Source organism: Mirounga leonina, unplaced genomic scaffold, assembly GCF_011800145.1.
Source record: "Mirounga leonina isolate KUSES-001 unplaced genomic scaffold, KU_Mleo_1.0 Mir_125, whole genome shotgun sequence".
Classification (NCBI taxonomy): Eukaryota; Metazoa; Chordata; class Mammalia; order Carnivora; family Phocidae; genus Mirounga; species Mirounga leonina.
Genome location: NW_023270305.1, coordinates 29918751 through 29990839, shown reverse-complemented (window position 1 = coordinate 29990839; position 72089 = coordinate 29918751). Strand labels below are relative to the sequence as shown.

The window sequence follows — 72089 nt, the reverse complement described above, 5'->3', positions numbered from 1 at the left end:
TATCAATTCTATTGAGCAGATGTTCTCTATCCTTACTGATTTTTTTGTCATCTTGTTCTATCAATTATGTAAGAGGCACATTAAGATCTCCTACTATGCCATAAATTTATTATTTTGATCATGAATTTGGCATTACGTATTTTGAAGTCATGTTAATTAGGTGCATATAAATTTATAATTTTTTATCTCTCTGGTGATCTGAGACTTTTATCCCTAAGGAGAAACCCTCTATCTCTAGGAATGCTTATTGTCTTAAAGCCTACTTTGTCAGATACAGAGGTCTTCTTTAAATTAATATTTGTGTGGTATATCTTTTCCCATCCTTTTCCTTTCAGCCTCTTCCACCTTTATGCTTTAGATGTATCTCTTGCAAATAGCATATAATTGGGTTCTGTTTTCTTTCCATAATTAACCTTATCATATAACTGCTTACATCATTATGGATTATAAGACATACCAATATTTTATAGACCAATAAGAAAGAGAAACACCACCAATTAAACCATGACACAGCATCTCAACAATAGCACTATGAAGTGCACAAATCAATCATACCAGCTTCTCCATGGTTCAAATTTTCTTTCATCAATTCCAAGGGATTTGTCAATTTCTCCTGTTTTACATTGCACATATCTCAGACACAAAGTGTAACAGACCTTCATCTACTTGTGGCTAGCTTCTTTTTTAGGTCTTTGACAACTCTTGGTATTTGCAAAAAAAAACAAAAGGAATTGCTTCAGTATTATTACCTTTTTACCCTACTGCTCAGTTTTCATGCCAATTCAGAGGACATCTTTTTGAAACATTTTCAACAAAAATTAAACTCAATATATGGAATAACAATGATCCACAAAACTCAACCGATGACAAAAAAAAGCTCTGACATGTTAGCACAACCTGGCAGGACTCACACAATGCCACAATCTATCATATGCCTCCCAATTCCAGAAATGTAAAAATACGAGTAAATATGTGTATTAAAATCAATGAAATAGAGCATTTGGGTTTAAAAACCTACCACTGTTATGGTGCTTTATAGTCATTACTCCTATTCTGTTTCTTCTTCCCTTTCTTGCTTTCTTTTGGTTTGAATATTTTTTGCCATTCCATTTATCTCCCTACTAGTTTGAAATTTATATACTTATATACTTATTTTCTATATTTTTAGTGCTTATCCTAGAAGTATCCCCCATGCATCCCTAAATTATAAAGACTAATGCTAATGAATAACATTATCCTCCTCCCAGACAATCAAGGATGACAGAACTCCATTTACCTCAACTTCGCCCAATTTATATGCTTCTACTGTCATATATTTTAATTTCATATACTTTTAAAACTTTAAGATACTATTATTATTATTATTTCATAACATGAGTGTTAATTTATTTTCGCCTATATATTTAGTAACTTCTTTGCTCTTCATTTCTTCTTATACCTATACCTTCCATCTGGGATCATTTTCTTCTTATCTGAAGTCTGTATTTTAGGCTGCACTGTCTAATATGGTAGCCACCAGCCACATGTGACTATTTAAGTGTAAAGTAAGTAAAATTGAATAAAATTTAAAATTCAGTTCCTTGGTCTCATTAGAGATGCATTTCAAGTGCTCACTAGCCACACAGGTGGCTGGCTAAAGGCTACTGCACGGCAAATAGAACATTGTCATCACCTTCGAAAGTTCTATTGGATAGTGCTTATCTAAAGTTTCCTTTCCTGCAGACCTTATGGTAGTGAACACCCTCTGTTTTTGTTTAGCTGAAAATATCCTCATTTCACCTTCATTCCTGAATTGCCAAGTTCATCATTACCAGAAGGGAAGCTCCAGTGTGTACTCTGCCTGTATCGAGATACTTCTGCAGGTCCTACTGTCCTACCATCCGCCTCAAGGAACAGTCAGTCTCTGTCAAAAGGCAATCTTAAAAACTCACGTGGAACTTGGATTTTTTTTTTTCCAGAGAACAGTCTTATCCATGGGGTCAGAGATAAGTAAAACGCCACTATTGCAGCTGGGAATAAATAAGGAACTGAGTGGGATTTAAGTGGGTGAGACTGGGAAGCCAGTCATCACTTATTACATTTCTTTCTGTCAGAAAATGCATCTTACATTCCAAACTCACTCACATATGAGCTTTTGGAAACTCCAAGGAACCTCTGGCCCCTGTCCGCTAAGAGGGATCCCCGTAAACAGCCTGTAAACGGGGAGAAACTATTAGTATTTCTAATTATATAACAGTAGGAAAGCACAAATATAAACCACTTTTTTAAAAAGCAAATATTAAAAATGTGTGCTCAAAAATTTAACTGTTTGGGTGACCATGATTTAAAAACTATATATATATATTTTTTAAAGATTTTATTTATTTATTTAACAGATCAAGAGAGAGCATAAGCAGGGGGAATGACAGGCAAAGGGAGAGGGAGAAGCAGGCTCCCCACTGAGCAAGGAGCCCGATGCAGAGCTCGATCCCAGGACCCTGGGATCATGACCTGAGCTGAAGGCAGACACTTAATGACTGAGCCACCCAGGTACCCCAGAAACTATATATTTTTTATATTTGGGGGTTTAAAATATAAAATTATATAAAATTAAATTTATTAAATATAAAATTTAAATATAAAATTATTTAAATTAACTAAACTTATTTTATTTATTCAGCTTTATTTTTTTTAATCCCAGGTTGGAATGCAGACTGTAACAAAAGAATCTAAATGTAGTAAAAAGGTATGAAATAACCTCACCACAGGGAATGAGGGAGAAAGGAAAGGTGCTGACCTAAAGTAACTTTGGAAATGAGTGGAGTCTATAAGACCAAAGGCAAAGGAACCGTACATAAGCCCTGCATGCAGTTGGTAAAGTTTCCCACAGAGTGTGGAGTACAAGTGAACAACTTTGAAACCATTATACATGGGTACTGGCATTCAACAATTAAGCAAATGAATGGTGGATGGTAGCAGCCAGGTTTCTCACTGTTACAGGGAGAGTTTACAGACAAGCATGGGGAAAAGGCTGAAGTGATCCATGTGGAAATGGATTAGAGACATCAGTATGAACTCAGGTTTGGTGTAATATAGTACAGACAGTTACAAACAGAAATATTTATCAATATATGTCTGGCCTGGGTTGGTATCACAGGTATATTTCCCTGATTGGTCAGCTGGGAGAGCCTGGAAGCAATGATACCCAGTACAACAAGCATACCTAGTGCCCAGTTCATAGTTTTTAATACCATTCTCTAATAAAAAGAATTAAGACTCCTTGGGAAAATGACTGAAATTCTAGGGCTGGGTCAGGAAATGTACAAGATGGGTCTAGAGTACCTTGTAGTACCAGAAAGTAAAAAAAACAGGGGAGGCAATGATTGGGTATGTCAAAGGGACCCCAGAGCCAGCTGAAAGGGTTCCCAGTGGCAAAGTTGGAATAATTTGAGCAACAAAACAAATAATATACCATTGGATTATAAAGTATAAAATAAATATCCATGAATCCATACTGATATAAATAAATGATTGAATAAATAAGTAAGTGGGGGAGAACAGATTTCCTCTGCAGAGGAAATTCCAATAATTTATGTATATACTTCCTCCCTCAAAGAGGTGGAGCATAACTCCCCTCACCTTAGGTGTGGGCTGACCCATATTGTCTCCCTTCCAAACAGTACAGTGTAAAGGCCGGGGCCGGGTTGGGGGGGGTGGGCGGCAAGAGAGGGACATAATATAACAGTGGAGAAATCTGGCAGACACTTCCTCAGTCAGCTGATCAAGTCTAACATCAACATTGATATATCATATTGATAACATGTAATTTTGATATGATGTCATGAGACTGGTACTTTACCTCAATGGTCTTCCTCCCAAACGCCTGTAACTCTAGTTTAATCATAAGAAAAATATGAGGCAGGGGTGCCAGGGTGGCTCAGTCGTTAAGCGTCTGCCTTCAGCTCAGGTCATGATCCCAGGGTCCTGGGATCGAGCCCCACATCGGGCTCCCCGCTCTGCGGGAAGCCTCCTTCTCCCTCTCCCACTCCCCCTGCTTGTGTTCCCTCTCTCGCTGTGTCTCTCTCTGTCAAATAAATAAAATCTAAAAAAAGAAAAGAAAAGAAAAATATGAGGCAAACCCCAATTGAAGCAAAATCTACAAAATATCTCAAACTGTCAAAGTTATTAAAACAAAAAAGTCTGAGAAACTGTCATAGTCAAGAGGGCTCCATGCTCAGTGGGAAGTCTGCTTGAGATTCTCTCTCTCCCTCTCCCTCTGCCCCTTCCTCCACTTGTGCTCTCTCTCTCTTCCTCTCTAAAATAAATAAATAAATTTAAAAAAATAATAATAAAATCTGAACAAAGTATGTACTTTAGTTAATAATGATATATCAAGCAGCGCATGGGTGGCTCAGTCAGTTAAGCGTCTGCCTTCGGCTCAGGTCATGATCCTGGGGTTCTGCGATCCAGCCCTGCATCAGGCTCCCCGCTCAGCAGGGAGTCTGCTTTTCCCTTTGCCCCTCACCCCCTTCTCATGTTCTCTCTCGCTCTCTCTCAAATCAATAAATAAAATCTTTAAAATAATAATAATGATGATATATCAATATTATTAGTTCATTCATCATGACAAATGTGCCCTAACAACGTAAGATGTTAACAACAGAGGAAACTGGGTGTGGGGTATGTGGGTATTCTCTGTACTATCTTCACAACTTTTCTATAAACCTAAAAATATTCTAAAATAAAATAGATATTAATTTTTTAAACATTTAATTTTTTATTAAAATCCTTATGTCTTTTTATACTTTGGGGTTTTGGATCGTGTGGCACATATTCATTTTTTTTAAGATAATAACAATAAATGCGAATTCTCATGCTCCTATACCCTGAGCTTCTGATTTAGCAGGCCCAGGGGTAAGCCCAGAAAGAGGCTTTTTCACAGAGTTCCCCACGTGATTCTGGTGCTGGTGGTTCAGATCATATTTGGAGAAATACCACCTCTTCCTGATATGTTTTATTTAAAAGTGCAAGAAAATGTATGACACAGTTGAGAGCCATTTGGGGTGATTGGGACCTAGCAATCTGCACTAACAGTGTTTGGTCTAGCCTCAAATACAGATGATCAGCATCCTACCACAATAAAGAAAAAAAAACGTAACATGAGCCTGAACATGGAGAACAACAGCATCAGGGAGGAATCCCAATACTTAAAAAAAATAAATAAACCAAACTGTAGTTGCTTTTTCAGCACTAACTCATTCATTCACACATTCATTCATTTCATTTTTAAAAACTTATTTGCACAAGGCACGGTGCTAAATGCTGAAAATAAAAATGGTGAACAAATGCAGACACCATCCCTACCATTGAGGGAACTGTAGCCTAGTGGGAGATATGGATGTCAATCAAAGTTCTACCCAAGCAAATGTAAAATTACTCCTAGCACAAGCCCTGTGAAGGAGAGGGGCCCAGCTTATCACAGGGACTTTAGTCAAGGGGAAAGAGAGGGCTTCTCTGAGCAAGTGACTCTCGAACTGAGCTCTAAGAGGAGATAGGGTTTAACTAGCCCAAGAGGGGAGATAGTAACTCTTTGGGGTCAGAATGTTTCTGTTATTAATGTTAGAATAAGCAAAAGCAGAGTAAAGGCAGAGCAATGAGGACTCCGTGAGAATTGCTGCATCTCTCTATCTGGCAGGTTAACAGGTCTCACACCTCATCTGTGTGCTTTTAATCTTCATGCTCTCCTTCCCCATCAGAGGAAAAGGATCACTGCCCCAGAAACGGAGAGCTCATGGCACCTACCTTTCTTCCTCCCCCACTCCACCTACTCCATCCTCTGGGGCATCCATAAAGCCAGCTTCCTGACAAAATTGAAACAAATTATTCATGAAAGTCTATTTGCAAAAAAAGGCTTTGGGCACACCCAGGGCATTCGACTGCTCAGAATTCAGCAAAAAATGGAAGGTTTCTTTTTCCTTCCCTCATCTACCCATGAGTTGTGCTCACTTGCTATCCACCAAGGTAAGAGCTGGGGGGGGGGGGGGGGGGGGTCATGTGCTCTTCTCAGTATTTCAAAATGTCAGGAAAAAAGACATATTTAACCACATTTAGGCCTTCCAAGCAAACCCAGGGATCAGGTCTGTCTGCTTTTAGGTGGAATTTCCCCAACTCTATACTGTGGTCTGATGATCTTGTACTAAACAGAAGTCATGATTGACCATTGCATGGTTTTACCACACAGTTTAAAACATAAACTAACTCTTGCTTAGTAGTGCAGTTTGTTTATAAAAATCTATCAAAATATACTGTGGAGTTGGAGGGATAAAAGCAGAATTCAACAAGTTTCAGTAGTGCAAAGACTGGGAACACTGAAACAGCAGAAAGAACTGGTTTTTGAAAGATGCTGGCTCCATCTGCTCCAGCTCTGTGAACTCACTCACCTCAGCTTTTCTGACTCAACTTCTCCTGTTGTAAAGTAAGATCATGTTGGCCTCTCTGGACAGTTGTTAGAATCAGAGGTACAGCACATAGCACAAGGCCTAAGCAATGGTGGATAGTTCATAGGTGGAGTTCTGATGATGATGATGATGGTGATGATGATAATGATAGTGACAAAGACAATTATGATGATAGGGATGGGAAAAGTAATGATGATTATGATGGGGATGGTAATGGTAATGATGATGATGATGGGGATGGGGATGGCAATAATGATAACTTCCCATCTACAGAGATTCTGGATCAATTGGTTTGGGATGAGGTCCAGGCAACAGTACTAATTTAAAGCTCCCCAGATGACTCTAATATATAGCCAGGGTTGACAGCCACTGCCCTAGACCAGCAGTCCTTAAACTCTTTGATCTCAGGACCTCTTCATACTCTTAAAAATTATTAAGACCCCAGAGAAGTTTGTTTTAAAACAAAATTTTAGGGGCGCCTGGGTGGCTCAGTCATTAAGCGTCTGCCTTCAGCTCAGGTCATGGTCCCAGGGTCTTGGGATTGAGCCCTGCGTTGGACTCCCTGCTCCACGGGGAGCCCGCTTCTCCCTCTCCCACTTCCCCTGCTTGTGTTCCCTCTCTAGCTGTGTATTTCTGTCAAATAAATAAATAAAACCTTTAAAAAAATAAAACAAAATTTTAAAATACAAAAACATATACAAATCTTTCATTAGCCATTTGAGCAATACCATCATCATATGTCATATAGCTTCTGGAACACTCCCCTGGACACACATTAAAAAATGAGAAGAAAAAAGGTAAATAATGCCTTGTATTGTTATAAAAATAGTTTTGACTTCATGGACCTCCTGATACTGCCTTAGACTAAACTTTTTACACCTAGGTATTGCCCTCTGCACCCCCAACATTGCATACACACACAGGCACACACACACCATCAGCCTCCATTCCTGGCATCTCCACCACACCTAGAAGAGGAATCACACCCACTGGCTCTCAGTCAATACAAGACAATCATGTTCCATGTAGTCTGATAAATGGAGCATTAGAAAGAGGCTGGGCTGAAGCTCTCCTCAGCTCTGTTTGCTTAAAACAAACCATGAAAGATTTGCAAAGTAAATAAGCAGTGTAAACAAGATTGCAAGATCTGCATGGGCAAATAAACTGTTTTTATGCATCCTCAGACTCTTTGGAACCAGACTAGACACAGCACATAATTGCTTGACCAATCACACATTACCTTCATGACTGGCAATAACAAACAAGACACTGTTGGCTGACCCAGATGAGTAGCAAAAGTTGCAAACTGGTCACCGTGGGAAAGATTAGTCACAGACAAGTTCATCTGGCCCACACAGTGTTACTTTAAAATCCTGATTGATTCCCAACATTAAAAGCCAAGAAATTTCACATTTTAAAAAATCTGGATTTGGGGCTTTTTTTTTTTTTTTTTTTTAATCTAGCAATACTAAGGCTTTGTTTCCACAGAGGGTTGGAGCAGAGTGATAAATGTGCCTTCAGATGGTGGTTGGGTTTCTTTCTTACCACAATCCACTTCTTCCAATTCTATCACCTGCCATGCCCATCAGGTACTGTATTTGGTGTTACATTATATTCTTGGAACTAATACAATAGCCTTTATTTAGAAAGTTCATGGATCCTGAAGGTTTCTCCTTTTGTGCAAGCTATTTTAGTAAGGTTAGAATCACTCCATTTACACACAGGTCAGGATTACTATAACCTCTACTATCAAGAAGCTCCTCCGAGATCTGATGGGCATGAAGAAGGCCTCCAAAAAGCCAAGAGAGTGGGCATAAAGTACATTGCAACTTTCTCCAGGTAAAGGCATCACACTTGACCAATTTACTTCTATTTCACACATAATTCTATAAGCTTTTTCCAATCAGATTGTCTAGCTCAAAGATGAAAAAAATTTTCAGTTTGTGAACATAAGAAGGAATCCTTTCCCCCCCAAACCTACCCTTCCCCAAAAAACACAGTCCAAGGAATTTTTTTCATCAAGATTAATGGTGGATATAGGAAGAAATACTCTTCTCAACTATAATGCCACAATGATTAAGACAGCATGGTATTGGTAGAGGAATAGACACATAGATAAATGGAACAGAATAGAGAACTCAGAAATAGACCCACACAAATATGTCCAATTAATTTTTGACAAAGGAGCAGAAGTAATTCAATGAAGGAAAGATACCCTTTTCAGTAAATGGTGCTAGATAACTAGACATCTACAGGCAAAAAATCAACTTCAACCTAAACCTCAACCATATATAAAAATTAACTCAACAATGTGTATTATATAAGACTGATGAATCACAGATGTGTACCCCTGAAACAAATAATACATTACATGTTAATTAAAAAAATAGTTTAATGTACAAAAAATAACTCAAAATGGATCATGGACTTAAACAGAAAATATAAAACTATAAAACTTCCAGAAAAAAATGGAGAAAAATCTTTGGTACCTAGGACTACACAAAGAGTTCTTAGACTTGACACCAAAAACATGATCCATAAAAGGAAAAATTGATAATTTGGAATCATCAAAATTAAAATGCTCTGTAAATTATCCTGTTAAAAGGATAAAAAAACAAATTACAGACTGGGAAAAATATTTGCAAATCACATATCTGACAAAGAACTTGTATCTAGAATATACAAAGAACTCTCAAAGCTCAACATTTAAAAAATAAACCATGCAATTAGAAAATGGGCAAAAGGGGGTGTCTGGGTGCCTCAGTCAGTTAACCGTTGGATTCTTGATCTCAGCTCAGGTCTTGATCTCAGGGTCATGAGTTCAAGCCCCACATTGCACTCCACACTGGGCATGGAGACTACTAAAGGAAGGGAAGGGGAGGGGAGGGGAGGGGAGGGGAGGGGAGGAGAGGAGAGGAGAGGAGAGGAGAGGAGAGGAGAGGAGAGGAGAGGAAGGAAGTAAAAAGGGCAAAAGACATGGGCAGATATTTCACCAAAGATAATAAGCAAATGACAAGTAAACACATGAAAATATATTCAACATCATTAGCCATTAGAAAAATGCACATTAAAACCCCACTGAGATATCACTCCATACCTATCATGATGGCAAGAATGAAAAAATAGTGATAACACCAAATGCTAGCAAAGATGTAGAGAAACTGGATCACTCATACATTGTGATAGAAATATAAAATGGCATAGCCACTCTGGAAAATTTTTTGGCAGTTCCTTTTAAAACTAAAAATGAACCTACCATATGACCCAGCCATTGCACATCCAGAGAAATTAAGATTTAAGTTCATACAAAAACCTGTACACTGATGCTTTATGTTCTCTATTCATAATGGCCCCAAACTGGAAACTATCCAAATGTCCAAGAGGCAACTGGTTAAACAAACTGTGGTACATCCATACCAGGGAATACTACTCAGCAATAAAAAGGAAAGAACTATTGATATACCTAACAACTTGAATGAACCTCAAGGAAATTATGCTAAGTGAAGAAAAGCCAATTTCAAAAGAATACTTACTTCATGGTTCCATTTATATAACATCCATTAAATAACATAATTATAGAGATGGAGAACAGATGAGTAGTAGCCAGGGGTGAGGGATAAGGGGAACAAAGTGGGTGTGGGAGATGTGTGGGGTGGCACAGTTCAGTATCTTGCTTGATTGCAGTGCTTACGTGGAGCTACACATGTAATAAAATTGCATAGAGCTGCAGACACACACAAATGAGGGTGTGTGTGTAACTGGGGAGATCTGAATAAACTCTGTGGATTATACCAAGGTCAGTTTCCTGGTTTTGCCATTGCCCTGTAAGAACACAAGATGGTAACACTGGGAGAAACTGGCTGAAGGGCACTCAGAATCTCCCTTTGCACCTTCCTGCCAATCTTTAATTATTTCTAAATAAAATGTTTTCTTAAAAGGCTACGTCATTTAATTTTAGAAGGCCCCTTTTACTATTGGAACTCATATTTCTCTGTAATGATCAAGAGACAGCACTAATCGTCCCTGACCTCCTGGGGCTCACAGCTCCCGCTGATTTGTTCTGTAATGCTGGCCAAGCCACTTCTCTTCTCTGCCCTTGATTTCCCATCTTCGAAATGAAAACTGAATGACTGTTAAAAACTCTTGCAGTTCTTGAGATGAAGAGCCTCAGATGGCCTGAAGAGACTGCCATGTAATATAAATGTGGGCTTTTTACCCAGTCAACCATACGAGACAGGGCAAAAACCAGGGCATGACAACCAAGGAGACATGTAAGCAAGGACCATTAGACATCTGCTCTGGGCCCTGGAGCCCGATTGGTGTCGCCAGCTGGCAGAGTATGAAGACAATGGGGGCTTTTAGAAAACATATGAGTGGAGCTACAAGGGGAGAAATGAGAAAGACGTGGGAGCAGTGCCAGTCCTCACATGATTCAGCCACACATACGTGTGGATATGAAAGACACAGCCTGCAAGCCAGACTCCGCCCTGGCCTCTTCGGTCCCCACCAGGTGGCAGGATTTGGTCATAGTCTTACCGCCTAAGCTGGCGCCCAGACACCAACATACTGAAGGCATTTCATCCAGTCCCGTGGTTTCAAATACCATCTCTTAGCCAATGATGTCCATGTTCACATCTTAGCTCTCACCTCTCGCATGGAATCAAGACTTGTTTGTCTAACTGCCAATCTCACACTGATATTTGGCATTTCAAACTGCAAATGGCTAAACCCAAACTCTTGCCTCCCTGTCATCCAAACCTGCTTCTTCCCAATCTTCTCCCTCAGGAATGGGCACGCCCGACCTGCCATTCCTCTACAGTCTATTAACAAGTCCTGGTGACTCCACCTTCCAAGATATATCCTAACTCTGTGCACTTCCCTCCGACCCCACTGCTATGCCCGACCCAAAGGGTGGGGCTCTTCTTTTGTCCTCTGGATCTGAGTCCCCGCTTTACCCCTGCCCCAGTAAGATGATCCCTTTACAGTGTAAATTAGAGCCTGTCACTCCCCAGCTTAAAACCCTCCAATGGTTTCCTGTCTCGCTTAAAATAAAATCCAGATTCTTCACCTTGGCTAATAAGGCCCCACCTACCTCTCTGACTTCATCACCCTCCTCTCCCTCACTCTTTGTGCTGCACGGACCTCCTTCAGTTCTCCCAATATGGCAGGGCTTTTGCACTCACCGTTGCCTGTGCCCAAAGCAGAGGCTCCTCCCCAGATGTTCTCATGCCTGGCTCCTTCTCATGGGCACCCCTCAGAGACTTTCCCTGACCAACCTCTCTCCGGTTACATACCCACTGCCCTCCCCAACATGTTTCATTTTCGTCATTGAGTATGTCATTATCTGAACATTTTCTTCACTTATTATTCATAATCGGTCCCTTGCCTGTCCCCCATGGGAATATAAGCTATATGTGAACAGGCACTTCGTCCACCTCGTCACTCCAGTGCCTATAACATAACCTATTACACAGCAGATGTTCAGTAATATTTGTTAAATGAATGACTTACTAGAGGTCCCCTGTGCTTCCCTGGCTGTATAAGTATGTTTGTCCTGGTTTCCTGACAGACAGCAGTTCTCCCACTATGACCGCAGGCCTGCCTTGATTTATTAGACTGAACTCTAACCCCCAAGCTCACTAGTTTCTTACTCTTGGAAGCTGAATCCTGGTCCCTAAACCTCCAGCCGATGGCTGAGACCTGGTTTCCAACCAGATGACCTAAAATGAGACCTTGGCATCACCCTGCCATGGTCTGGAGGGCCCTAAAGAGCTCCCAGCCCTCTGTAGCTTATCATTCAGGCCCCAGGTTACATGTTGGTTTTCAAGGAAGGCTGTCCTTGTTATGTCCCTACAGGGCCCCTCCCTGAAGAGAGAGAGAATATGCTCAGCACCCACCCCTGGGAGGAGAAGCTGCTAATCGGATGCTCTGACATGCACTGGGGTGCTTTTGACCAGGGAGTGGGCTAGTAGCCCATGGCTGTGCCCATGTCCACTAACTCCCTGCACACGCAGAATGGGCCTCCTTGCCATTGTGGAGTACTCTGAGGAAGGTCATGGTTCCTAAGACAAATTCTGCCCATACTCTGCCTCAAGAGAGAAGGTCCAGCCATCTCCTTTCTTCTTTCTGTTTCCTCTCCCAGGTAGTAAATGTACCTGGTCAGAGCCTTCTGGAAGGAAGCCCAGCTGTCCATCACACTTTCTCCATAACAACTTTCATCCATGTGGCTGGTTTGTATTAATTCACACACTTAACCATCCAGATTCTGAGGGAAGGAAACTTGAATGAGGCCCTTCTCCAGCCTTGAGCCAATCCACGGGCCCCCCAACACAGATACCACAAGAGCCCTATATCGAGTGTCATCAGATGCTTGTCCAATTGTTTACAGAATTAGTCCTTTGTTCTCTGTTTTGCACATATAGATTCCTTTATAGGGAACACAAGAGGGAAGGAGAGATATGTAGTAAGATTCAGCCATCAAATCTTATTCCCAAAACTCTAAAATCTAGCCCCAAAAGGCATAGCACATGGTAGGTACTCAACACATACCCATTGATTGATTGAATTCAAGTAGAGGGGGACAACATAACCTAAGATCCTAGGGGTAGGAAGATCCCAGGCTTGGTTGGAGAGACCAGAACTGGGCTGCATGGCTGAGAAAGTCCCACCGAGCACCCTAGTGACAAAGAAAGTCACCCCATGAAATTCAGAGATTTCTAGAGGTTGCTATTTCACCACGCCCTTCTGCAGGCGACCCCTCCTCCTCCACTTGCTGGTATGAAAAGCTTTTTCTCCTCCTGGGCCTGTGCATGAGAATTCCTGCAGCAAACAGTACACACGAGTTTTACTGTCACCTCCACCCAGTAGTCCGGGTGTGTGAGAAGTCTGAGGACACCTAAAGTTGGCTTGTCTGCTAACTCACCCTTTGGTTTGAGAAACCTAACCACATCTCTGGCCTGTTTCCAAACATCAGCTTCCTCGTTTCCTTCACCCCTTATGAGTTACAGCACCTCTTCTCAGTAATTTGCCCAAAAGCCCAAATCCAGTGTTAATAAAAATTACTCTTTTTTTAGTATATGTGCTGCCGAAGCGAGCACAATAAAAATTACTCTTTTGGGGGCGCCTGCGTGGCTCTGTTGGTTGAGCATCTAACTCTTGATTTCGGCTCAGGTCATGATCTTAGGGTCATGGGATCGAGCCTCACATGGGGCTCTGTGCTCAGCACTGGGTCTGCTTGTCCCTCTCCCTCTGCTCCTCCCCCTGCTCTCTCTTTCTCTCAAATAAAGAAATAAAATCTTTAAAAAATTATTCTTTTGTGGGCACCTGGGTGTCTCAGTTGGTTAAGCGACTGCCTTTGGCAAAGGTCATGATCCTGGGGTCCTGGGATCAAGTCCCACATCGGGCTCCCCTTGCTCTGCAGGGAGCCTGCTTCTCCCTCTCTCTCTGCCTGCCACTCCCCCTGCTTGTGCTCTCTCTCTCTCTGTGTCAAATAAATAAATAAAATCTTAAAAAAAATAAAAAATTATTCTTTTGTAACTTTTCAATCTTATTTTTAAGCTGTTATTTTACAATTCTCTTTAGTAAGAGCACCTAAGTGAAGATTATTTTCATTTAAGAAAGGTTAAAACTCAAAGATGTGACCATGGCCTGAAGATCCCTGTTAAAATGGCTAGAAGGAAGACATAATATGACAGTCTAGAAATATATTAACAGTGATTGGTTTTGAAAGACGGGATTAGGATGATTTTCTTCCATTTTTCCACACTTTCCAATTCTCTGAAAAGACCTTATATTACTTTGATAACCAGGACCAAATCCAAATGCTTAAAAAGACCAACACCCACAAACATGGAAACCAGGGCAGAAAAGAAACCGCTAAAGGCCAGAAATTTTACTTAATGTGAGAAGAAAACAGGCATCTGAGGGGATGGAAATGTTTTCCTTCTATGCTACGTTTCCAAAGTTTCTCAATGAGCCTTATTGCTTTTAAGAATAAAGTATCAAATAAACATTATATTTATGAGAAATCAAATTCATGAAGAAGGGGAGAAGGTCTTTGAGGTAACTTGCCAGATGCTACACTTCCATGAATTCATGTTAACAGAATATGGTGTAATAAGACCAGCAAAGCACACAATTGTTGCAAAATCAGGGAAAACCACTTCACATCACCCCTTGACCTCCCAGGCCAGTGTCATTACCGAAAACACATGTTGTGGTTGATTGTGTGTCACAAATTAGAATGACAGGGCAAGAAAAGACAAACAGAAACCCTCTGACTAACTAATGGCAGCCAACACAGATGGCCTCGGTAGCTCCACATGCTGGTCTACAAAAACCAGGAAGAAGCAGCTTCTGTGACCACAACAGGAAGGATCTTATGCCTTTAATGAGCAACATTTGAATTATACTCCTCCATTTGCATACAATTTTCCTGCTCATTGTCTTATCTGACCAGTCTTAGGAGGTGGCAAGACAGATATTATTATATCTTACAAAAGACTTGTATACAAGATAGATAAAGAATAAAAAATAAATATGAAACTCTTTTGTAATGATTTTAAAACCCAATTACATTGGAGGTTGGGAGGTTCACACACATATCCACCAAGCAATTCTCTGCAACACAAGCTGGGTGTCCTATAATTCAATTCAATTCTAACACATCTCCCCAGAGATAGTGTCAGATTCCACAGGCTAACGGCTCAGTCCCACAAGACTGCTCCCCACTTCAGATGCCTGTCACAAATAGTAGGTCCCCAGGTTACCCACAACTTCTGTCTGACCTGGCTACAAATCAGGGGTTCCCATGACCATCCTAGGGTTTGATTTGTAAGAACGCTCACAGAACTCAGGGAAACACTTACTTATGTTTACCAATTTATTAAAGGATATGATAAAGGATACAGATGAACAGCCAGATGAAGAGATCAATAGGGTGAGGTCTGGGAAGGTCCCAAGTGCAAGAGCTTCTGTCTCCATGGAGTTGGGGTTCATCACCCTCCCAGTGCGGACATATTCACTCACCTGGAAGCTCTCTGAACCCTGCACTATCATGCTTTTATAGAGGCTTCCTCATGTGGGCATGATCAGATATTAACTTCATTTCCAGCCCCTCTCCCCTCTCTCATGACAAGCCTTTCTAGTGACCATAGGAGTCCACCCAGAGTAGCCTCGGTAGAACAAAAGATGCTCATAGTGCTCTTATCAATTAGGAATTTATAAGGGTTTTAGAAGCTCTGTGCCAGGAATCAGGGGCAGAGGCCAATGTCAATATTTTCTATTACCTCATGTCTTCTGACACAGTAAGATAAACCACCAAATTTTTTAAATGGGCAAAAGATTTGAACAGAAGCTTCACCAAAAAAAGATATGTGAATAGTCAATAAGCACATGAAAAGATGCTCAACATTGTTAGTCATCAGAAAAAAGAAAATTAGAACCACAATGAGAGGTCTCTCTATACTCACTTAGATATCTAACATTAAATAGAACAAAAAGTGTTGGCAAAGATATGGAACAACGGGAACTCTCACACATTGCTGGAGGGAATACAAAATGGTAGAGCTGTTACAAAGAACTCTTTGGCAGTTTTTACAAAGCTAAACATATACTTACCATAGGACCCAGCAATTCTGGTCCTAGCTACTTAACCAAGAGAAATGAAAACATCAGTCCACATGAAGACTTGGACGTGAATGTTCATAACAGCTCTACTCATAATTGTTAAAAGCTGGAAACAGATCAAATATCCATCAATAGTTGAGTGAATAGCAAATTATGGTACATCTATAAAATGAAAAACTACTCAGCAATAGAAAGAAATTAACTACTGACAAACAAACAAACAACAACAACAAAAAAAAACACAGCCACATTTCAGAAACAACCTGAGCAAAAGAAGCCAGACATGAAAGACTACACTGTATATGATTTCATTTATATGAAATTGTAGAAGAGACCAACTGAAACTGCAGTGGCAGAAAGTAGCTGAGTGGCTGCCTGGGGATGGGGTGGGAGGTTGGCTGCAAAGGGGAATAAGGGAACTTTAGGGGGTGGTGGAAACATTCTATGACTTGCCTGAGGTAGCAGTTTCATGAGGTTTTTGTTTGTCAAAACTCACTAAATTGTACATTTAAAAATGGGTGTTTTATTATATATAAATTAGACCTCAATAAAGTTGATTTTTAAGGAAAAATAATAGGATAAGTGTGACCTCATTTAGGCCAGTAAATAAGTAAACGCTGTATATGTAGTATGTATAAATGCAAAGGAAAGGGTTTAACCTAGAAGGATGCCAACCAGCTGACACATGGTTATCCTGGCATCAGGGAGTTCACTTGGGAATGAAGAGGTATAAAAGGGGACTTGGAGATTCTCTTCTGCAAATTCTGTGTTTTGTTTGAATTTTGTGGGGGGAAAAAAAACAACTTAGAAAGAGGAGGAGGAGAAATTGGAACTTAAGTGATTTGTGCAGGGAACACCAGAAGCAGATGGAATTCAAGTCTAAGCTTTCTAATTGTATGTGTGGGAATAACCCAAGTCCCAATAGGAAGCTCAAAAGGAAGATATTCTCCATCATCTGTTGTTCATTCTAACAATATGCAAAACCACATCCAAATGCTACTTAGAAAACTCCCGAACATGAAAAACATTGCCAAATTTTAGTGAGAACACTGTAATGCTGTGGTTGTTAAATAAATGTTTCTTTAATTTAACTATTAGCTTCTTCTTGGGAATGGGAAGAGCTATCTTTCAGCCTCCTCACCATCAGCTGTCACTTTGGCAGGGACAGAGCTCACAGATTCATCTGTCTTAATATTCTCCACTAAGTCCACCTGAGCTGAGGCAGCTGCTCAACCTTCCTAGAACCATTCCCACCAGGAATGGTTCTTTTTAAAAAAAAAAAAAAAGATTTTATTTATTTATTTGACAGAGAGAGACACAGCGAGAGAGGGACCACAAGCAGGGGGGAGTGGGAGAGGGAGAAGCAGGCTCCCCGCGGAGCAGGGAGCCCGATGCAGCCCGATACCAGGACCCCAGGATCATGACCTGAGCCAAAGGCAGACACTTAACCCAGGTGCCCCAAGGAATGGTTCTTTGAGCATTCTAGAATGCTACAGCCTAGACCTCGAAAAATCCTGCATCTTACCCCAAAAATGTGAATCATAGCAAATTTCATATCAACTATCTTTTAATGCCCACAGACTGGGCACACCTAAAAATGTATTTTCAGTGTTAGAATAGTGCCTGGCACCTATAAGCACTGTTTATGGCAACAATAAATTGACATAAAACTGAAACATAAAAAAATGCCAGATTTCTCTTAAAATACTTTTGGGGTGGTTTTGTGTGTTTGTGTATGTTTCCCATTTCTTTACTGAGTTTAGCTTTTCTTTACTAAGGTCCATAACACCCTGGACTGTTGAATTCACCAAGGGGCTTCCTCGGTGGCACATGGAATGTGAGAGCACATGGCCACTAGGTGGCGGGAGAGAGTCCCCTGAGGGGAGGGGAGGAATGAACCCCAGCTCTTCCCACGAGTGACGTGAACCAGAGCTTTCTTTTTTTTTTTTTTAATTTTATTATGTTAGTCACCATACAATACATCATTGGTTTTTGATGTGGTGATCCACGATCCATTGTTTTCGTATAACACCCAGTGCTCCATGCAGTACGTGCCCTCCTTAATACCCATCACCCGCACCAACCCCTGCCCCCCCCCCGCCTTCCCTCTAAAACCCTGTTTGTTTCTCAGAGTCCATAGTCTCTCATATGAACCAGAGCTTTCAAATAAACGTAGATTCTGCTTATTAAGGCCTCCTGAACATGCCTATTTAGTGATGAAAAGACCATACTTCAGAACAAAACTTTTATGGCCAATTCATTTTTAAAGACGTTTCCAACTTAAGGTTCTGAAAGCAGACACTTTCCAGCAACGTAGTCATTTACCAGCCCCAGGGACCTTGCTCTGCTTTGCTTGCACATTCACTGTTCTTAAAGCAGACTAGAACCGAGACAACATCTAGCTCACCCTTTAACCTCTTTATCAATATGAAGGATTTGTATCTGTCACTGCTTCCTTTGGTTTATCTTTCTCTAGAGAGAAATTGCTAATACAAAAGCAATTAGCCCAAATCTGGAAGTGGGGAGCAGGGAAGCCTTGGTGGCAGGGTAAAACTGGAGAATTGAACTAAGGATTGTCTCTACATACATCTGCTTATTTTCTTTTGCCCCTCCTCAACCACTCTCTGGAACCCACTCCACCCCCCAGCCTCCCAAACTGCCCCAAGAAAAACTGGCTTGTGGACTTAAGGAAAGGCAGGTGACAGTGTCAGAGTGATGGCTATCTCAGGGATTTCCAAGGGTAACTTTGATTTCACTTGAGATCTGCCTTACCCCCAAACTATACCCTTCAAAGCTGCAACCCTATGTGCAAAAGCCAGAGAATCATGCCCAACTAGACTAAAATAGGCTGCCCTGGTGTGGAGAGAAAAGGCTCTGGGAAGAAGAGGGCCCAGGGAGAGCCTGTCCTCCAACCCTCTCCTTCTCCAAACAGAGCCCTATAATGGGCTCAAAAAACCTGGGACATAAAACCAGATCCTTTTCAACATCTAAGGGAGCCCAAGGGAGCTGCAAGCCTCACAGAAACTACAAATTACAAAAACAGTAGCAAGAAAGGTCTGGACAGAAGCATAGACACATGCAGTTTCCTGTGGCCCCTGGAAAGTTTGGAAAAACTTCCAGAAGCTGCCCTTATTCCATATCTCAGAGAGGCCTGTGGCCCTGAAAGCTGGTGGTTGGGAACAAGAAGGACACGAAGCATCCTGTGATGGGAACCATGGGGAACAAGGTCAACGACCAGAGGCCAGACAGGGCCAGGCAGAGCTCAGCCATTCCCAAGAACCACCACAGACCTGTTGCTACTCCCCACCAACAGCTCTATGCTGTGAAGACCCCTCAATACTTTGGGCGCCCCCATAGGAGAAAGGGAGGAGGGGTGGAACCCTGACCGGGCTGAGTTTAAACCTAAAACAACTGTGAAATTGTTGAATTGCCTGAGTTTACCTGAAAGAAACAAAAACCAAGGGCTTCAATCAGAGATGAAAGGGAATTATAGAAAAATGAGGGAAGTTCCACTTGTGCTCCCCGGAATATGTGGCCTGTGAAATGTGTTCACAACCAGGGAGATGACCAACATCCGAGTTCTGACCAAAGGGACACAGGCTGACTTCTGTTTCTGGACCTTGAACAAAGGGCAGGGAAATCACAGTTTCAGGGCACAAGCTACGAAGCTTACAAAGAAGGAAGTGAGCCCCAGAAACAAGCCTGATGAACCAACATTTTCTAAGTTGACATCTCTGTGAGGTGGACAGTGTGATCCCCATTTTGCAAATGAGGAAACAGGCTGAGAGCAGTCGAATGACCTCTCCACAGTTGCTTGGCTAGTGGGGGTAATTGAGTTCAAACATGAACCCGTCAGTTCTATGCCTCAAACTTGCTCTCTTTTCATCACATTTTCACAATATGTGAAATGTTTGACTTTCTGAAATCAAAAAATAATAATAGTAATAATCTAGGCATAACCACCACAATCTCACCATACTTCTTGCTGATATTTTCAATACCTCATGCCAGGGTAAATAACTCCTTAAGAGTTAGCCATGGTATTGACACTCAACAACCATCCTTCCAGGAATATTTTTCCTTTTCCCTGTTTGTACACCTGCACTATCCAATACAGCAGCCACTTGCCACATGTGGCTATTGAGCATCTGAAATGGAAAGTATAAAACACACACCAAATCTCAAAGATGCAGGGCAAAATAATGATAGCTCATTGATAATTTTACATTGATTATGTGTTCAAATGATAATATTTGGGATGTATTGTGTTAAAATATATCAAAATTATTATTTCCCAAGGTCAGTGATTCAACAGAAAGACAAAAGGTTCTTAATACTAAGGTTTTGTTTAAGTTTATTTTTGCTTCTGGTGGTTTTTTTTCCTTGTGCTTTCATTTTGATGTGTTCCAGTGGCTATGAGGAGTACCAGAAGTTAAATCCTGAGAAGGCAGCATGGTGGTGCAGAACCTTTAAAGATGAAGACCCTGGGGGCGCCTGGGTGGCTCGGTCATTAAGCATCTGCCTTTGGCTCAGGTCATGATCCCAGGGTGCTGGGATCGAGTCCCGCATCGGGCTCCCTGCTCAGCGGGAAGCCTTCTTCTCCCTCTCCCTCTCCCACTCCCTTTGCTTGTGTTCCCTCTCTTGCTGTGTCTCTGTCAAATAAATAAAATCTTTAAAAAAAAAAAAAGATGCAGACCCTGGTTCAAATCCTGGGGCCCTACTACTCCCTATTTACAGGCACCTGGGCAAGTTACTTAACTCTGCTATGCCTGCTTTTTACCCCTGCAGAGAGGAAAGGATAATAATAGCTGATGCTTACTGATGTTGTAAGGATAAAATGAAATAATAAACACAAAGTGGCTGGTAGGCCCTTTTTATTTTATATAAAGCCCTGACCACCCTCATCTCATTTTGAGTTCACTCCTTACACTATTTTTTTTAAGATTTTATTTATTGAGAGACAGAGCGAGTAAGCACAAGTGGAGGGGGAGTGGCAAAGAGAAAGATAATCTCAAGCCAACTCCCCACTGAGCATGGAGCCCGACACAGGGCTCAATCTCACAACCTGAGCCGAAATCCAAAAACCGCTGCTCAACCAACTGAGCCACCCAGGTGACCCCTTGAACTGTATTTAAAATTCACTTTGCAAAGGCAGTCAGTGTATGTGGAGAAATGTGACATGTAATAAAGCTGTCAAAAAGTAAATTATTGTGGTTAGGGAAGGGAACTTCTACCTGGTTTGGGAAAGCACAGTAATTTGTTTTGGATGCCTCGGTTTCCCTATGTGTAAAAGAGGGAGAAGGTTATGTGGCAGTAACATTTGGAGACCCTAGGGGTGGGCCCAGATGTAAGCATAGAGGAGGTCTACAGGGTTAAACTGCCTGATCCACTGTAGACCCAGCAGAGGGACATCACTGGGCTCTGATGGGGACTGAGTCCACAATGTGGTGGTCACTTTAACTTGGGTTTCTCTCATTGCTTTTCCTTCCTTTTCAGTTTCTGCAAAGACAGCCTCCAGCCCTTGGGCCCCCAGTGTGCAAACTACTGGCACCCCCACTTGTCACTCAGATGTTCAATCCATGGTTACTGCTATTGTCTGGTTCTCTTCAGAAGCAACAGTTCAGGGAGACCCTTACTGTGCATGGTGTAGCATATTGAAGAGAGCTGTATGTTAGTTACAGGCTAAGTGAAAAGACTCATTGGAATAGAGTAGAATGTTTATAACATTTTAAGGAGGATTTAATGACAAGTTACTGCCAGCTATAAAATGCATGCATCAAAAGAGATAATGCATGTGTAAGACTGCACATTGTGCAGAGTGGGCTTTGTGGCTGGTGGTGGTGGTAAGTCTGGACCCCAGCTTCCTTCAGGCCCTGGCTGAGTAGTTGAGGCCAATTACTCCATCTCTCAGATGCCCTTCCTCATCCTTAGGGATTGGATACCTGAGGTCCCGTCCAATACTGAAATCTTTTATTCCTGTCACTTCAGAAATACCTACTTTTTTTTGTAATTAAAACAATCAAATAATTCTTCTGTTTCCTAATGTTCAAAACTAGCTACAAAACTAGCCCCCAAAATATCTAAATAAATCAAATCAATAAAATATTTATTTGTATGTTTCGACTGTTGAAACTCTTATCTTAGAAACATACAAAAATAGCAAACCACAAGCCTCTGTTTGGATAAAGCAAGCCTTCCTGTCTAGCCAGGTAGCTCATAATGGAGACGCTTTTCATCTTGCCAGTCGCAGCTGTTCAGGTGGGCCACCCTTACATTGTAGTCACCCTTCTGATTTATGGTTTCCTGGATGTCTGGCATATTCCCACTGCAGCTCAGTCATGGAAGCAAAACCAAAAGATCCTTTGACCCCAAGAAACCATTGGAGGCAAAGACTTCAGCCCCAAGAATCTCGACTCGGGCAGTGCAAGAGCCCAGCCCTGAGACTTTTTCTCCAATAAACACACAAGAGTTTCTGGGGCTGGCTTTGTTCTGGATATAAAAACTAATGGTTTTCTTAAATCTTCCTTTAGTCAGTGCTGCCCTTTCATGGCACCCTAACATCCATGGCCCCTACCTGGTGACTACTTGGGTCCCTACTTCCATTATTCTTGCATTTCTGACTTGGAAATGTCACTTGTCTTTTTTAAGGGGCCTGTGTTAGACAATTCTCGGTTTGCAAATGGGGGTGTGTGTGTCCTCTCTCCTTCAATAGGACACAAGTTCCCTGGGGTCAGACGGTGTGCCTCCATCCCCTCTATCCATGCCTTCCAGGCCGCGCTGCACCTGGCTGCACCTGGCGTATCTAGCATACCTGGCGCACCTGGCATATCCGCACGTGAGCTGCTTCAAGGAAGAGGCAATGATAGGAGGAGGGGCTGCCGCTGGCAAGTGCTCTCTGCCAGGAGCCTAAGGGCTTCGCCCTAGGCTGCAGGAATAAGCCCCAGCCCTGGGGTCTGGCTCACATTTCTAGAACACACAAGATGCAGAATAGGGTGGAGCTTCTCCCTTCCGCTGGGCATTAGACGTTAGGATCCAGCCCCAACTCTGGTGACGCCCCAGTCACTTCCTCCTGCGCCATCAGCACAGAGTCCTCACCCCTCTTGTTTGATTTGCATAAACTGAAAGTAACTAGCCCAGGCTCCTTCTGTCATCAGAAGGGAGTTTCTGTAAGATTAAACAGAGATGCGTCAACGCAAATATCTAAAACATAAGCCGTGAGTGAAGCCAGGTATTTCTCTGGTCAGGCCAGGTGTTGGGGCCCCTTGGCAGGGCTCCTTCTTGAATGTCCACTCAGTAGCTCCTCCTCTGTGGCATGTCCCCCTTTGGGAACAAGGCTTGAAAATGGAGAAGGGAGTCAGATGACATGAAGGCCCCTCCCCTGTCCCAAGGGAAATGACTTTTGGCTAACTTTTTTTTTGGTTTGCTTTCTCTATTAGTTACTCAAATAGCTACTACTTCTTTTTTTTTTTTTTTTTTAAGATTTTATTTATTTACTTGACAGAGAGAGAGTTAGCTAGAGCAGGAACACAAGCAGGGGGAGTGGGAGAGGGAGAAGCAGGCTTCCCACTGAGCAAGGAGCCCGATGCGGGGCTTGATCCCAGAACCCTGGGATCATGACCTGAGCAGAAGGCAGACGCTTAAATGACTGAGCCACCCAGGCGCCCCTAGCCACTACTTCTTGCCAGGGCCTGGGGCCTCCACTAGCTACAGGCAGAGAGAGAGTGCAAGAGTCTTTCATTAGCTGGAGGATGTCACAGGTGGGTAAAAGACCACAAGCCTGCCCTGAGACCCAGCCTCAGAAGAGCAGGCATCTGTCAACATCCGTGGGCCAGACGCAGGGTCTCAGGATAGATGGGCTCCCCAAAAGTCCTTTATCTTTATGTACTAAGTACAACCAGTTTTCCCACATGACAGAGCCAACTCAGCCTAGACATGGCCCTGGTGGTGAAAGGGGAAGTGACAGCATGCCTGCCTGTGCATGCTTGCGTGCCCGCATTCCAACACGCCTCTCCGACCAGCTCACCCTTTACCAACTGGGCTCAGATCCAGCTGCAAAGAAGATCCAGGCACCGGATGGGACATTGCCTAAGACCCTTAGCATCTCTGGTGGCCTGACTCACAGGTGGCCTCCATTCCTCTCTCATTTAATCAGTCATCGAGGGCTCTCTGGCTGGGATTCCTCGAAAAAACAAATCTAACAGGGTAGCTACCTGCATGTCTGCCTGTCAGCCAATCCATCTGCTGCTGCTGCTGTCAGGTTTCCTCCTGACAGGACTCAGACTAGCCTTGTCTTGTCCAGGAGGGCAGCTGCAAAGATTTTACACCATGGAGATGGCTGAGGCCCAAGCTGCCCAGTCATCTGCTGCTAGAGAGCCCAAAATGCATCAAGAAAGCAGAGAAGCATGGTAAGATTGCTGTCACCCATGAGTTTGTGGGTTTGTAGTACTGCATTTTCCCTCACCTCAGTCCCCACCATTGCCACCTGGACAACCACTCCCATCTTCACTGCCCAGCCCATCTGATGGGATTTCCTACACCCCATCTCTTCCTGGCCTCCAGTTCCTGCCTTGCTCTCTTCCCAGGACCCAGCCCAACAGCTCATAGGTGCATCCCCATCCAGCTTGGCAAAGGGGCGCATGGCCTAAAGCTAAACCAGTCCTCCCTAAACTCTGGATCTAGAAAACCCTAAGTGGACAAGCATCCTTCCTTCCTAAGAGCCTCAGAAGGCCTGGTTTCCTTCGCAGACCCTTCTAGGTAGTCCAGGATGACATTAAGTGGGCTCTGATAACTCCATGCCAGCATGCCCCTCACAGCTGACCACCACAGCAGGCTATTCTGAGCCCAACGTGGGCACAGAAGCAAAAGGGACAAGTGTTTAATGAGCCCCATGGGAAATCTCCCAACTGTGTGTCTATCTTTGTGAGACTGCCAATGATTTTCTGAGACCCAACCTAATGTCAAGCCTCCTAAGCTATACACCCCACAAAACCATCAAAATAGAAAAAAAAAAATCACTGTTGATGGCAGTAATATCTGGGCCACAATATGTGTCCCTAAGCAGAGACAGAGCACTGTACTTTCTACAATGAACTCTTCTGCACTGATTGCTCACCCTAAGTTCACACACTTTTTTAAAACTAATAGGGGTGCCTGGGTGGCTCAGACAGTTAAGCATCTGCCTTCTGCTCCGGTCATGATCCCAGGGTCCTGGGATCGAGCCCCACATCAGGCTCCCTGCTCAGCAGGAAGCCTGCTTCTCCCTCTCCCACTCCCCCTGCTTGTGTTCCCTTTCCTGCTGTGTCTCTCTCTGTCAAATAAATAAATAAAATCTTAAAAAAAAATAAAATAAAATAAAACTAATAAAAACTTCTAGGGGGACGCCTGGGTGGCTCAGTTGGTTAAATGTCTGTCTTCAGCTCAGGTCATGATGCCAAGGTCCTAGGGTTGAGTCCCTCACTGGGCTCCTTGCTCAACGGGAAGCCTGCTTCACCCTCTGCCTGCCACTCCCCCTGCTTGTGCTCTTTCTCTCTCACACAAATAAATAAATAAAATCTTAAAAAAAAAAAAAACTTCTAGGAATTTCAATACTACAGTATCCAACTTATATATCCTAAAATCTCAGTAGCAGTAGAAAAATCCTTCATCAACTACGCTTTTATATATACATACATATAAGTATCATGATATATATGTCATATATATGTGTATATTTATATATATAATATAGCCATGATACACTAGCCAATATGAATGAAACCAGACCGGGCATTTTCTCACTCATCCACCATGCACTCAGCTCTGTGCTGTGGGGATACTAAAGCAGCATTAGGGCCCAGGGTCTGTCTCTAAAGAGTTCACCGAGCACATAGGGATGAAAAACATGCATATATACCACCACTGCCTGCCCGCTAGCAGGCCATTCCACCTCAGTTTCTCACATGGGCACTTCTGTTCTATCAGCTCCCCTCAGGTCTCTTCTCTTCCCACTCACTGCCAATTCTATGCCCATTCATTCCACAGTTCCAACACCAAGTGCTACATCTCTCATTCCTCATCTCTTTCCACAGCCTTTATCCATCCCACTTGGATCCATCTGCTATCCATCCAGGACCTCACTAGTTCTGATCTGTGATGAAGATGAAGTAGGATGTTTTGCTTGCAGAAGGCCAGTCCAGACAAAGTGGCCATGTCCTGACTCCAGGGCCAAGAAGAAAAGATGGAGAAAGTAGAGACCCCAGATGGGCCAGTGTATTACCATCATGAAAAGACCCTGGTTAAAGACACCCCAGACATAGTTGGAGCAGCCCCGTCCATCAACAGCACCTACCTTTTGTCCCTAAGTTTAATTGTGTCAGGACATTCTGAAAAAATAAGTTCTTAGGTTTAGAACCAACTGCCTTTTCACCTCACAACCCCCTGCACCCCTAGGCCAAACACACCACCACCCCATTACCCACAAATACTTGGAGGTTTACCAGCAAGAGCTCCTTAATATCATACAGGATTGCTGTGGGAATTAAAGGAGATGAGTGATCTAGGAACTCTTAGGCTTCCACAAGTATGACTACCCTACTAGTCCAAGGTTTCCTGGATGACTCAAGGTTCAAGAATTGGGTGCCTTCTCTGAGAATATCCTCCCAGCTTGTCTCAGAGAAAAACTTAACATACGCTACATCATCTTTCCACCCCCACCTCCACCTGGGAGATCCTTGGACCTACTGAACAGTTACCTTGTCTAAATGTTTAAATTCTTCACGTACAGCTGTTTCAAGGAAAGTAAAACTTTAAGAAGCTTTTTAAAAGCTTTTTGAAAACTACAACCAAGCAGGTGCCAGGGGTAGCTCCCATTACTCTATTCTGTAGTTCCCAAGCTGGCCCTCAGAATGAAACCGAATAAGCTAGAGTCATTTGATAGGGAACTAAGTGAAAAGCCACAGTTGGAAACCCAGACCCAGTGTGAATCACCTCAACTCACTGCTAATGTCATCTTTTGATATAATCTGGAATTGTGGACATGCCAATCTTTTCGCAGAATTTCTCTCCAGGCTGGGAGAATTTTAAATGTTTCTTAAGCATGCTCTCACTAGAGCCTCACTTACACTCCCATACATCAGGCCCCTTTGTCATTTAGAAATGTTGGAAACTTCCAGGACTAGAATAACTCAGTGGCCCACTCTGAACCTCAAAGGCTATCAGATGACATGAAGCCCCAGAAAGACAAATATAGAAGAGCGAGATTCAGGAATTTGAAGAAGCTGCCTTAATCCTGGGTAGCAACAACCTATAAGCATTCTCTTCCTCAAATCAGGCTTGGGGTAAGATAATAATATCTTGCCAAGCAACATGATTTTTAAAAAAATTTTTTGAGGGGCGCCTGGGTGGCTCAGTCGTTAAGCATCTGCCTTCGGCTCAGGTCATGATCCCAGGGTCCTGGGATCGAGTCCCGCATTGGGCTCCCTGCTCAGCGGGAAGCCTGCTTCTCCCTCTCCCACTCCCCCTGCTTGTGTTCCCTCTCTCGCTGTGTCTCTCTCTGTCAAATAAATAAATAAAATCTTAAAAAAAAATTTTTTTTGAAAGATTTTATTTATATATTTGACAGAGAGAGAGACTGCATGTACATGCACAAGCAGGATCAGGGGAGCAGGTTTATAAAATGGGCTAACAGAGATGGCCTCCCTCAACTCACTTCACCTTGCTTTCCTTAATTAACAAAGCTCTTGTTGTAATTCCCAGAACCACACCTAACCTCACTTAAAAAAAAATTGCAATCTAATAAAAAAATAAAACTAACTAAATAAATAAAATTATAGTCTGACTCTTGATGGATCCTTATGGCTGCATGGCTTACACCACATTCAATCCCATTACTATGCCCTCTTTGATCTTTCTTGGTCCTGCCCCAGGCCTTACTGGTGCTCCCAGCCCCCAAAGCCCTCAGCTATCTCTCAGTGGTCTTCATTCAGACCTGCCCTCTTGTGCTCTACCTGTCAATGACTCTTAAAGGGGACAGGGCTTGTCAGTTTGTTTTTAATTTGGGTCTCAACCATATCCCAGTGGCATCTTAGGGAACAAATTACAAATATTTATCAAGCACTTATCAGGTGCTTATACATGCTAGGCCCTATACAAAGTATCTTAAGTAGTTTATCACATTTACTCCTAACAACATATTCCATTTGGCTGAGGTGCTTATCTTCATTTCACAGAAAGACTTGTACCAGTTGTGGGGTGCCATTTTCCAGGTATATCCATCCAATCAAGCTTGTTATTTCCTTACTGATGTGGGTCCACATTGGCTATCAATTACTAAGAGATGTGTATTAAAATTTCCCACTGTGGCTACGGGGGAGGGGGGGTGGAACCCTCGCTGGAACAGTGTGGTCTCAGGACCCTCAGGGTCACAGAAAGACCAGGGGTGACTGAGTGTGGCAGAGCTCCCCGGTATCAGAGCGGGAAAGCTGGCTTCAAAGACAGAGCCAAGGAGCAGACTCTCAGCTCGGGGTTGCCATAAACTGTGATCCACAGCACAGTCGGGCCACTGCTCCTCCAGCAGGGGCCCAACAAGCGGCAGATCCAGGGAGACTCCCCTTCCTCCCACGGGAGGAGCGGCGTGGGAGCACACCACAGGAATCTGCTGGGTTTGGAGACTTCATACGGGGTCGTGTGCCAGAGATAGAAACCCTTGGTCACAGGCCAGGTGAGCACGGAGTGCGGCCAGAGACCAGGGACATGGGAGTGATTGACTGCTTTTCTCTGGGGGCACAGTGAGGAGTAGGGCCCCGAGTTCTCGGCTCCTCTGGGACCAGAGATTGGGAGGCCGCCACTTTCACTCTCGTCCTCCAAAGCTGTACAGAAAGCTTGCAGGGAACAAAAGCTCCCAAGAGCAAACCCGGGCAGATTACTTAGCCCGGCCTGGCAAGGGCAGGGCACTTCTGTCTCTGGCAAAGACATTTGCAAATCACGGCAACAGACCCCTCCCCCAGAAGATCAGCAAAAACAGCCAGCCAAGGGGCGCCTGGGTGGCTCAGTTGGTTAAGCGACTGCCTTCGGCTCAGGTCATGATCCTGGAGTCCCTGGATTGAGTCCCGCATCGGGCTCCCTGCTCGGCAGGGAGTCTGCTTCTCCCTCTGACCCTCCCCCCTCTCATGCTCTCTGTCTCTCATTCTCTCTGTCTCAAATAAATAAATAAATCTTTAAAAAAAAAAAAAAAAAAAACAGCCAGCCAAGACCAAGTTTACTGATCAATGAGACCAGCAGAACTCCAGCACTAGGGGAATACAGCACATAGAATTCATGGCTTTTTTCCCCCCTGATTCTTTAGTCTTTCAAAGTTAATTTTTTAAATTTTCTTTTTTTCTTTTTATATATTTTTTTAATTTTTCTTTTTCCCTTTTTCAACCAACATCTTATCAATCCCTTTTTAAAAAATCTTTTTTATTTTTTATTTTTAGAGTCATATTCTATCCCTTCATAGTAGTTAACCTTATTTTTGGTATATACATAAGTTGTTCTCTCTTTAAAATTTTGGGATATAGTCTCTTCCAACAGACCAAAATATACCCTAAATCTCTAGTGTATGGCTTTCTTCTAGTCTCCTGCCTGATCACATTCTCTCCCTTTTGTTTGTTTTTTTTTTTAATTTCTCTTCTTTCTTTTTTCAACCAACTTCTTATCAATTCCTTTTATAAAATCTTTTATAATTTTCATCTTTACAGTCATATTCCATCCCTTCATTGTATTTACCCTTATTTTTGTACATATGTAAGCTTTTCTTTCTCTAAAATTTTGGAAGGAAGTTTCTTCTAACAGACCAAAATATGCCCAAAATCTAGTGTGTGGCATTGATCTCTTCACCAGCCTGATCATATTTGATCATACTCTCTTTTTTAAAATCTTTTTCTTTTTCTTTTCTTTTTTTCTTTCTTTCCCTTTCTTTTCCCCCAGTTTCAGGTCTCTTCTGATTTGTTTAGTGTATATTTTTCTGGGATCATTCTTACCCTGTTAGCATTTTGCTCTCTTGTTCATCTAATCTCCTCTGGACAAAATGACAAGATGGAAAAAATCACCTCAAAAAAAAGAACAAAAGGCAGTACCAACTGCCAGGGATCTAATCAATACAGACATTACTAAGATGTCAAAACTAGAGTTCAGAATGACGATTATAAAGATACTAGCTGGGCTCGAAAAAAGCATGGAGATCAATAAAAAATGGAGGCTCTAACTGCTAGGATAAATGAGGCAGAAGAGGGAATCAGTGATATAGAAGACCAAATGATGGAGAATAAAGAAGCTGAGAAAAAGAGATAAACAACTACTGGATCACAAGGACAGAATTCGAGAGATAAGTGATACTATAAGATGAAACAATATTAGAATAATTGGGATCCCAGAAGAAGAAGAAAGGGAGAGAGGGGCAGAAGGTATATTGGAGCAAATTATAGCAGAGAACTTCCCTAATCTAGGGAAGGAAACAGGCATCAAAATCCAGGAGGCACAGAGAACCCCTCTCAAAATCAATAAAAATAGGTCAACACCCTGACATCTAATAATAAAACTTACAAGTCTCAGAGACAAAGAGAAAATCCTGAAAGCAGCTCAGGACAAGAGGTCTGTAACCTATAATGGTAGAAACATTAGATTGGCAACAGACTTATCCACAGAGACCTGGCAGGTCAGAAAGGACTGGCATGATATATTCAGAGCACTAAATGAGAAAAATATGCAGCCAAGAATACTATATGCAGCTAGGCTGTCATTGAAAATAGAAGGAGAGATAAAAAGGTTCCAGGACAAACAAAAACTAAAGGAATGTGCAAACACAAAACCAGCCCTACAAGAAATATTGAAAGGGTCCTCTAAGCAAAGAGAGAGCCTAAAAGTAACACAGACCAGAAAGGAACAGAGACAATATACAGTAACAGTCACCTTACAGGCAATACAATGGCACTAAATTCATATCTTTCAACAGTTACCCTGAATGTAAATGGGCTAAATGCCCCAATCAAAAGGCACAGGGTATCAGATTGGATAAAAAAAACAAGACCCATTGATATGCTGTCTGCAAGAGACTCATTTTAGACCCAAAGACACCTCCAGATTGAAAGTGAGGGGGTGGAAAACCATTTACCATGCTAATGGACACCAAAAGAAAGCTGGGGTGGCAATTCTTATATCAGAGAAATTAGATTTTAAACCAAAGACTATAATAAGAGATGAGGAAGGACAGTATATTATACTTAAAGGGTCTATCCAACAAGAAGATCTAACAATTTTAAATATCTATGCCCCTAACATGGGAGCAGCCAATTATATAAGCCAATTAATAACAAAATCAAAGAAACACATCGACAATACAATAATAGTAAGCGACTTTAACACTCCCCTCACTGAAATGGAAAAATCATCTAAGCAAAAGATCAACAAGGAAATAAAGACTTTAAATGACACACTGGACCAAATGGACTTCACAGATATATTCAGAACATTCCATCCCAAAGCAACAGAATACATATTCTTCTCTAGTGCCCATGGAACATTCTCCAGAATAGATCACATCCTAGGTCACAAATCAGGTCTCAACTGGTACCAAAAGATTGGGATCATTCCCTGCATATTTTTGGACCACAATGCTTTGAAACTAGAACTCAATCACAAGAGGAAAGTTGGAAAGAACTCAAATACATGGAGCCTAAAGAGCATCCTACTATAGAATGAATGGGTCAACCAGGAAATTAAAGAGGAATTAAAAAAAATTCATGGAAACAAATGAAAATGAAAACACAACTGTTCAAAATCTTTGGGATGCAGCAAAGGCGGTCCAAAGAGGAAAGTATATAGCAATACATGCCTTTCTCAAGAAACGAGAAAGGTCTCAAATACACAACCTAACCCTACACCTAAAGGACCTGGAGAAAGAACAGCAAATAAAGCCTAAACCCAGCAGGAGAAGAGAAATAATAAAGATCAGAGCAGAAATCAATGAAATAGAAGCCAAAAGAACAGTAGAACAGATCAACGAAACTAGGAGCTGGTTCTTTGAAAGAATTAATAAGATTGATAAACCCCTGGCCGGACTAATCAAAAAGAAAAGAGAAAGGACCCAAATAAATAAAATCATGAATGAAAGAGGAGAGATCACAACCAACACCAAAGAAATACAGACAATTATAAGAACATATTATGAGCAACTATATGCCAGCAAATTAGAATATCTGGAAGAAATGGATGCATTCCTAGAGATGTATAAACTACCAAAACTGAAACAGGAAGAAATAGAAAACCTGAACAGACCTATAACCACTAAGGAAATTGAAGCAGTAATCAAAAATCTCCCAACAAATAAGAGCCCAGGGCCAGATGGCTTCCCAGGGGAATTCTACCAAACATTTAAAGAAGAATTAATACCTATTCTTCTGAAACTGTTCCAAAAAATAGAAATGGAAGGAAAATTACCTTGATCCCAAAATCAAACAAAGACCCATCAAAAAGGAAAATTACAGACCAATATCCCTGATGAACATGGATGCAAAAATTCTCACCAAAATAATAGCCAATAGGATCCAACAGTACATTAAAAGGATTATTCACCACGACCAAGTGGGATTTATTCCTGGGCTACAAGGTTGGTTCAACATCCACAAATCAATCAATGTGATATAATACATTAATAAAAGAAAGAACAAGAACCATATGATCCTCTCAATAGATGCAGAAAAAGCATCTGAAAAAGTACAGGATCCTTTCTTGATCAAAACTCTTCAGAGTACAGGGATAGAGGGTATATATTTCAATATCATAAAAGCCATCTATAAAAAACCCAGAGCAAATATTCTCAATGGAGAAAAACTGAGAGCTTTCCCCCTAAGGTCAGGAACATGGCAGGGATGTCCACTATCACCACTAGAAGTCCTAGCCACAGCAATCAGACAACAAAAAGAAATCAAAGGCATCCGAATTGGCAAAGAAGAAGTCAAACTCTCACTCTTTGCAGATGATATGATACTTTATGTGGAAAACCCAAAAGACTCCATCCCAAAACTGCTAGAACTCATACAGGAATTCAGTAAAGTGGCAGGATATAAAATCAGTGCACAGAAATCAGTGGCATTCCTATACACCAACAACAAGACAGAAGAAAGAGAAATTAAGGAGTCGATCCCATTTACAATTGCACCCAAAACCATAAGATACCTAGGAATAAATCTAACCAAAGAGGCAAAGAATCTGTACTCAGAAAACTATAAAATACTCATGAAAGAAATTGAGGAAGACACAAAGAAATGGAAAAACGTTCCATGCTCATGGATTGGAAGAACAAATATTGTGAAGATATCAATGCTACCTAGAGCAATCTACACATTTAATGCAATCTCTATCAAAATACCATCCACTTTTTTCAAGGAAATGGAACAAATAATCCTAAAATTTGTATGGAACCAGAAAGGACCCCAAATAGCCAGAGGAATGTTGAAAAAGAAAAGAAAAGCTGGTGGCATCACAATTCAGGACTTCAAGCTCTATTACAAAGCTGTAATCATCAAGACAGTATGGTACTGGCACAAAAACAGACACATAGATCAATAGAACAGATTAGAGAGCCCAGAAATGGACCTCAACTCTATGGTCAACTAATCTTCGACAAAGCAGGAAAGAATGTCCAATGGAAAAAAGACAGTCTCTTCAACAAATGGTGTTGGGAAAATTGGACAGCCACATGCAGAAGAATGAAACTGGACCATTTCCTTACACCACACACAAAAATAGACTCAAAATGTTTGAAAGACCTCAATGTGAGACAGGAATCCATCAAAATCCTACAGGAGAACACAGGCAGCAACCTCTTTGACCTCAGCCGCAGCAACTTCTTCCTAGAAATATTGCCAAAGGCAAGGGAAGCAAGGGCAAAAATGAACTATTGGGACTTCATCAAGATAAAAAGCTTTTGCACAGCAAAAGAAACAGTCAACAAAACCAAAAGACAACCGACAGAATGGGAGAAGATATTTGCAAATGACATATCAGATAAAGGACTGGTATCCAAAATCTATAAAGAACTTATCAAACTCAACACCCAAAGAACAAATAATCCAATCAGGAAATGGGCAGAAGACATGAACAGACATTTTTCCAAAGAAGACTTCCAAATGGCCAAAAGACACATGAAAAAGTACTCAACATCGCTCAGCATCAGGGAAATCCAAATCAAAACCTCAATGAGATATCACCTCACACCAGTCAGAATGGCTAAAATTAACAAGTCAGGAAACGTCAGATGTTGGTGAGGATGTGGAGAAAGGGGACCCTCCTACACTGTTGGTGGGAATGCAAGCTGGTGCAGCCATTCTGGAAAACAGTATGGAGGTTCCTCAAAAAGTTGAAAATAGAGCTACCATATAGACCAGCAATTGCACTACTGGGTATTTACCCCAAGGACACAAATGTAGTGATCCGAAGGGGTACGTGCACCCCAATGTTTATAGCAGCAATGTCCATAATAGCCAAACTATGGCAAGAGCCAAGATGTCCATCAACAGGTGAATGGATAAAGAAGATGTGGTATATATATATATATATATATATATATATATATATATATATACACAATGGAATATTATGCAACCATCAAAAGGAACGAACTCTTGCCATTTGCAATGAGGTGGATAGAACTAGAGGGTATTATGCTAAGCAAAATAAGTCAACCAGAGAAAGACATGTATCATATGATCTCACTGATATGAGGAGTTCTTAATTTCAGGAAACAAACTGAGGGTTGCTGGAGTGGTGTGGGGTGGGAGGGATGGGGTGGTTCGGTGATAGACATTGGGGAGGATATGTGCTATGGTGAGCTCTGTGAATTGTGTAAGACTGATGAATCAGACCTGTACCTCTGAAACAAATAATACATTATATTTAAAAAAAAAAAGAAAGAGGGCGCCTGGGTGGCTCCGTCGGTTAAGCGACTGCCTTCGGCTCAGGTCATGATCCTGGAGTCCCGGGACCGAGTCCCGCATCGGGCTCCCTGCTCGGCAGGGAGTCTGCTTCTCCCTCTGACCCTCCTCCCTCTCATGCTCTCTCTATCTCATTCTCTCTGTCTCAAATAAATAAATAAAATCTTTAAAAATAAATAAATAAATAAATAAATAAATATAAAAATAAAAAAAAGAAAGAAGATAGTAGGAGGGGAAAAATAAAGGGGGGGAATCAGACAGGGAGACGAACCATGAGAGACTATGGACTCTGAGAAACAAACTGAAGGCTCTAGAGCGGGGGGATGGATTAGCCTGGTGATGGGTATTAAAGAGGGCATGTACTGCATGGAGCACTGGGTGTTATATGCAAACAATGAATCATGGAACACTACATCAAAAACTAATGATATAATGTATGGTGATTAACATAACATAATAAAATAAAAATACTTGGGGGAAAAAAATTAAAAAATAAAATTTCCCACTGTATTGGTGGCTTTGTCAATGGCTCCTTGTGGATCTGTCATTTTTTACTTAATATTTTTGTATATTATTAGTGCATACATTTTTAAATTTTATATCTTTGTGGGGTTTTTAATCAATATGAGTGAACCTACTTATCTCTAGTAATGCTATTTGTCTTAAGGCTTATTTCTTTTGTTATGAATCAACAGCTTTATCTTGTTTAAAACTAGTCTAACATATATTCTTTTCACCATTTTGTTTTCAGACTTTTTGTACCTTTATTTTATATATGTATGTTATTATGTATGTTCATGTGTTTATGGTAAAACGTAGCTTTATTTTCTTTAATCCAGTCTGATAATTTTTGCCTTTTAACTAATAAGTTTAGCTCACTTACTTTGATGGTGATTTTTCATATATTTTAATTCCTTCTACCATTTTATTTTGTGCAGTTTGTCCACTTTTTCTGTTTCTTGTTTTTTCTTTTCTTAGATGGTTTGAGTTGCTTCATTTTGTTTTTATTATGCCATTAATGTTTTGTTTACTGGTTTGAGAATTATATATTTTATCTCTATTATTTTGGTGCTCACCTCCAAGAACATTTTTTTTTTTAGATTTTATTTATTTATTTATTTGAGAAAGAGAGGGGGGGAGGGGGAGAGGGAGAGAGAGAATCCCAAGCAGACCCCACAGTCAGTGCAGAACCCATTGCAGGGCTTGATTCCATGACCCCAGGATCATGACATGAACCAAAATTAAGAGTCGGACATTTAACTGACTGAGCCACCCAGGCACTCTTCACCTCCAAGAACTTTCAACATCACATCTAATTTAACAAAATAAAAAATTTGTCAATATTTTCCCTCTCCTCTAGGAAATAAAAAAAAGAACCACAGAATGCTTTAACCCTAATCTCTCCCCTCTCCAAACCTATTGTTGCCCAGAATTACAGTTCCCCCACAAATTAGACATATTATTATCATTTTAAACAGTTAATATTTGTTTAGCTTTATCTAAACCTTGACCATTTTCATGGCCCACCATCCCTTCTTATATCCCAGGCCTTCCCAGTTGGGTCATTTTCCCCGCCCTGTAGTACCACTCTTGGAAGCTGCTTTAATAAGGTTCTCTTGGTATGAATCCTCTCATCACCAACAACTTTGCATGGGTTCTTATTCTTAGAAGATAGTTTTACTGGGTACACAACCCTAAGTTGATAGCATTTACTCACAATACTATGAAAACATTACTGCACTGTTTTCTGGCTTTACTATCACTGTTGAAGAGTCTGCCATCATTCTAATTGTTGTTCCTCTGTAACAAACCAACTCTTGACCAACCCTAGTGTTCACCCTCAGCTGCAGAATAAGTTTCCCATTGCATCTGGCATCAAATTGTTTCTTTTATCAGTTCAGTCATGCTTTTAAAAATATTTTATTTAAAACTAGTTTATCCAGCTTTTTCAGACATCTTTCACTAGGAGAAATTAAATAACTAGTCATCCATATTGCTAGAAATGAAAATCCTTTTTATTTTTTAATCCACCTTAACTGGCTGGCTCTTGGTTCCACCACTCCATTAAAACTACTTTTGTGAAGGTCTCCTAATTGTCAAATCCAGTGGACTCAATCCTTGTTTTGCCTGACTTCTGCAGCATTGGGCACCACTGGCCATTTCCACTTCCTTTTCCCTTTGGCTTCTGAGTTGCCTGGTTTTTCTTCTGGACTCTGGCTCCTCAGTCTCCTTTACTAACAATTCTTGTACTACCTGCCCTCAGATGGTGGTTGTCCTGGATATATGCCTTTTGAACCCCCAGATCCTCCAACACCCTTTTCCATCCGGCTCTGGTCCCTAGGAGGCTAACCTATATGGGACTACATCCACTGGGCTCCCTTGCTGTCTGGATTTCAGTCAGGTTTAGCCAAAAGGAGAAACTGAGAGGAAGTCAGAAGCAGAGAGGTGAGAGATGAGAGCATTTATTCCCCTAGCTCCTCACCCAGCTCCTTCAGGGTGGCCCTCTCCATTCAGCTACTCTAAGTTCTGGGAAATACAACGACCACTTCCAACTGTGCATCAACAGTCAAATTATTCTTATTTCCTCTTCCCAGACAGACATATTCAACCACCATCTGGAGAAATTATATCCCTATAAATCCCAAAGGCATACCAAATTCATGTATCCAAACTTTAATGCAATAACTCCTCCTACATCACTCTGCCCAAAGCAAACAAACAAAGTCGATCATCCCCCTGGCTTCCAGGTAGTGTTAGATAATGCCACTTTAGTGGGTCAACCTATAAGTCTCAGAGTTATCCTCAACTTTTGTTTCCTGAATCCCCACTCCTATCCAATTGGTCACTAAGTCTATTCTGATATCACTGTGGAAAAATCTCAATTCTGTCTCTTCTACTCTCCCCTTACCCTTGCTGCCTTATTTTAGGGCATCATCACTTCCCCCAGACTTTCTGTCTCCCTGCTTTGAGCCTGGCCCAGTTCCAGCCCTTTCTACGCTATAGTGGGAGAATGAACTTGCTGAAATGCAAAACTGACTGTGTCACTCAGATCTCCTTCGCCTAGTACACAAGGTCCTTCTTAATCTGGTCCCTGCCTACTTCCTAGTCTCATCTCTTATCACTTCCTGCAGAGACCCTACCTCTAGTCCTTTTGCCTGATACTCCCCACCCCTCTCATGTACTATTCCTCCTTTAAGATTCAGTACCAGGGGTGCCTAGGTGGCTCAGTCATTAAGCATCTGCCTTCGGCTCAGGTCATGATCCAGGGCCCTTACCATAGCAGCTGCTCAGGAATGTGCTCTCCCACACTCCCAAACTCAATCAACCAATCTTCCTCTTGATCTCTTGAACATCAGAGCATTTGTAACATTAAATATTTTTATTAAATATTTTTGTCTGTCTTCCCCAAAACCTGTTAGCCTCTTGAGATCAGAGACCAATTCTTACTCAGCTTCATTTTTCCAGTGTTTATCATAGTGCCCTTCACGTAGTGGGATCAATAAATGCACACCTCTTTTCCTTGAGGTCCATTGGCCCAGTCTTCTGTGTTGTAGATCAACCAGATCACACATAGCTCAGCATCTACTTTTGAATCCTTACTCCTCTTATCCTCTCCTGTCTATATCTGAGCAGCCAGTAAGAGGTAGATGTCAGTACTGTCCATCTATAAACCAGTTCAAATTATTTCTCAGGCCTACTCTTTCAGATGAGTGGCTCAGTACTTCTCAGCATTATACAAATCAACGTTTTTTTGAGAATCCAGACTATTTCACAACAAAACTACGTATAACTTTGAAATAAGTCAAACCACTAAGGGCAACAGCCAACTCTCCCACAAATTATAAATCTTCAGGCTATCCAACCAACAACCCATCTAAAACAAGCTAAAGATTCTTTTAAACTGTAAATTGATGTTGTTAACTCTTGTTTTAGTCAGTTCACAGTCATGGTCAGTCAGAACAGTCTCCTGATGGATATGTGATTTCCAACAAAGTAAATAAAACAGAGATTGTCTTGCCCAACCCATTTTCTTAGTAAACTACACTTTACTAACCTGATTTAGTTCTGGGGACAAGCTAAGTTTATATCCTGCTACAGAGGACAAAAAAATAAGCATTTATCTACACAGGGATGATATAGTTTTACTGTCACAACCTAAGATAGGCCTTAAGAAACAGACGACCGTGTTGTTTAAGTATTGCCAGAAATAATAACTTACAAAAAACATTTCTAAAAACCAGAGCCATCATTATGAGAATATCCCAAACATTTATTTGATCAGACTTCACAACTAAGTTAAACCACCAATTTAAATAAATATTAAAGAAATGCAAAACAATTCAAAAACTGCATGATAGAAATTCTCTGAATACTGGCTTCCCTATCAAGAATCTGCATCAACAACATTCCTGTTCTCAGTTCCCTATATGGGAGGATAAATCCATATCTGGGTAAACAAAGCAATCATAAGACACCAACAATAACTTCATGGTAAAATACACCTAAGTGTGAAAAGTGTCACATTTTTACATTTCTAAAAGTGAAAGGTTTTGTTTTTGCACCTTCCCATGCTCTTTTTCAGCAGCCAGGGAGAGGGTTTCATGCACTTCTACAAGGCATAGCCCTGCCTTTGATATGGTTCCCCATCCCTGGTTATGCTAGAATGGAATGCAATGATCCAGGAGCCAATTAGATGTGAAACATAACCATTTAAATAAAATTTCATTTAAATCAGTAACCATTTAGGGGCGCCTGGGTGGCTCAGTCATTAAGCGTCTGCCTTCGGCTCAGGTCATGATCCCAGGGTCCTGGGATCGAGTCCCACATCGGGCTCCCTACTCCACGGGAAGCCTGCTTCTCCCTCTCCCACTCCCCCTGCTTGTGTTCCTGCTCTCACTATGTCTCTCTTTGTCAAATAAATAAATAAAATCTTTAAAAAATAAATTAAAATAAATAAATCAATCAATAACCATTTATTAAGCACTCATTGTGCTCTGAGGGACAAGAAAATAACAAGGAAATGATCTAAACCTCCAGGAACAGCTGGAATCTAGAAAAGAGGAAAGGACGTGAAATACTGTGGCACAGGACAGATATGATAAATAACAGAATAGAAATGGAAAAAAAAGATAATCTAGGCATATGGGAGAGGGAGAGAGAGAATAACCCCTACTGGGCATTGCCCTGGAGTAGATTGCCTTAATAGGTACTAAGGTGGGAACTCAATAAGAGAATATGTAGAGCATTCTTGCATTCTCTCTCTTGATCCCCACTGCCACCCTGCCTCTCCTCGTAAAAGCCAGTCACTGCTCTATTCTGGGAATGAAGAGAGAAACAAAGAGAGAGAGAATCCAGAATCCTTGCTCACTTATGGCTAGGCTGGAGATTTGGGAAGACAACAGGGCCCATAGGAACCCCTGAAAAGCCATACCCTTGGCACCTGGTCACCACCTGTCTCCCCTGGCAGATTCCCCACTTCTCTCTTTCTTTGCACTCTTTTCCAGTGCTAACTGGCCTGCTGACTCTCCCTGAGAATGTCTTCCCTCCCCCACCCCTTTGAATCATGACGTTCTTTCCACCTGACCTGCCCTTCTCTCTTGATCACCACATATTTATGTCTCACCCAGGCATCAAGGTCTGGCTCAAATGTCATCGGCTCTGTGAAAAATATAAATAAATAAATAAATAAATAAATAAATAAATAAATAAATAAATGCTACAAATTATTAAGAACACACTTCATTCTGGGAACACATTTATCTCCTCTAACTCTCACAACCACCATGGCAGGTAGGTGTTAACTACACCCATTTTGTAGGTAAAGAAGCAGGTTCAAAGAGTATAAGAGCACACAGCTAGTCAGTGACAAGGCTGAAATTCAAGCCCAGGTGTGCTGAGTCCAGATCCTATTCCCTTGACCACAGCATTATTTTACCTCCAAATCGAGCTGCCATCAGCCCTGACCCCACACTAGGATCACTTGATGCCCAGGCCATGGCTCAGACCAATCACAAAGAATCTCTCGGGTGGAGCCCTCTACATTTTAATGCTCCCAAGGGAACTCCAATGTAGACCCAGGATTGAGAGCCACTATCTTACTTTACCTCCTTCACCTTTTCAAAGGTACCTCTTGCTCTCTCTGAATTCCCACACCACTCTGTTTCTACCTTTAATCATTCAATCATTCATTCAGTCACTGATCCCTTACTGGGTACCAGTCACTACACAGAGCTCTGGGAATCAGCAAGAAACAAGACCATACCTCCTGTTCCTTATGCAGCTACTCTTAAATGTCATAAAGGCACAAATGTGAAAAGGCAAAACTTTAAAACTTGTAGAACAAAATACAGTAGAGTATCTTTGTAATTTGGGGCAGGGAGAGATTTCTTAAGTAAGACACCAAAGGCATAAACCATAAATGGGACTGATCAATTTGACCCCATTTTAAATGTTAAACTTTTTTTCATTAAAAGATACCATTAAAAAGTGGAAAGGCAAGCCACAAACTAGGATATAAAATTTGCAATATAAAATTTGTCACAAAAGATTGGTATTCAGAATATATAAAGAACTCCTACAAATAAATAAGAAAAAAATCCAGCAGGAAAAAGTATATGCATTTCATAGAAGAGTAAATACAAATGGCTAAGAAACATTTGAAAAGATGCTCTACCTCATTAAAAATTAGATAAATAGAAATTAAAATATAGTAAGATACCATTTTACACCAAATGGATTGTCAAAATTTTAAAAGTTAGGCTACATCAAGTGTTGCCAAGAATGTAGAGTAATGGGGATGTTGAGATACTGCTAGTGGGTGTGTAAATCAGTACTGCAAACAATTGCAATACAATGTAATAAGTATGTAATAGGTGGAGCAGGAAGTGACTAGGACATATGGCAGGTGGGGCAGGAAAGAGCCCATGAAGGCTGAGATGTAAGGATGAATAACAGTTACTCGGCCAAAGGAAGAGAAGGGTGTTACAGGTAGAAGGAGGGTGAGCATGATATATTCAAGGCCAAAAAGGGGAGTGTGCAAGGGCCAGGTCAAGAGGCCTAGAAACTGTGCCCAGAAGACTGGATTCTAAGAGCCATGGGAAACTACTGAAGGGTCTTCAGCAAGGACATAATACTCATTCCTTCATTCAACAAAAAGTCACTGGCACTTGCCATTGGACAGGCCGCACATAGGCTCTGGCTGTACATGAATGATTGCATCTGTTCTAGAAATATTACTCTAGATGTAGGGTGGAGAACAGGTTGCAGGGTCACACAACTAGAAGCAGGGAGACTACTGAGGAAGTGAGCTGGAGGTTGTCATCTGGACTGGGGAGCAACAGAAGCAGAGGGTGTAAATGCACAGAGACATGAGGTACTTGGAAAGTAAAAGGAACTAAGCATGGTGGTTCATTAGACATGAGGTTAGAGTGGTGAATAAGGTGAAGGGTTCAAGGTGATGCCCTAGGTATCTGAATGGATGGTGAGACTTTCATGGACTAGAAATCAAAAAGGAGGGTGAGAAGTGGAGTAGTTTGGCATAGTTAAGGGACAGACAGAAGAAGACTAAATGGGAGACTGGGAAAGGAATCACTGAAGGAAAAGCTGGGTGGTATTGAAGAAACCGGGGCAAGAGGGGGTTGTAGTTTAAGAAGAAAATGATCAATAGTGTGAAATGCCGCAGAGAAGTCAAGTTTTTGTTTTTTGTTTTTTGTTTTTTGTTTTTTGTTAAAAGGCTAAAAATGATCATTGACTATGGGGACAAGGATGGCCTTCATGAAAGAAGTTACAGTCAAGTGGAGGGAGAGAGCAAAAGCGTTGAAGCCTGAGGAGTGGGAGGGAAAACAAGAGAAGGCACTTTTTTAAGAGAAACAAAGCATTTTGTTTTGTTTTGTTTTGTTTTGATTTAGATAAGCAAGGCATGAGAGGGTTTGGTAAGAAGGAGCCAGTAGAGAGTAAAAGGTCAAAGATGAGGGGAGAGATACCAACAGCAAGGTCCTTGAGAAGATGGGTATTCCATTTCAACCCTAACTGGGTATACTTCAATTCAATTCTATCAATAACCATCCAGAGTTAGTGCAGACCCCACAAGTTAAAGGGCGTGGTCCCCAGTAGGACTCTCCTGACCAGAGACCACCCACACTTCTGACTGACTGGCTAAATTCAGAAGTTCAGAAGTTCCCAAGACCCCCTCAGGTTTTTTAATTAGAAAGATTCACAGAATTCAGCAAAGTGCTATTATTATTATTATTTTATTATATAGGATACAAATCAGGAGAACCAGCCAAATGCCAAGACATAGAGGAAGAGGTATGGGAGGGAACACAGAGCTTCCATGCCCTCCCCATGTGGAATCAGGACACATCACTCTCCCAGTACATCACTGTGTTCAACAAAAGGAAACTTCTCCAAGCTCCAGTGTCCAGAGGTTTTCTGGGATTTCATTATGTAAGTATAATTGATTAAATCATTGGCCACGTGAGTGAATTCAATCTCCAGTCCCTCTCCTCTTCTCTCCAGGGAGGCTGGGAGAAAGAGTTGACTGATACTATCATGTGGCTCAAAGCCCCAATATTCTAATCACATGGTTGGTCTTTCTGGAGACTAGCCTCCATCTTGAAGTTATCTAAGGGCACTGCCAAGAATCAAAAATTTCAAGAGTTTCAGAAGTTCCCTGACAGGAATCTGGGGCAAAAACCAGATAAACTGTTTATTATACAACAGTGGGTCAGGAGGTTCGGGACCTGGGTAGAAGGAAGAGCCTATGTAGGATAAAGAGCCTCTACCATTCCAGCTACTGGGTGGCTCAGTTAGTTAAGTGTTTGCCTTTGGCTCAGGTCATGATCCCAGGGTTCTGGGATAGAGCCTCAGGTCAGGCTCCCCACTCAGCAGGGAGTCTGCTTCTCCCTTTCCCTCTGCTTCTCCCCACCCCCACCCCCCAATCATGTTCTCTCTCTCTCAAATAAATAAAATCTTAAAAAAAAAAAAAAAAAGGAAATGCCATGGGAGCTCTCATATGATGGCGTCTATTTTTTAAGGACTAAATATGAGGGGAGAGGCAGAGTCAGGATTTGAGGTCGATGGTGAGTATTTGAAATGATTGCTGTGCACAGCACACTAGGAGAGCTTTATAGGACTGCCAGACAATGTCAGAGCCCAGTGGGTGGTGGTGCCCATGCATCCAGGTGGCAGTCATCTGTGAGCCTAGGTAGTTTTCTCCAACAGCCCATAGTAGCCCCAGTAGAGATGCAGAAGAAGCAGACCATCAATATAACCAGGACTCGGGTTTTGCCTAGGAAGTGCCAGGGAAGAAAAAAGGAAAGGCTGGGACGCCTGGGTGGCTCATTCAGTTAAGCATCTGCCTTCTGCTCAGGTCATGATCCCAGGGTCCTGGGATTGAGTCCCACATCAGGCTCCTTGCTTGGCAGAGAGCCTGCTTCTCCCTCTACCTGCTCTGCCTGCCACTCCCCCTGCTTGTGCTCTCTCTCTCTGACAAAAAAAAATAAATAAAATCTTAAAAAAAAAAAAAAAAAGAAAGAAAGAAAAAGGGAAAGGCTGCTGAGAAGACCAGCAAGAAAATGGTTGAAAAGATGGAGCATATTAACTAAACTGGCTAAATAAGGAAGCAAAAGCAGGAGGACAGATAGAGAGGGAGGATGTCTATGGGCTGGCAGTCCTGATAAGGGTGAATAATTGGCACTTTGAGAGTATGGGGGTGAGAAAGCAGGAAGGCTGTGGTCAGAAAGGAGGATGTCTGTGTGCATGATTGCCTAAATGGAGTCTTTCCAGGAGGTACGCAGCTTTGAGGGTGGCAAAAAGGAGTGTCTCTTCTCAGTACCTACTATTAATTCCTTGTATTCAAGATAAGTTCCCTGAAGAGAGGTACCCATGTTTAATTCATCTTTGTATTCCTAGCAATACTGGAAATACTATATGAAAGGCAATTATACTTTTAGGGAATGGATGATGCTAAATTGTTAAGGATGCTGGAAAACTCAGGACACCCATGTCTGGTGAGCCCACTGGGGGGCTCCATTTGGACAAAGGCCCCAAGGAACGAATGAAACAAAGGGACAGTGATGCATGCTGGGGAACAAGATTCCCCATCCCCACTGTAGCCCCAGGCGAAGTGAGTTCTTTATGAATGAATGTTGCCAGTTGACATTTTCCAGTCTTAATGCACACATACTCACACATAACCAGTGATCCCTGTTGGATTATCACTATTATCAGAGATTCCATGGCAACAGTGAAAAGGAGGCCACTCTCAGTAGGAAGGGAAGAAAGAAGGAGGAAGGGAGGCAAACTAGTATTTCCTGTGTGTCAACCATGGTCCACCTCTATGTTAGAGGCTTTCACATACAGGACCTTGTTGATCTTTATAACAACCTTGAGAGATAGGTCTTGTTGTCTTCATTTTAACATAAGGACATCTGGCCAGGAAGATGAGTGACTTTCAGAGATAAGGCTAGGAGGGTAGAGTTTCATCTGATTCCCTCTTTGGTCTTTTTGACTCACCCACTGAATGCCTCCTGGAATCCTTCATTCCAGTGATAATTCCACCCCTTGGTTGAGTGCTCATCATAAGCAAGGTGTCATAGGAGAAGGAGAAGTGGCTGATTTTGTCACGGCCCTCTAGGAGCTTTAAGACTAGAGGGGAAGGTCAGATGTGTTCCCAAACAGTCACACTCAAAGCAGCTCCCTACTAACCAACAAGGGAAGCTTATTACTTGGGGGAGACTAGATTGAAAAGTTATGTTCTGGGTATTGACAATGATGAGTTTGTTTACTTATTTGTAGGATTGCTTTCCTTATGACTAGCACTTAAAAGGAGTAAGAGCAAATTCCCTGTCCAGTGAACAAAGTGAAACTGAGGTAAATCCTATTGTATCCATAATACTTTAAAATAGTGTCTCCTAAGGAATCAATCTCAGGAAAGAGGGAGTTAAGGAACTTGCCAGAGTTCACAAAGTCTGACTGACTCCTGAGATCTCGTTGTCCACAGGATAATGTAAGAGCTAATGGTCTGACAAACAATCTGTGTTAAAGCCAACAAGGCTGCTGTACGTTCAGAGAAAACATTGTGGGCTTATTCCCTTTTCCCCGCATCTCCACTCATACTAGTCTAGTCCCCTTGTCCATGAAGCCATTTATAATAAGATAATCAGGCAGGGGCCACCTCCCAGTGTTGGCGCTGGCTAAGCCAGTTCCTTTAAAGAATGTGGCCCTTGGCTGAGATTTCAGTCCTGGGCTTCCTCAGGAGCACAGAGTAACACCTTGCCCTCTCTCCACCTAAACACCCAGTGTGGGGAGAACTCAAGCCAGAAGTTGGGCACCTATATGGGAGTCTGCAACCTGCCCGATCTGCAGGGGTAGTCTAGTTCCTCAGCTATAAACTGACTTCAGGAACTCAGTAGGAGAGATCCAAGCAAGAGTTCTTGGTTGCCTTAAGCCCATGTAGAGCAGAATCCTGTTGGGCAAGGTCATTCTCTAGACTGAATAAGCAATTTCAGAAGGAACTGCCAAGAGGCAGTAAGAAGTAAGAGAGGGCAAGGGAACCTATGCAGCCAGCCAGAGCAGCACACTCTACCAGGCAGGAGCCAGGGACACAAACCACCCACCCAAAGGCACTGAACTGAATGACACTAATTTTGGGGGGCCTGCATTCTTTGGAAAGCGTGGAGTGAAACCTGAGACAGGAGTCAGCTGGCTCATTTGCTCAACCTCCACTCAAAAATTAGAATCTCCCACCCTGGCCTAAGGACACAATAGGAATAAGACAGCAGGAGTTATGCTCCAATCGTGCCCACAGGCTAGTGGAGCAATCTGTCAGCAAACAACAGATCAGAGACCATTTCAGAGAGCAAGAAGAAAATACATAGGAGTAATGTGCTAATGAGTGGCTAGAACTTTTTATTTTGGTGCAGTCCCATTTGTTTATCTTTGTTTTTGCCTCCTTTACCTGAGGAGACATATCCATAAATCTGCTGTGAAAACCCATATCTAAGAGATTACTGTCTTTTCCTTTTAGGAGTTTTATGGCTTCAGGTCCCACATTTAGGTCTTTAATCCATGTTGAGTTTATTTTTGTGTATGGTGTAATACAATGATCCAGTTTTGTTATTTTGCATATAGTTGTCCAGTTTTATTTTAAAAATGTGATATATATATTATATATATGTGTGTATATATTATATATGTATATATGTGACGGAATATTGCTCAGCCATAAAAAAAGAATGAGATCTTGCCATTTACAACAACATGGATGAACCTAGAGGGTATTATGCTAAGTGAAGTCAGACAGAGAAAGACAATACTATATGATGTCACTTATATGTCCATATGTAGAATCTAAAAAACAAAACAGACAAACAAAAGAGAAACAGACTTGTAAATACAGAGAACTAATTGGTTGCCAGGAAGGGAGGGGGTTGATGGGATGAGTGAAATAGATGAAGGGGACTAAGAGGTCCAAACTTCCAGTTATAAAATAAAGAAGTCACAAGGATGGAAAGTACAGCATAAGGAACATAATAAAATTACAAGACATTGTAAGTTGACAGATGGTAACCACACTTATCATGGTGAGCATTACATAATGTATAGAATTGTCAAATCACTACATTGTACACCTGAAACTAATATAACATTGTATGCTGCCTATACTTCAATAATAAATTTTAAAAGAGAGAGAGAGAGTGGCTGGAACTGGAGACAGAGAATGAGAGCTGGGGGTCAAAGGAGACCTTGATGAGAAAAGATAAATCAACTTGCCCCCCCCCCGCTCCCCATTAGGGGCAAGACTGCCAAGTCAAGGATCAGACAGAAGGCCTGTGTGCTAGGTGTGGTGAGCAAGAGGAAGAGGGCTGAGAGATGAAGAAGGTACCAGGGCTGGGCTGTGTGAGCCTTGGAAAGGCCTCAGAAAAGGAGACTAACCAATAACATCACAATGGGGCATGCTGAGGTCACACAGACTTCTACCCCAAACCCAGGGACATAGGGGGAGCCTTTGCCCTAAAGAGGGGAACCTAGAGTCCATCACAAGTACAGCTATGAACCCTGTGCTCCCCAGTCCACAAGCATCCTATAATCACAGACATGAACAGGCTCCAGCTGAAGGCAAACAATGTCAGCCGCCTGGAGTAGCCAAGGGTGAGCCACCCAGGCACTCAGAGCCCTCCCATTATTCCCTGAAGCACACAGAGTCACTCCCCTTCATATCATGTCTCGAAGCAGGGGCCCCAACACCCATTTCTTTATGCCTCCCTTTGCACAGTACAAACCTTCCAGATGCCCTGCTAGAGGAGACTTCCGGGGAGAGTGAAGGTGAAGTTGGGCTCCTGGACAGGGTAAGGCCAGTGGTGAGGATTCTGTATGGACAGACATAATTTCCCTTCTTTTCTTCTAGGTTTGTTAGGTGGTCTAATAATTAAATTGATATAAGACAGACTAACAGGAGAAAAGCAACTTATTTTCATTTGTATAGGAGCCCTATAAAAATATGAGACTAAAAGCAGTCAGGCAATGGAGGCTTATGTATGCCATTCTGAGCTAGGGAAAGGAGTAGGAGCCTGGGGCTTCAGAGGGAAGGAGGGCAATTCACAGGCAGATAAGAAAAGCAGGTGTTTGGTAAACAGATGTTTGCCCTACCATGCAGAAAATTCTTTCAGATAAAAGTTCTCTCTGGTTACAGCCCTATCTCTGGTATAGGCCACTTATCTAAATTATTTTAGGTAGTTACAGGAGAGGTAACAAACTGAGTTTTAAGTCTCATTGCCTTCAGCTCAAAATAACCCACATGCCAAGTTAGTACATTCTGAATGATACTTTCTACTCCCTTTCAATTCATTCACCACACACAACACGTCTGGGTTTCAGTTGGGGTCAAATTTGCCTTAAACCTAATTATGAGGACATAATTATGTGTCCCCAGTGATCACCTTCTGAGAGTCCCTAAGACACTGTCTCAGAATCCTCCCTCTGACTTCCACCTCAGGCTGCCACACTCAGACTGCTGCTGGTGACATTCATTCATTCATTCATTCATTCATTCATTCCTTCATTCATGTCAATCAAACTGCACTGAGCACCAGTTACCGGCTGGGCACTGCTCTAGTGTCTGGGGATACTGCAGTGAGAAAGGCACCCAGGCCCCTGCTCTTGGGGACCATTCTTGAGGTGATTGCTTTGTTGGGCACACAATGCCTCCTAACTGCTCCTGTCACATCAGCCCTGGAGAGGGGATGTCGCCCTCCCTTAAATCTCTGAGACCACCTTCCTGCCTTCAATGAGGCAGGAGGCTTGAAAGAAGGGAAGTAAAACTGCCATGGACAGTGTGGCTACCCCCAGGCCTCCTCTCCTGTCTCACTCCTGGAGTCTCTTAGTGTGGCAGCAACCAGTTCAATCCCACTTCCCCCTCTCTTACCCCCCAGGGTGAGTTCCAGGCAGGTCCAAGTCCCAGAGTCCTGGTCCTAGCTGCCATGTGGCCTAATAGAGAAAGATTTACCCCATACCCACCAGGGCCCTCCTCCTGCCCCAGCATGCCCTCTCCCCAGGATGTCTGACAGTAGATACCCATTCCTTTCAGGTTCCAAGCCAGACAGCAACAAAGACCACATGGAGATACTAGTCCGCAGCTTGGTTTGCCAAGGCCAACCCAGTTCTTTCTTATAGTCCCTTGTCTAGAGTGAGGAGGTACTCTCCCCCATGCCTTTCCTGGCACTCTCAGGTCCTCACTCTTCTCTGCAGTAAACAACCCTTCCAACATGAACCCACAATTTCCCAAACAGCATCTCAGTATGCAGCCTAGAGCACTCTCAACTCACAGAGCACCAAATCATGTTTCTCTCCCTCCTCCTGTCTATGTCCCTGAACACATGTAGAGGAAAGGGCAGATGACCCTTCCGTGGCAGTTTATACACCTCATAACACTTGCCATGTTCTGTCTTAAATTGTAGGCATTTGCAAAAATTCCTTGAGGACAAGTACCATGTCTTGTATAGTTTTGTTCTCTTTCCTCTGTGTACATACGCACACATAAACACACCTTACATGGTGCCTGGTGTGATGTATAGTTTTATTCTCCTTCCTCTGTATATACACGCACAAATACACAAACACACCACACCTTACATTTTGGAATGATGGAAGTCATTCTAAGAGCTATTTACCCTGCCATGTCATCACCTCTGATTTCATCTTTCTGGAACTCCCAAATTCTCAGAGGAATTAGGAAAAGTCCTCAAAAAACACTTTGGGAAAAATGGGAATGTCTCTGCAGAAATTTACCTCCCAGGCATCTGGTGAAACATAGAACAGGAGAACACTATCACTTCCTGATAATAGTGACAGCTCCTGTCACCTCCCTGTCCCAGAAGACTTCATAAAGAGCTCGGGATTCCCCAGAAGAGCAGCTGAACACCACTCTAACTCAAGCCAAGACAGCAAGGTGTTCACGGTGCCTTTGTGGCAGGAACAACACTTCTCCAAGAGGACAACACGCCCAGTCAGGCCCAGAAGTCTCTAAGAGCCTTTGGGGCCTACCTGCTGCCTCCGTTACCAACCAGGCTACTTACTGAGGAGTTCATCATCAGCTGGACATTGCACTTCTGGTGAGTCTCTATTTTTAATCCAAGATACTCTTTTCTAAGGAAACAGAGGAAGGTTGCTTAAGATGGAAGCCGTGAGAGTGGCAGCAGGATCACGCCTGGCTTTCATTCATTTGGTCAGCCAACATTCATGGACCACCGTCATGTGCCAGGCATGGAGATAAGAGCTATAATCTCAGCCCTGCAACAGGTGTGTTAATAGTAAGGGAGATGAGCAAATAAAGCACAGTGAGGGAGGTTTGCAGAGGGTGTTAGATGCACATGGCACAGAGGAAAGGCACCCACCATCTAGCTTGGGAAGGGGCATGTTATGGAGGAGGTGAAGTATGACCTGAGTCTTAAAGGATTAGGCAACGGACAAACTACGAGGAGGAGAAGGAGGTTCCAGGCAAAAAGAACAGGTTGTACAAAAGCATGGAAGCTAGAAAGAATATTATTGCATTCAAGTGACTGCAAATAGTTTGCGAGGGCTAAAGTGTGTAGTAGGAGAGGAGAGCAGAGGATTCCATGGTGGATCTTGCTTGCCATGCTCAGGAGCTTGGACTCATCCATGGAGGAGATAGAGAGCCAATGATGAGATGTGAGCAAGGGTTTAATATAACCAGATTTGCTTTGTGGAGACATCCCTGTGGCTAATGTGTTGGGAATGGATGGATGGAGTGTCCATGTCAGCAAGCAAACCAATTAGGAAATGATTTAAATGACCGAGGTAAGAAGGCAGAGGGCTTGAATTACAATGAAGTATGAGGATGGAGAGAAATCTACAGATCCCAGGCAGTCAGGAAGTTCTCAAAAAAAGACCTATTCAAAGAACTGATGGCGGTTAATGAATGAATGGATGAGTGAGTCCTTGGGTGGCAGTGACTGGGATACTTTTGGTGAAATGGCTTATCCAGTGAGAGAGGCAGTGGGGTGGGGGTGGGGAAGGCTTCTCCTTTTTACTCTAAATATTTTTGTATTATTTGAAACTCTCAAAATGAGCATGTATATATATATATTTTTTTTAATATTTTTACTTATTTATTTGACAGAGGGAGAGACAGCGAGAGCAGGAACACGAGCAGGGGGAGTGGGAGAGGGGAAAGCAGGCTTCCCGCTGAGCAGGGAGCCCAATGTGGGGCTTGATCCCAGGACCCTGGGATCATGACCCGAGCAGAAGGCAGACACTTAACGACAGCCACCCAGGTGCCCCAAAATGAGCATGCATATTAACAAAAAGGCTAAGAAGGATATTTTTAAAATCACTACCAGTTCTAACGTATAAATTTTTGCTTACACATGTCATCAGTTAACTTTGATAGATCACTCCTAGAACTATCATATCAAACATCCTCCCTTGTGAAAACCTACTTTGAAAAATGGGTCATGTGTGGCAGCTTCATAGATTCATTAGTACATAATTGGAAGAGTTTCCTACCTCTAATGCCAGAGAGAGAAAGGAATCCCAAGTCAGAGATTGCTGAATTCTGGAATATCTATCCATTGTATTGAAGTGTGGGCAGAATTTGTATAATACCTTTACACAATCAGACTTCCTCATTTCACATTGCTCAGTAATTAGAGGAGATTAACCACCTAGAGTCTGGGTTCTAGACTTGACCATTGCACCCAACAAATCCTGAGTTGTTTTGCTAAGAACTTTGTATTCCCAGAAGATAGAAAACTCAGTTCCAGCCAACACGGAGGAAGTAATTAGAGAAGTGAAATTAACAAAGTCCTGGAAGGAAATGGCCAAATCACCTTCAATTATGTAATAACCAGCAAGTAGAATACATACATCACAGACAATTTAGGAGAGAACTATTTCATCATAGATTTTAGGAGCAAAGTATTTTTAAGCATTACTTTTTTTTAAAGCATATGATTCCAGGGGTAGTAATCTTAGAGAGGTTTTTTGGACAGTGCTATAACAGTCTTAAAGAAAAAGGAAAGGACAAAGGAAATCAAACAACAGAGTTACCAGTAGCAGGTGAGAAAATGAAAAGGAATAAGGAAGAAACTCAGAAAAGGGAAGAGAGAGAACTAAATACCCAGTTTGGAAAGTCCCAGTGCTACCCGGAGAGAAGGAGAAAGAAGAGAATTCACACAACATGTCACAGCCAGGTGGGAAAAGGAAGAAGGACAAGGGAACAGAATTTACCCTAATCCTAAGAGGACAGTGTGGAAACATTTATGGGCAGAGTTGCCGAGTTACTAATGTCATTTAGAATATAATTGAATCATTGAGAAAGAAGTCTGCAGATGGGCACTGCGGACAGCACAAGATGGGAGCAAAAAGTGTAACAATTAAAAGTGATTTTTAAAAAAAGGATCTGGTTTAGGCTCAACTCAACCATGTTTGAGTCATGGTTCCAGCATTTACTAGTTGTTTGATCTTCAGTAAGTTATCTGTCAGCCTCAGTTTTCACATAGGTGAAATGGGTAAATACTATTTATAAAGTTTATTGCAAAGACTAAATAAGACAATGAAAAAAGTGCCTGGTACTCAATAAAGGACAGGTTTTTTTTTAAGTATTGTTTCTAAATTTATATCCAAGAAATATGGTTTAATACAATGGTGTAAGACAGGGGCCTACATCCCATGACCTGCAGGACAAATCCAGTTCAGCCCATTCATTTACGTATTATCTATGGCTGCTTTCTCACAATAATGACAGGGTTGAGTAGTTGCAACAGACCCTATGACCTACAAAGCCTAACATATTTACTATCTGGTCCTTTATAATGTTTCCAGACTCCTAGTATAAGCAGCGCCAGAGCTCTGTGTTTGTGGCTGACTATCTTCTATCCATTACGTGCAAGAAAAGATATAGAGTAGAAATGCCCTGGCATCCACCTCACCTGCCAAAGGGCTTTTGCTGTTGAACCCAAAGGAAGGACAAGTTTTCATTGACTTCTCAGGTGAAATAACAACTCAGCCAGTAAGGAGAAGCCTCTGCAGAACATATACCTCACCAAACCCAGCAGCTTGCTCATATATTTGAATCCTCCTTGTTCTAGACCAGGGAGGAGAATGGAATACCCTGGAATCTACCTATCTGCTCTGAGTACCTGGATCCAGGCGAGGGGCAGACTCAATGAAGATGATGCTCTAAGAGGAAGAGCAGAGGTCTCAAAACTAAAACCAGACTCTCTAATCTGAAATAATCCCTAAAACAGAAAGAAAAGGAGAGAGGTATCCATGGAGACAGGCATGGCTACACAGGACATTTAAAAAACTTTCAGATACCAGAAAGACCCATGGGAATGGTAGGAAGGAATGATAGACTCTTAAGAAGAATATTAGGAAGTCAATGCCAAGAATGAGATGGGACTTGGAAAATGGTGGCTTTTCTGTGCAAGAGAGTCAACAAGAACAAAATGGCCCATGGCAGAGACTAGATATTACTATAACTACACACGATAATATAAGAACTAACCCATGATTATTTGTCTTCTTGCTCAAAATGATTGAAGACCATTTGGGTGAGGCCAATCTTGCTAAGAGAGGCTAGAAGCTTATGATCAGGCATAAGATAGTATCAAGGCATTTGCTGCTCTGAATAAATGCCAGTCTCCTGTGTTGGAGAAATGACCTGCCAGTGTAGAGGACAACTTGCAGGTGAGAACGGCTTGAGTGACTCAAGAGGGAAGAATCCCCCCAAAACTGGAGCATCCCACTACAACCTGGCATTGCCAACTCCCCACTTCTGCTTGTTTCATCTTTTGGGTTTGCGTTGCCATTTACATCATCGTCACTCTTCCAGGCCCTCCCCCAGTGCAACTATTTCTGTAGTGAGAAGTTTTCTGTTGATTAGGGACTGGAAGGAAGTGCTATGGCCTGAGTGGCCTCCTTGAAGAGACAGGGCTTGATACATGCATTGTGCAACATGCTCGCCTGACACAATAAGAAGTTTCACTTCCTGAGATGGACAGGATGCTGCCAGGTTGGGGTCCAGGCTATGGGGCTGGGATGAGACATGGCAGAACTGTAGAAACTACTACGTCAAGGAGCATTGCCCCATGGCTCCAAAATTTCCCTTGAGTAAAAAGAATGGGAACTTATGCACCCTGGATACCAAAAGATGTAGAAGTAGATTCAAGATTCCTGACCTCAATCTCAAATCCTTAGAAACAGAAGGGATTAACTCAGAAATGACACTTGAGTCTCTTGCACACCTCCCTTTCTGTCACTGGCTTTCATCCACCTTCACTCAGCTTCTAATCACATCAACAGGCTGAGGGCATCTCTGTGTTCTCTATCAGGAGAGCCCACAGAGCTATCAGACCCCAGGTCTTGCTGACCCCAGCATAAAGGCTCTGAGGAAGATGGTAGTTCCTTCAATGAAATTTGCGGACCACTGCTTAATTTATGGAGTGAAGCCTGTGGAGGTAAAACAGAAAAGTCCATCAGGCTCCTTAGACAGGGCCTCTAAAGTGTCTGCAGAACCAGACACCCGATTTTATGAAGGTTCAGAGTTGGGAACTGACCATTGCTTACCAAACTCATAAAAAATTGATGTATTGAACAGGATGCAGCTTTTTTTTTTTTTAAGATTTTATTTATTTATTTATTTGAGAGAGAAAGAGAGCATGTGTGCACAAGAGGGGGGCAGGGGCAGAGGGAGAGGGTGAAGCAGGCTCCCCACTGAGCAGGGAGCCAGATGCGGGGCTCGATCCCAGGACCCTGGGATCATGACCTGCACTGAAGGCAGATGCCTAACCTACTGAGCCACTCAGGCGCCCCCAGGATGCAGCTTTTAGATTGCCTGTGGAACATATAACTTATCAAAAATGGCATTCTTGTGTCTGCCTTCCTGATATCAAGGTACTAGGCACCAAATTAAGAATCAGAGGGCTGTTTGGTAAGCCAGCTTGCTGGCAATCCTTGCCCCACAGTAGAGTCTATTTCCCTCCTACTTGGAAAAGTCAGGGACTTTCTCCCATGGACAACACAGAGCAAGCACAGTACGTGGCACATAGCAGCATATGCTCATTTGAGGGAAAACACTGTCAAATTCCTGCTCACCCATGCAGGCAAGAAAATTTCACTGCCTCAGTTTGCATACCAGTCACTATGCCAGACCCAGCTCTAAGAATTCACAGCTTCCTAAGGGAACCAGATAACCCAGCAAGGTTTCAATTCAGTGCTATAAGTGCTGTAATATAGATGCGCCAAAAGGGGTGGGGAAGGCCCCATTCCTAGGCTCCATGCACAGTTTATAACCTGCTCATTCAATCATCCTACAAATGTGAAGGCTACCCTGGGGCAGTACTCTGGGCAGGTACTCTGCTGGTCTCTGAGTTCAACAAAGTCTGGTGTATTTTGATACACTAACAACAAAATACCTAAAATCTAAAATATGTGTAAAATATCTAAAAGAAAAATAAAGAAAATCCCATTTATATATATTGGGATTTATAATCCCAATAAAATAAATAGGAATAATTTAACCAAGAAGGTGAAAGATCTGTACAATGAAAACTCTAAGACATTAATGAAAGAAATTAAAGAAAAGAAACAAATAAATGGAAAGATATCCCAAGTTCGTGGACTGGAATAATTAATACTGTTAAAATGTCCATACTATTTAAAGCCATCTATAGATTCAGTGCAACAACTATTAAAATTCCAGTGGCATATTTTACAGAAATAGAAAAAAAACAATCCTAGGGCACCTGGGTGGCTTAGTCACTTGAGCATCCGACTCTTGATTTGGCTTAGATCATGATCTCAGTGGTCGTGAGATTGAGTCCCACGTCAGGCTATGCACTGGGCAGGAAGCCTACTTGGGATTCTTCCTCCCTCTCCCTCTGCCCCCCACCAGCTTATGCTCTCTTTCTCAGGAAAGAAGGAAGGAAGGAAGGAAGGAAGGAAGGAAGGAAGGAAGGAAGGAAGGAAGGAAGGAAGGAAGGAAGGAAAGGGAAGGGAAGGGAAGGAAAGGAAGAAAGGAAGAAAGAGAGAAAATCCTAAAATATGTATGGAATCAGACCCCAAATAGCCAAAGCAATCTTGAGAAAGAAAAACAAAGCTGGAGACATCACACTTCCTAATTTCAAACGAAACTACAAAGCCATAATAATCAAAACAGTAGAGTAATGGCATAAAAACAGACACATAGAACAAAGGAACAGGATTGAGAGCCCAGAAATAAGCCCATGCATATATGGTCAGCTAATATTTAACAAGGGAGTCAAGAATACTCAACGGAGAAAAAACAGTCTTTCTAATATGTGGTGTTGGGAAAACTGGATATTCACACGCAAAACAATGAAATTGGAGATGCCTATCTTGCACCACTTACAAAAACTAACTCAAAATGTATTAAAGACTTAAAAGTAAGACCTGAAACTGTAAAGCTCCTGCAAAAAAACATAGGGGAAAAGCTCTTTGACACTAGTCTTGGCAATGGTTTTTTGAATACAACACCAAAAGCACAAGCAATGAAAGCAAAAATAAACAAGGGGGACTATGTCACAGTGAGCAGCTTCTGCACAGCAAAAGAGACAGTCAACAAAACAAAAAGGCAACTTCAGAATAGGAGAAGGTGCTTTAATAAAACCACCTTTTGCATTAAGGACATTTCAAGAATTTTCTTGGCCATCGGCTTTGAACCCTAATGTTCTTTCCTACATCATTATTCATAATCTTTTCAAATACATTCTTAATCCGGGCTTATTCACTGTTCATCAAGTATTGATACAGACTGCATGTGTAACTGTCTAGGGTACCAGCGCCTGGTCTGAAAGGGTTGAATGAGTTTATCTGCAAGGTTCTCCCAGCCCCATCAGGAGCCTGAACCCCTGCACAACTATATATTTTCTGTCCCATCCTAGGAGGACATCTGTCTCCCCAGAGGCTTCTGTAATTAACCCTGAGCTCCCAAAGTAGAGAACAGCACCCTCAGTTCAGACTGGAAGTGTTACTGTCACCTCTTTATACCCCTTAATCCATCTCCAAGTGGGAAGGCTCCTAAATATAAGTACAATGCATGAGTGAAGGAGCCTGTTTGTGTAGGTATCTGTGTGTTCTCCATTTTGTTCCAGAGACCCTAAATTAAAATAGTATTCTAACCTAGGAAAATCCTATATATATATATATATATATTTTTTTTTTTTTAAGATTTTATTTATTTATTTGACAGAGAGAGACACAGCGAGAGAGGGAACACAAGCAGGAGGAGTGGGAGAGGGAGAAGCAGGCTCCCCGCCGAGCAGTGAGCCCGATGCGGGGCTCAATCCCAGGACCCTGGGATCATGACCTGAGCCGAAGGCAGACACTTTAACGACTGAGCCACCCAGGCGCCCCGGAAAATCCTATATTTTAATATTGACATCATTTGTGTAACAGTTGTCAGAAAAATGATATATATTTGCATAATGACACATCTGTAAAAATGTGTCATCATTTGCTACTACTTGCCCTTCCATGGGCTAGACAATTATTTCAGTTTACCCTCCCCCAGAAGTTCCCATTGATACTCATTTTTTTTTTTAATTTGGTTGTGAAATCAGTTAACCAAAGGGGAAATTCTTCAGCTCTCCACTTCTGCTTTTAAAGAACATAAAAGTGAGGCAGAAATTGGCAGATGGCATAGCTCTTCGAGGCACAGTGGTCCACTCCAGGATTCTATTCTCTCCAGCCAGTCTTCACTATTCAGGTACAACTTGAACTAACTCTTCTTTATGACTAGGTTCCAGTCAAGTCTCTCTGTCTCTCTCTGTCTCTGTCTCTCTTTCTCTCTGTCTCCCTCCCTCTCTCCCTCTCTCCCTTCCTCTCTGCCTGAGGGCTGGGCTTTTTAAAAAAATGCCACATGTATTATGGCTATGATTTGTGAAATATTCTGGGAATGAGTATTGCTTATGTAGCAGCAGACATCTGAGAGGTCAGTGTCAAAGTCTCTGCTACAGATCTAACAAATACACTCCTGGTTTGGGTTTGGTTTAGCAAATGTTTCCTCTAGACCCAAAGGAAGGCTCTTCATACATTCACTCACTCATTTAAAGATTGTTCCTTTACATGCCTGCCATGTGCCAAGGTGCTAAGGGAAAATCACATATGAAGGCAGCTCTTATGGAGACTGGCATGGCAGGAGTCACTCATTTTCTCCTCTTTACACAGGTTTCTGAAGCAGCCATGGCAACAGTACCTGAACCCACCAGTGAAATGATGTCTTACTACTACAGGTCAGTGGGGACACTGAGCCAGCAATGTGAGCAGCGCTCCTCTTTCAAGAGTGGAGTGTTATCTGTGCTTGGAGACCAGATTTGTCCCCCGAACTGCCTCTTCCCATGGCAAGCATGGCTCCAAGTTAACCTGATTTAAAGACTGATTTCCCACCGCAAGTCCAGTCTTTGGACCCAGAAGCCATCCAGATGCTGTTGCTGCAGGGGCTTCCTGCAGATGGCAAATAGGAAAAAAAGATTCCAAGTATACAATACAGGGGACCTCTTGGCAAATTTTGGCTTGAGAGAGAGGAAAGGCTCAGATGTGGAGTGGGTGGAAGTTAGGTCTCAGGATCCAATAGGGAGTACCCAGGATATCTGCCCTGCCTCCTGTGCCATTCCATGTACACTGCCACAAAACTTGCCAGCAACTTTCGGCAACTTTAAGGGACATACCATTTGCAGTTTCCTATTAATAATGAAGACTGTTTGCAGGGAATTTAAAAAGAAGAAGAAAACTGTCTGGGAGACATACTTGAGCAATCTCTCTGTTTTAATTACAGTGACAACGAGAATGACCTATTCTTTGAGGCTGATGGCCCCAGAAAGATGAAGGTGAGACCATGGGCTTAGCTCATAACTCCTGGTGAGATTCTGACATGGGAGAGGCTCCATGAAAAGGGTTCTAGGCCCGCTTGTTTCCATGGTATTTTGTGATGGAAGGACTTTTACCTCTTCCAGCAAGACAGACACAGATGGCACTGCATGCTGACTTGGTCACTATACCATTCCCACCGTCACTCACTAAGGCTTGGTGATGATGGCTATGCTTGCGGAGGGCAAGGAGGAATGGCAGTGGTGATAAAGTTTGCTGTGTCTTGCTAGGAAGGCAGCCAAGGCTGCAATGCAAATTTGATTTTCCTTTTAGGAGAGGGTTCTGCCTACATAAATCACTTAAGTCCTTGGGAATTAACATATGCCTGCCCCGCTTTAAAGGTAGAATAGTTTTTCCTCCCTGGGGTGGAGCTTATGACAATAAGAAGTGGATGATATAAACAAAAAGATGAATTAGGAATTGAAAGAAATTCATTCACTTGCTGTTTGACCTTAAACAAGCCACTTCACCCTCTGGGCCTCTGAAAAATAAAGGGAATGAACTAGATGATCTTTGAGCTCCTGGCATCCTGTAACATTCAATTCTGAAATATTGTCAGTGGTGGCTAAGTTTATCCCTGGAAATGGGTGTTTCTCTGACTCTCAACCTTACTGGGAACCATTTTAACATTCGAGCTGTCCCTTCTCTTCTCTATGAGGCCTGATGACTTTCCAAGGTGGTACAGCCATCAACCCAGCTAGGTCAGTCAGACAGATGAGCAAGCAGCTACTTTTCTCTGACTTTTCTTTTCTTTTTCCAATTTTTGGCAGCCTCCCCCAGCCTAATAATCCAGTCCCTACTCTTGTAAAAAGCACATTTCTTTAAATGTTTTAAAACCAACCACTGGTTTACTCCAGCCCTGGGTGGGGTGTGTGGCTTCTCTGTCTGGCCTTTACCTCCACTGCTCCTTCCAGCAGCCTGGCTCACTCTAATCTGGAGCCTCAGCTCTGGGCAGGAACTTCTGTCACACTCAGCTTTCCTCTGTGCCATTAAAGGCCTCTTTAACTATCCTTTGAGAGTTCAAACCATTATCACGCTACCAGGGCAACCGCACGTAAGCCTTCATACAGTTACACAGTTTCTCTGAATAACAGGAAAGTGGGAACATATTTCACAAATAGTAACCACTTTTAAGTATTTGTAGAATGCTTATAAGACAGTGTTTAGAAAAAAAAGAGGGAACTTGTATAGAATACTTAAAAACTTGTTGAATGAACATAGATGAATGGAAAATGTTATGATCATCATTGCCATGAAGAATTAAATACATAGTGTTAAAGCATTAGAGATACAAAAAGACACAAAGGGTAAGAAGGTATAAATTTATGGTTAGGTGGAGCAGTGTATAAAAAAGATAAATGAGGTAGACATGGGTTTTATTCTAGAAGAATACCATATAGGCCACCAGAAAGCCCACAATTCTGGTTTTGGGTCTGCCTCTAACTTGCCACATGCCCTTGGATAAACCACTGAACCTCTGTGGGCTTCAGAGAGAAGAGAGTTTCACATTAGAAGCTCCGTTATCTCCAAGGCCCCTTTGGCCTCTCTGATGTAAAAACAGTTCTCTGGCCCAACCACCTTAACACACTCTTCCTTGGTCTCTCTACAGTGCTGCTTCCAAGACCTGAACAACAGCTCTCTGGAAGATGAGGGCATCCAGCTACACATCTCCCACCAGCTCCAAAACAAGAGTCTGAGGCATTTCGTGTCAGTCGTTGTGGCTCTGGAGAAGCTGAAGAAGATATCTTTACCCTGCTCACAGCCCCTCCGGGATGATGACCTGAAGAATGTCTTTTGCTGCATCTTTGAAGAAGGTATTTACTGAGACAGGAGATCTCTGGTCATTTGCTTCTCAGAGTCCATAACTCAACAGTCAACTAAACTACCCTGAAGCTGAAGCCTTTTAAAAGTAGTACTATTGAGAGAAAAAACAGAGGAGCCTAGAACCAAATGAATTATCTCTTTAGTTGACACTATTCTTAAAGTAAGACCTTAATAACTACTCACATTTGCCAGTCACTCCACCAATCTCAGAGGCTTTCACTTGCGTTACCTCCTGCAAGTCTTACAATGTCCTCGTTGGGCTAGTGTTACTGCCATTGCCATTTTATGGGAGTAGCTCTATTCCTAGTCCATAGCAAGCCCGAATCCACATCTTATGGTGCCAGGTCCAGTGTTCTCACACACCCCACCCTCTCCCCACAATTGTTATGATCAAACTCCAGCTGTGCATACTTGGATATCCTCAAAAAAAACGAATTCTGATGCCTTCTATCATCTGGCCTGCCCTTCCAATTCTCTTCCTAAACAACATGTATGCTCCATATTTCAGAACCCGTCGTCTGTGAGGTGTATGATGATGATGCCTTTGTGTGTGATGCACCCCTGCAATCGCTGGACTGTAAATTCCGGGACATAAACCAAAAATCCCTGGTGCTGTATAACTCATATGAGCTTCGGGCTCTCCACCTCAATGGGAGTAGTGTAAACCAACAAGGTAACTGGGGACATCTTGATTCCTTTCTTGGCCTCCTGGCTGCTTGCTAATTCTCCACATTTTTAACAAAGTAGAACAATAAGGCAAATTATGAACATAAATGAAAAAACATAATAATGAACATGTAAACTTTTTATTTTGGTCCTAGCAATAACACCAGATTGATTCCCTTAGTGTGCTCATTTTTCGACAAGAGATGAGACTCTGAGAAATTAAAATGCTCAAGTACACCCAGGACCATTGTCCAGCCAAGTCTTTGAATGACAGTGCAATGTCAATGCTTCCATTAGAAAGGGGTCATTTGATGGACATGACCTAACTGCCTGTGGGTTCCTTTTTCCTGTTCTTGAGGTTGAAACTAGAGTGGCGAACAGATAATGTGTCCATCCTCATTCCCAGCCCTGCCCCCTTAACCCTAACATCCTGCCCGCCCAATACCAGATGGCTCCTCACAGGGAAATTTTACTGACAAGCAGGAACTTCTCTCTCTGTATTGTAACTGGCAAATGTTTCAAGTCTGGAGAGCCGATTACTTGTGGAAATCTGCCTGGCACCTTGCCACTGAACCCTGTATGCAGGAGCACAGCCAAGGGAGCAGCTGAAAGGAGCAGCCTGTTCTCTTCCAAGGCTGCTGAACTTGGAGAGAGGCGTCTTAGCCAGGCCAGGACAAACCCGTTTCTTTAGAGCTGGGTTGTGAGCATGACCTAAAGGCCCCCAAATGAGATGGCTGTGACTAAGGAAGATTAAAATGAGTGTCTCCTTGGAGCCACTTTTCCCAGCTAAGCGTCCCCTCTCCCAAGTTCTTCCCACTTGTTCCATGTGTCTGAGACGGATTTGTGCCTGTTTTCTTTCGGGAGCCCTGATCTACCTCTTTTCTTGCCTTCCACATTGATCAAATTGTTTCGCTCATTTGGATGGGCACAGTCACAAAATGGCTTCCTTCCTTCCGTTTTCAAAACTTAGACTCCCTAATTCTTCATTGCCACTGTGATGAGGCTCTAAGAAGCCCCCAGACCTTCTTTGGAGAAAAGAATCAACCAACTAACCCTGCTATTGTCTGTGGGAAGCCAAGTTATCCCATCTGTTAGGCCATGAGAACCTCAGTGTGGGTTCCCACAGAAGATGTTAATTGTATGAGTCCTGGGCTTGGGGTCCAGTGGTTGGGCCAACTCTGCACTGCTGTGTGTTCCTGACCACAAGGCCCCTTTTCTTTCTCTAGCGGTGTTCCGCATGAGCTTTGTGCAAGGGGATGAAAATAGTAACAAGATACCTGTGGCCTTGTGCATCAAGGAAAAGAATCTGTACCTGTCCTGTGTGATGAAAGATGGGAAGCCCACCCTGCAGCTAGAGGTAAGTGAGTACCAGGGGCTGAGGGCTTCCCAGGCTCCTCTCAAACACCATTAGGCCTCACTTACTTCCAAGACAACCACCTTTTCCTCCCCAGGGAATCTGGGAGCAGAGCTACTTGTTAATTTTGCATAAATGTAAATAAATTTAATGTAATTATTAGATGTATGCAACTTTCACTCCCACCACAGAAAATTAAGTCATTTTGCTGATATTATTATGTCCTGCCATTGTTTTTTTTTTTTTAAGATTTTATTTATTTATTTGAGAGAGAGAGAAAGAGCACAAGAGGGGGGAAAGGGAGAGGGAGAAGCAGACTCCCCGCCGAGCAGGGAGCCCGATGCAGGACTTGATCCCGGGACTCCAGGATCATGACCTGAGCCAAAGGCAGTCGCTTAACCAACTGAGCCACCCAGGCGCCCATGTCCTGCCATTGTTATCACCCAACAGATAATACAATGTTAGGGTTAGAAGGATTATAACATTGTTAGGGTTACTCCATTTGATAAAGGACACTTTGGGAAATTAATCAATTCAAGGGAGTGTCACCTGTCATCTCCTCCACTCCCCAAATCACCCTCCACCCTACCCCACCCCCAACCAGCTTTCCCAACAAAAGTTTCATTTCTAAGTTGAAGTCATTCTAGACAGGGCCATAAGAAAAATACAGCAAAAGTCCCTGGAAACTAGCTACTCCTAGAAGTTTTAATCCAATTTTCACTTTTTAATAAAACTCCCACCTATATTATGCTCCCTACCATTTGATAGTAAGTTTCAGAAAAGAGTAAGGGCTCTTTCAGTCACTACACAGAAAGTTGGGGTCACAAAGATAAATCAGGAGTCTGGATCCTGGTCCTACGACTCATCAGTTTCCTCTCTAGCTGAACCAGAGAATAACCCCAGAGTGTCTTTGTCCCTTCCCTCATAAAAATTCTTATTTCTGTTTTGCTGCAGATGTTAGACCCCAGCGTTTACCCAAAGAAGAAGATGGAAAAGCGATTTATCTTCAACAAGACAGAAGTCAAGCAAACCTTGGAATTTGAGTCTTCCCAGTTCCCCAACTGGTATATCAGCACCTCTAAAGCAGAAGCAATGCCTGTCTTCTTGGGAAATACCAAAGGTGGTCAGGATATAACTGACTTCACCATGGAATTCTCTTCCTAGTGACCTGTACCCAGAGAGTCCACAAGTGCTGAGTAACCCTTAGTGCTAGTGGAAGGGGAATAGAAGGGTTTAAACATGGCCTCAAGCAGAACTTCACTATCTAATCAGTGCACACTTCACTTCATTATCTAATTGGTGCACAGCTGCCTTCCCTAAATCACTGCTAAGAAGATCTCCTGCCTACCAACCAGGTGGAATAGCCCCCTCTTCCCAGGGCCAATCCTCAGACCCCCTCTGCTGAGTCAGGTCCCTCTCATCTCTTCTACTAACTCGAAGCCAGCCTGACAGAGGCCATTACACGTTAGGTTCAAAGAAACCCTCTGTCCTTTGTGCCCAGCTTCTGATGAACACCCACTTAACTATTTATTTATTTATTTATTTATTGGTGGGTTATTCTATTTAATTTAAGTCAAGAGGGCCAAGAAGCATCAGTGTCTGTGAAAGAGCCCAGTCTTTAATAGCTATGAAATGAATTTAATTTGCACTAATGTGCCATCTTTATATCAAGTCCTTTCACCAATGCTGAAAAGTGTATAAGCTCAGATTGTTTAAATAGGAATATTTATGAATGATTAAGTATGACCACACTGCTTCAATGATTCTGAAATAAATTTCACTGAAAAAAAACACTTTTTTTTCCATGTGGTAATTGCCTTTTCTTGGATCTGCACAGAAGAGTAAAGATAAATGGAGGGGCGCCTGGGTGGCTCAGATGGTTAGGCATCTGCCTTCAGCTCGGATCATGATCCCAGGGTCCTAGATCGAGCCCCACATCAGGCTCCTGGCTCAGCGGGGAGCCTGCTTCTCCCTCTCCCTCTGCCTCTCCCCCTGCTCATGCTCTCTCTCTCTGTGTCTCTGTGTCTCAAATGAATAAATTTTTTAAAAAATCTTTAAAAAAAATTAAATAAAGATAAATGGGCCCGTGAGGGTTCTTCTTGGGAAGCTGGAAGCCCACTCCTCATCACTGAGTGTGGCAAAATACCTAGGAACATCACTAACCAGCAAAAACAAGCCTACCTATCCCTCCCCTTCATTTCTGTTTCTCCACAAAAGATATTTGGTACACAAGTTTCATCTGAAAAATAGGATCAGCTGAAGTAAGGGACGAAGTGTTGGTGGTAACCACTGTCAACAATTTCTCTACTCATTTATTCAACAAACATTTATTAAGTAAATCCTATGTACTAGGAGTTGGGAGTACAGAAACAAGACAGGTAGGGCATTCCTAGTTAGATGAGAGAGGCAGATAGATACAAGCAAAAATAAGGCAATGTGGCAAACAGAGGTAAGATTAAGTATGAAAGGAGCAGCCAGGAGGACAACATCTACTGTGAAGGACAGGGTTAAGGAGGACGACATATGAGTCAGACCTAAAAGAATGAGCAGGGGTGATGAATCACAGACCTGTACCTCTGAAACAAATAATACATTATATGTTTAAAAAAATAAAAAAAGATAGTAGGAAGGGAAAAATGAAGGGGGGGAGGAAATCAGAGGGGGAGATGAACCATGAGAGACTATGGACTCTGAGAAACAAACTGAGGTTCTAGAGGGGAGGGGGGGTGAAGGGATGGGTTAGCCTGATGATGGGTATTAAGGAGGGCATGTATTGAATGGAGCACTGGATGTTATACACAAACAATGAATCATGGAACACTATATCAAAAACTAATGGTATAATGTATGGTGACTAACATAACATAATAAAATTAAATTAAAAAAAAAAAAGAAAAGAAGGGAAAGGGTACTCTTAGTAGTGGGACCAGTATGATCAAGAGCATGGAGCAAAAAATGAATAATAAATGATGTAAGAAGTAAACTTTCAGAATTGCAGAAGTCACCAGAAGCAAAGTCAAAACAAAAACAACCCAAGGAAAAAATATTTGTAACTATATCTCAGGCAAAGGGGTAATTTGTTTAATATATAAATGGTTCCTTCAAAACATTAGAAAAAAACATGAACTGGGAAAAATCCAACAAACAATATATTAACAGGCCGTCCACAGAAAAGGAAATACTATTAGATCGTGGACAAAGTAAAACATGCTCAATACTACTTATGACAAGAAAATTAAATTAACAGTACTTTGAGATATCAACATTCTCCTATGAGATTACCAAAAATCAAAAGTTTAACAACACACTCTGTTGGGAAAACTGGGGAAACCCCCACTCTTAACCATTATAGGTGGGAGTATAACTTGGTACAATTGCTATAGAGGAAAATTTGATAAAACTATGAAAATTACAAATGAACATCCCCTTTGGCCCAGCAATTTCACTTCTGGTGATTTATCCTATGTATATCCACCCATGTGAAATGACACATGATCAAATTTATTAATTGCATATAACTTGTAAAAGCAAAAGATTGGGGAAAAAGCCCAAATGTCTATCAATGGGAGCCTGTCTAAATGAATTATGGGACATCCATACAATGGAATGCCGTGCAGCTATAAAAAAGAATCAGAGGGGCACCTGGGTGGTTCAGTCGGTTAAGTGTCTGACTCAATTTCAGCTCAGGTCATGATCTCAGGGTTGTGAGATTGAGCCCATATTGGGCATGGAGCCTGTTTAAGATATTCTCTCTCTCTCTCTCTTCCCCCACTCCCTCTCTCAAAAAATCAGAAAGCATTCCACACCAATATGGAAGCCTGTCCAAGATATGCTGGAAACTAAAAAAGAGCAAGAGGCAGACAGTGTTTATAGTGCACTAACTTATGTAACAAAGAGCAGGGGGAAAAAATAAGACAGTACTTTCCAATGTGTTTGTATTTGATTTCAAAAATTCTGAAAGATATATAAAAAATTTTAAAAATAGCTGTGAGGGGCTGGGGAATAAAATATAGGGAACAATGGTGGGAGCAAGACATTTCTCTAGATACTTTTTATATAGTTTGATTTTTTTTTATTAACATATAATGTATTATTTGTTTCAGGGGTACAGGTCTGTGATTCATCAGTCTTACACAATTCACAGTGCTCACCATAGCACATACTCTCCCCAAAGTCCATCACCCAGCCACCCCATCTACAGTTTGATTTTTTTAATCATGTGAATATATTACCTACTTAGAATTAAAATGGTAAACATCTATAAAAGGTATTTGTCAAAATATATATATATATATAAATTGCTGGGCCAAAGGGGATGTTCATTTATAATTTCCATAGTTATTATCAAGTCATATATATTTGACATAATTGAAATGTCCCAGTTGTCAGCAGCTCACTCCTAGTACCCTTTCCTCCTCTTCCTTCACAGTTTTCCAAGCTAGGGCACAGGAACTGGATGGAGGCCCTACAACCTGCTCTGTCTGCTTCATAACTGCAGTGCAAAGGATGGGAAGGTACCCAAGTGGCGCTCATTCCCCAGTATACAATAGAGCTGGTGGGAGGTAGGCAGCTGGTCCAGGGAAGAAAGTGGAAGTACCCCTGGGGGTCCTAGCAATGATGCTGTCCCCTTTCCTTGGTTGATTGATAACAATTCCACCCACCTCTCACAGGTCCAAAAGGGAGAACATGAGAAAGAATGACAAAATGTGAAGCCATCTAACCTTGTGAGGAAGCCAGATTCCAAATCATCTATGAGTGTAAATTGCTACAGTCATTTTAGAGAGAAAATTGGCAGTGTCTAATTTATTTTTAACATGACTTATGGCTCAGCAATTCCATTTTTGGTGTCTTCCCTGAAGAAACAATTTCAAAGATGTTTATTTTAGAATTGTTTATAAAAAGTTAAAATAAACTGGAAACAACCTAAATGTCTACGGGTAAGGAAAAGGTTAAATAAACCATGGCAAGTTAAAAATAAAAATAAGTAGTGCTGAAATGGAAAAAGATTCAGACAAATCATTGACAGAAAAGGTCAAGCTGCAAAACCTTAAGTACAGGATGATTGATATAAGTATAGGATGATACTATTCACATAAAAGAAAAAAGTACTGCACATCCAAATTGCATGGCCATATGCTTCTAACAGTATGTAAGACAGAGAGCTCTGGAAGGGTATTGACTAGACTGAAAATAGTGGTTATGGTTCGGCGGCGGGGGCACAGGGGAAGGGATTATCAAGAGGAACTTTAGCTTTATTTATGTTTGAATTTTTTACAAGAAGAATGTATTTGTGAATTACTTATATAATTTTAAAAAATCCTCTGCATTAAAATGTTCAAAAGGCCTGAGTTTCAATTCCTGGAACTAAGCCAAAGTCTAAAATTGACCGTCCAAAGACTATCCTATTCCTGGTTTGAAGCCAAGTTCTTTCCCTGATAACAGCTCTCCCTCTCTCTGCACTAGGTGTTCTTATCCTGGAAAAGAGAAATAGCCTATTTCTAAATGGAAAAGACCAAATGATTTGAGTACAGAGAACCAGAACCCTCCCCCAACTCTACCAACTACATGAAATATGACAAGTAGGAAGTCTTTACAATGGGGTGAAAAGTCAATTTTTCTGTACAGGTAACACACCATATCATCACAGCTCCTACCAGCTTTCAAGGAGATCCCATGTACCTGGAGAGTAGGAGGCAAGTGCTTGTAAATTTGAGTCCATAGGGTTAGGGTGTGGCTTATCCTATATGCCTGGGCTGGAGTAAGCCAGTATCTGCTGGGGGGGAGGTACATGATGCAATGGTATGTGGGAGCACATCTAGTCTGAAAGGCAGGTTGGGGGTGGATGGCTGCTACAATGTCACGGTCAGTGATGGAAGAATAAGTCAGCATGTCTTCTGTACAGATCTCCTCCTGCCCGTTCCTCATCCCCCTGTACAGCCTTGCTGAATTATCCACAAACATCTGATTCAACTGGAAGCCAGGGTGAGAATGACCTAGAGAACTGGTGTGATGCCCACCCAGGGTGTGGGACCACAGTCAGAGCCTCCTCCCAGTTCTATCATATCTTACCCACATCCTGGCTCCTAAATTGGCACTTTGGACAGAAGCCAAGTGATTAGATTTTTTTCCCCCCTGGGAAGTCCAGAAGCAGTGTTTTCTTATTTGTATGATTGTTTGCTTACACAAATAATCATGAAAACTAAAATCCCTCTTGGAAGGCAAGTCATAAAACCATGAAATGAAGCATGTGGACCAGGAAAGGTAGGTCTGGGAGGAGCAAGGAGTGTGCCAGGGACCTGGGCAGCTCTCTCAAATCAGGGGCTTCTCTGTCTCTGAGAATATCTCACCTTCTGGCAAATAGGGCAGCTGGAGATAGAGGGGTCCAGGTAAAGCCTGTCCTTGGGCAAGTGGGGCCCTCTGGGGACCAAGGTATAAGTTGTTACTGGTATTCAGCCACTCCTGTCTTTGACCTGAGCTTCCACATAGGCTGTTTGAAAGAATCAATGCTTCTCTTTCTCTCCAGCCCCTCCCTGCACCCAAAGCCATCAGCCCTCAGCGCCAAAAAAAAGGTATGACATCCTTCGTCGGCCAGGGATCAGAAGTGTGAGCCAAGGGAGTCCTCCCAGGCACTACCTGAGCATCCTGACACAGCAAGTCAACCTGAAGAAGCCCCTAGCCAGAAGGGTCCATTCATGTGGTTTGCATGTGAAGGCTGGGTTTGGATGAGTCCTTGGAGCAGAGGGATATGTGGAATCCAGATACATACAGGAGCATCTACACACTATGATTTGGCCTTAAAATATAACATAGCAGGAACACCTAGAAGAGATGTCAAGTGTGGTAGCTGAGCCTCAGTGCCCTCCTAGCCATAGGGATAAGACCTTTGTCCCAAGTATGTGATGTCTTCTTGATGCATCATGGACCTTGCTTCTAGAGTATCAAGTCCAATTCCCTCCCAAAAGGCCCTTCCAGGGCCCTAATCCTTTTAGAATGTTGGTCTTCCAAAATTTTAGTTTATAAATCACCTATGACAGTTTTGAAAAACTATGACCTCACCCCTTTGCCAACATACATGTTTTAGGTTAAAATCTAAAATTTTTTATAATTTTAAATAGTTAATTGCAAATGTTATCATTTCTGGAATATTGTAAATTTGACATTTAAAAAAAACTGTTACATCACTTGTAAACATATCCAACAAAATCCTAATACCATAGTAACTGTTTCTTACTGTCATCCATCTAAAAATTACATGAACAAATTCCTCTTCAACAGGTGAAAATTAACAAGATTCCTTTTTTTCTTGAACTGATATTTCCATTCATTTCCCCCATGAAATTTTATCAAAATGTAATACATATTATGCTTAAAAGCATTTTACTGATCATTCTATGATACTTCTTTGTAACAATAAAAATGTGTTCAATCAGCTACCCTACAACCCAGCAATTGCACTACTGGATATTTACCCCAAAGATACAAATGTAGTGATCTGAAGGGGCACATGCACCCCAATGTTTATCGTAGCAAAGTCCACAATACCCAAACTATGGAAAGAGCTTAGATGTACATCAACAGATGAATGGATAAAGAAGATGTGGTATATACATACAATGGAATACTATGCAGCCATCAAAAAAATGAAATCTTGCCATTTGCAACAACATGGATGGAACTAGAGGGTATTATGCTAAGCAAAATAAGTCAATCAGAGAAAGACAAGTATCATATGATCTCACTGATATGAGGAATTTGAGAAACAAGACAGAGGATCATAGGGGAAGGGAGGGAAAAATGAAACAAGATGAAACTGGAGAGGGTGACAAACCATAAGAGACTCGTAATCTCAGGAAACAAACTGAGGGTTGCTGGAGTGGAGGGGGGTGGGAGGGATGCGGTGGCTGGGTGATGGACACTGGGGAGGGTAGGTACTATGGTGAGCGCTGTGAATTGTGTAAGACTGATGAATCACAGACCTGTACCCCAAAACAAATAATACATTATATGTTAATAAAAAGGAAGGGAATATTGAAAGGCGGGAAATCGGAGGGAGAGATGAACCATGAGAGACTATGGACTCTGAGAAACAATATGAGGGTTTTAGAGGGGAGGGGGTTGGGGGGATGGGTTAGCCTGGTGATGGGTATACAGGAGGGCATGTACTGTATGGAGCACTGGGTGTTATACAAAAACAATGAATCATGGATCACTACATCAAAAATTAATGATGTATTGTATGGTGACTAACATAATAAAATAAAATTAAAAAAATAAAAATAAAAGCAAAAAAAAATTTTTTTTTAAATTAAAAAAATGTTTTCAGTCAAAACTTAATTTTTAAGGGGCTCCTGGGTGGCTCAGTCATTAGGTGTCTGCCTTCGGCTCAGGTCATGATCCCGGCATCCTGGGATCGAGGCCCGCATCAGCCTCCCTGCTCGGCGGGAAGCTTGCTTCTCTCTCTCCCACTCCCCCTCCATGTGTTACCTCTCTCGCTGTGTCTCTCTCTGTCAAATAAATAAATAAAATCTTTTAAAAAAAAACCCTAATTTTTAAAAAAACTTATTTTTTATGTAACCATAGGATGTTGAATTTTTTAAAAAATTCTTCTAGATTGAGTCATCATTACAATTATTGTTAGCACACAATTGATCAAAATAATATTTATAATATTATTATATATAATATATTCATAATATATTATGAATGTTGATTATTAGCAATATATATTGATAAGACCAAGCTTTTGAGGGGGGCGGTGGAGAGGGAGAGAAACTTAAGCAGGCTCCACACCCAATACTACACCTGATGCAGGGCTCCATCTCACAA

At 42.0% G+C, this 72089-nt stretch overlaps 1 protein-coding gene across 1 annotated transcript; it reads left to right on the top strand.

Annotated features, from left to right (window-relative positions):
* Positions 1-58174: 58174 nt before the first annotated feature.
* On the top strand, positions 58175-65056 carry IL1B (interleukin 1 beta). Its single transcript, XM_035001078.1, has 7 exons — positions 58175-58259; positions 58721-58785; positions 59328-59379; positions 61029-61233; positions 61752-61916; positions 63136-63266; positions 64218-65056. Exons 2-7 carry the CDS (start codon positions 58736-58738, stop codon positions 64425-64427), a joined length of 813 nt encoding a protein of 270 aa, XP_034856969.1. The 5' UTR covers positions 58175-58259; positions 58721-58735; the 3' UTR covers positions 64428-65056.
* Positions 65057-72089: the final 7033 nt, after the last annotated feature.

Bases quoted from the DNA above. Each gene is read 5' to 3' on its own strand.
- IL1B (XM_035001078.1), top strand. From the start codon at position 58,736: ATGGCAACAGTACCTGAACCCACCAGTGAAATGATGTCTTACTACTAC. The intron at 61,234-61,751 runs GTATTTACTGAG...TCCATATTTCAG, and splicing joins TTGCTGCATCTTTGAAGAAG to AACCCGTCGTCTGTGAGGTG. The intron at 61,917-63,135 runs GTAACTGGGGAC...TTCTTTCTCTAG, and splicing joins GAGTAGTGTAAACCAACAAG to CGGTGTTCCGCATGAGCTTT.